The 72089-nt window shown below is 40.8% G+C and overlaps 1 protein-coding gene and 1 long non-coding RNA gene across 2 annotated transcripts; both read right to left on the reverse strand.

Annotated features, from left to right (window-relative positions):
- Window positions 1-25876: 25876 nt before the first annotated feature.
- LOC141572179 (uncharacterized) lies at window positions 25877-31012 on the reverse strand. Its single transcript, XR_012497386.1, has 3 exons — window positions 30953-31012; window positions 30276-30480; window positions 25877-29001 (listed from the first exon to the last, which is right to left on the reverse strand). It is a non-coding gene; the product is annotated as an uncharacterized LOC141572179 (long non-coding RNA).
- Window positions 31013-38691: 7679 nt separating this feature from the next.
- Window positions 38692-48334, reverse strand: NNMT (nicotinamide N-methyltransferase). The gene is made up of 3 exons (XM_019753351.2): window positions 47619-48334; window positions 46607-46814; window positions 38692-39333 (listed from the first exon to the last, which is right to left on the reverse strand). Exons 1-3 carry the CDS (start codon window positions 47770-47772, stop codon window positions 38901-38903), a joined length of 795 nt encoding a protein of 264 aa, XP_019608910.1. The 5' UTR covers window positions 47773-48334; the 3' UTR covers window positions 38692-38900.
- Window positions 48335-72089: the final 23755 nt, after the last annotated feature.

A 72089-nucleotide genomic window follows, 5' to 3' on the forward strand; every position in this document is an offset into this window, starting at 1 on the left:
TCGATTTGCATATGTTGAACCATCTGATGCCCCTTGAATGAAAACCACTTGATCGTGGTGTATAGTCTTTTTAATGTGTTCTTATATTCGATTTGCTAGTATTTTGTTTAGGATTTTTACATCTGTAGTCATCAGAGATATTGGTGTGTAGTTTTCTTTTTTTGTGTTATCTTTACCAGGTTTTGGGTAATGTTGGCCTCATAAAATGGGCTAGGAAGTATTGCCTCTTCTTTGACTTTTTGGAAGAGTTTGAGGAGGACAGGTGTTAAAGCCTTTTTGAATGTTTGGTAGAATTCACTAGTTAAGCAATCTGGTCCTGCACTTTTGCTTTTAGGAAGGTTTTTCAATGATTATTTCAATTTCCTTACTGTTGATTCGTCTATTTAGATTTTGCCGTTCTTCATGATTCAGTCTAGGAAGGTTATATATTTCTAAGAACTTGTCCATTTCTTCTAGGTTATTGAATTTGGTGGCATATAGTCATTCGTAGTATTCTTGGATGATTCTTTATATTTCAGTGGTATCTGTTCTGACTTCTCTTTCATTTCTGATTTTGTTTGTGTCTTGTCTCTTTTTTCCTTAGTGAGTCTAGACAGGAGTTTGTCAATTTTATTAATCTTTTCAAAGAATCAGATCTTTGTTGCAGTATTTTTTTCTATTGTCTTTTTGTTCTCTATTTCATTTAATTCTGCTCTAATTTTTATTATTTCTTTCCTTCTGCTGATTTGGGGTTTCATTTTTCCTCTTTCTAGTTCTTTAAGATGTAATGTTAGGTTGTTTCTTTTGGATTTTTCTTGTTTCTTGAGATAGGCCTGTAATTATGTAAATTTTCCTCTTATTACAGCTTTTGCTGTATCCCAATAATTTTGATAGGATGTATTTTCATTCACGTTTTCTTTTAATGTGTCTTTTGATCTCTCCTTTTATTTTTTCTTTGATCTTGTCATTTTTAGTAGAATGTTGTTTAACCTCCATGTATTTGTGGTTTATCCTGCTTTCTTTTTACAGTTGATCTCCAATTTCAAAGCATTGTGGTTGGAGAATGTGCTTCATATGATTTCAATCTTCTTAAATTTACAGAGGTTAGTTTTATGTCTCAGTATATCAGTTAGTTTTATGTCTCATGTCTATCCTTGAGAATGTTCCATGTGCACTAGAAAAGAATGTATAGTCTAATATTTTGGGATGAAATGCTCTGTAAATGTCAATTATGTCCATTTGGTCTAATATGTCATTTAGGGCTGCTATTTCCTTACTGATTTTCTGTTTCACTGATCTATTCATAGCTGTCAATGGCATATTTAGGACCCCTACTATAATTGTGTTTTTTATCAGTTTCTCCCTTTAGCTCTGTTAGTAGTTGCTTTAAGTATTTTGATGTTCCCTGATTGGGAGCACATATGTTGATGTGTTATGTCTTTTTGTATTGTCCCCTTTATCATCATGAAATATCCACCTTTGTCTCTTGTTACCTGTTTTATCCTGAATTGTGTTTCATCAAATAGAAGTATTGATACAACTGCTTTTCTCTGGATGCCATTTGCTTGGAGTATTGTTTTCCACCCTTTCACTTTGAGTCTATATTTGTCCTTGTAGCTGAGATGTGTCTCTTTGAGGCACCATATGGTTAAGTTTTATTTTTTGATCCAATCTGCTACTCTGTGCCTTTTTATTGGTGATTTCAGTCCATTTACATTTAGCATGATTATTGATATATGAGGATTTCCTATAGCCACCTTTTATTTTTTGTTTTTTGGTAGCTCAGTGTCTCCATTTTTCTTTGCTTTTGTATTTCTGTGAGTTATTTTAGTTTGGTGGTGTTCTATGATTTTTCCTTCTTTTTTTTCTATGTTATGTGTCTCAGTTCTGGATTTTTTTTTTCTTCTTGAGTGGTTACCATTAAGTTTATGTAAAAGAAAATTTCATATATACAGTAGTCTTTTTTCTTCAGCATGTATCTTATCTTATTTCCATTCCCTTTTGCAAATTCATACCTTTTCTCCCCCCCTTTTATGTTTTGATTGTCACAAATTATCTCTATTTATGCTGTGAGTTAATTTCTGAGTTGCAGTAGCAAATTGTCTTCTTCTCTTTTCTCTTTCTTATGTTTTTCTATCTTCTTTACCTTTTATGTTATGTTTAAGTGTATAGTGCCCTATTCTGTGTAGAGGTGGCCATTTCCTGCCTCTATCTCTGTGTTAGTAATCTTATTCATAGTTTTGTATTATTTTATCTTTTTGTTTTAGGTAGAATAACCTCATTCAGTATTTCCTACAATGAAGCCCATGTGATGGAAAATTCCCTCAGCTTCTGTGTATCTGGAAAGATCTTTATTTTTCCTTCATATCTAAAAAGTAACTTTGTTGGATATATTATTCTTGGTTGGTAATTTCTCTTGTTTAATAGTTTGAATATTTGATTCCACCCCTCCTGGCTTGTAGAGTTTCTGCTGAAGAGTCTGATGATAATCTAATGGACTTTCCTTTGTAGGTTACCGTCTTCTTTTCCCTGGCTGCCTTGAGAATTCTTTCTTTGTCATTAATTTTTGACAGCTTCAATATAATGTGCCTAGGAGAAGGCCTGTTGGGGTTGAGGTAATTAGGTGTTCTGTTTGCTTCTGGGATTAGAGTATCCAGTTCTTACCACAGATTTGGGGAGTTCTCATTGACTATTTGAATAGGCTCTCTGTGCCCGTCTTCTTTTCTTCTCCTTCTGGTATACCCATTATTTTTATATTGCTCTTTCTCATGGAGTCAGATAGTTCTTTCATTTCTTTTAACTCTCAAGTCTCTCTCTTCTTCTATCTGCATCATTTCTAGATTTCTATCTTTGATATTACTAATTCTTTACTCCATCGGGTGAGCTCCATTTTCTAAGCTGGCTATTTCATTTTTCATCTCTTTTATCGAGTTCTTCAGCTCCAAAATTTCTATTTGGTTCTTTTGAAAAATTTTAGTCTCTTTGGTAAAATATTCATTTTGTTCATGGATTTTATTCTTATTCTCAGTTCATTAAATTGTGTATCTGAGTTTTCTTGCAGAAGTCGAGTTTTTGAGTTTTCCGCAATCTTGAATTCTCTATCACTTAAGTCACATATTTCCATGTCTTTAAGTTTATTTTCTGGATATTTTTTTGTTTCCTTTCTGAGCTGCCTTGCTATCTTGGTTATTCATGGTAATTAATGAATTATTTCTCTTCCTAGGCATCTATTCTGCAGCAGGTTGATATGAAGAGGTCTTTCTTTTGTTTTCCAGTAGATAGTTGTCACGCAGGGCAGCCTGCGGGGTCTGTGCTCCCGCTCCCCACATAAGAACACAGGACATGGTGAGGCCAAAAAGGAACACCCGTGGAACCACAGATAGGGGAGTCATACCACTATATTCTTGCTGGTGGCTGGGTTGGAGACACAGGAAGCAGCAGCCACACTGTTCGCAACCCGCCAGCCTAACTGTAATTCGCACTTGCCAGCCACCATCTTCTTGCTAGCCCCCATTCGCTGCTAGCGTAGCCACAGCAGTTATATTAGTGGCCAATGGCTCCCTGGTTACAGCTCACGGTCAACTAGCCACAGCTGATGGCCATCCAATCACAGTTGATGGCCATTTACTACCTGAGCCAGCACCCTTTACCGTGAGGCCAAGAGCCTGGAAACTGCACTCTGGGGCTCTGTCCCCACAATAGTGCTGGAGTGTTTTATTTTCTCTTGCGCTGTTCCGGCTTCTCCTGCAGTGGGAGATTTCCTGGGGAGGTTGGCATCAACTCTGTGACCAGGTCACCTCAGTTTGAGGGCACCACCCCCATGGGATGATATGGTGGACAATGGGGTTCTGAGCCCCTGAAATCCCAGTGAAGCCCCTGCAGCCAGATGCAAAGCTGTTTGCCTGATCTGAGTGCCCCCACTGGGACCAGTCGCTAAAGGTGGGGGCAGAGTGGGCTGGTGTGTTTGTGGCTATGTTCTCCTCCCATTAATGGTGATTACCAGACCACAGCTGCTTCACCCTTATAGCTCCTCCCTTGTCACTGGAATTATCTGCAGTGTGCCTCTGCCACTCAGAAACTGTCTTTCCAGTTCTCATTGCTGTAGATATTCTGCTCTTTAATCTGCTACTGCTACTATTTCTTCTGGAGCCCACTGCTAACACTGGGAGGGTATGGGGGAAGCAAGCTCTGGCAGGGAGGGACGAAGCAGCCAGGCTCCATGATTGTGTTTTCTGCCCGGCAATGAGGGCTGTTAGACCAGTTATCTCACCTCTGTATTTGGTCTTTGCCCTGAGGTCTCTGCCCTGATCTTGGGGTTCAGCCACATTCTATGCTGATCCCTCAGACAGGAATTCTCGGGGCCACAGAGTGTGCACCTGCAGTCTCAGTCCTCCCCTCTCCTGGGACTGCTGTGAGCTCTAGAATGTGTCCAGCAGCCTCCGTCTCTGCACTTCTTCCTCCCCGCCTCTCCTGTTCACCTGGATTCGCCCACCATCAAAAGTTTCAATACATGGATCTCTCACACGTGTTTGTGTGTTGCAGAGGGAATCCATTGTTAGATTATAGCTGTTCAACTTGTTGTAATTTCCAGGGAAAAGATCAAGGAGCATGCATGCCACCATGTTTCTAATGTCACCGCTTCCTCCTGATTTTTAACAGTCTCACTCAGATGTGGGACCAGCCCATACGGCATCTCTGCTCCTCCTACTTGTCTCAAGGTGGCTTCTTCTGCATGTCCTTAGTTCTAGGACTTCTGTTCAGCTAGATTTCAGATATTTCTCAGTGATGATTGTTCTGTAGTTTAAATTCTGACGTGGTCATGAGAGGAGGAAAGCACAATGTTCACCTACTGTGTCACTATAACCAGAAAGTTTAGTTTTAATTTTAAACAAATGGGTTTAAAATAAAAACCTATTTATTTTATTGATAATTCTCTGTTAAAAATGATTTTTTAAAAGTTGAATAACTTTATGTTCTTATGGGTGACAACACACTTGCATAATTTTTAGCAATAAAATATGTAAAACTCAAGATATTTCAAATATCTATTTAAAAAAATACTCACCCAAAGTTTTGTAAAAATTTTATTACTTAAGTTAATATAATCCTTGGATCCACTTAGCTGGGCATTTGTAAATTATAATATATCCCAATATGCTGAAAAGAGAACAACAACAACAACAATAAAAACGGAGTCCTGCTCATGAATTCTGCCATATTTGTTTATATGTTGTTGATAAGATCATTTATTGATTGCTGTTTGCTGCCGAAGCAAACTGTTTGTTTAACTAGAAAATGCTATGTTAATATCAGATATTAGTGGTCATTACCAAAGGAAAATATAGTTCTTTTCCACAAATGTGGTATAGGTGACTACTGATTTGGGATAGTCAGCCTCAAAAAGAGATATCTTGTCCTGGCAACAATCCAGAATCTAAAGCAAACAGTGTGTATCCTGGGAACTATAGAGGACAAAATGTAATTTCTCCATGACTGCAGAAATCTTTCTTATCTTTTCTACAACCATATCCCCAGTGCCTAGAATAGTACCTGATACATAGAAGCAACTCAATAAATACTTGCTAAATGAATATAAATAGAGCAAAACTGTTAATACAACCAGCATTAATCCAATCAACTAGTATTTCATCATTATTGAAATAATGCAGTTAGCTTTTATAAGAAAGACAACTGAATAGTAAGAACATATTAGGGTTTATCCAATACAGTCCAAAGAAGAGAGAAGTGACCACACTTGGTGGGTACAAATTTTCCCATCATTCTCCTTTCTGCAGAGTAAGCCTGGCTTCAGGAGACTTTCATGGCCTGAATGAAATCCCTCAAATTCTTTTAAGCTGTAAACTCTGATGATTTGCCCACCAGGCAGCGTTTTGACCATTGATATGTATGTCCAAGTACTCAGTACTATTAGTGGGTTCCTTGGGAAAAAATCAGTCCAGTCATTAGAAAAGTATATTGACCACTTTAAGTTAACAAATTGACATTCTGTGGTCTTAAGAAACATCACGTGAATGCTCAAATCTGTAATCTGGGGGGACTGGCCAGAGAAGACCCGTCTGTGGTGCCAGTTAGGAGAGGAGCCGTGGGTGTTGAACTTGTTCATCCCCCAGAAGTTTCAGCTCTCCTGTGTCCATCCCAGAACTGTACCCTGTAGATGATACTTTCTAAGACAGCTGCCTGGTCAGCAGCCCAACATTAGCAGCTCCAGGTACCTGGACCCATCCCTGAGTGAGCTGCTGGGTTACAAGTTAACTAAATTATCCCGTGTTGGGCCACTAGACCAGATGAAGGCCAGAAGTCCTAAGTAACCCCTTGAAAGGGGGCTGCTATGTCTCAAAAGTGAAATGTTTTTTCACTTTCCCTAAAAAAATCATAGGTCCCGGCTACAAACGTTTATTATTTGTAGCTGTATATGGATAGGAAATTGTTCTCAATTATCTTAAGCCTGCACAAATAGTATGAGGAGCAGACCCTGTGAGTGCACTGGCTCAGCCCTGACTTCTGCAAATTACCTAATAAAGACGGACTCCTACCCTTGGAGTTGGCTTTATTCACCACACCGTTTTTCAGGTTGCAGAGCCTGCAGAACACTTAAATCTTTTAATGCCTCCATGTAGGTATACCGTGTTTCCCTGAAAATAAGACCTAGCCGGACCATCAGCTCTAACACATCTTTTGGAGCAAAAATTCATATAAGACCCGGTCTTATAGTAAAATAAGACACGGTCTTACATAATATAATATAATATAATATAATATAATATAATATAATATTTTACTATAAGACCGGGTTTTATATTAATTTCTGCTCCAAAGACGCATTAAAACTGATGGTCTGGCTAGGTCTTATTTTCAGGGAAACATGGTAGTGCTAGAACTGATAAGTGTGATAAATATCTGCAATCTCTTGGAACTCTCCTGGGAAGACACGTGAGACACGTGAGACTTCGTCTTGTGTGGTCCCAAGGGACCACATGAGAGTGAGATCTTGGCTGAGGAGGTCTGGCATGGGAAAGTCTGGAGTAGAAGCTGAGCCATTGTCTTTGAGAGAACTAGAATAGCAGCAAGTTGGGGAAAGGTGATGAAAGGCCTGGACTGTTGCTGTGAAAAGCATTGAGATGTTTACAACTTAACTTCATTGATGGTTGGAGGCATGGAATGTAAATATGCTTGTCCCACTTAAGATCCAAGTCTTGTTCCACATTCTCAAATACCCTCCGCCCTACAAGACAGTTTTGAGAAATCACCATGTTCTCCCAGTCAGTGCTTGTGATGCACTGTGTGGCATTCTTAATGCAGTTGCTTGTTCCTGGAAGCTCTGTCCGGGTAAAACCCTTTTTATTGCATCCATTGATGGAGCTGGTGCTGGCTCTTGTAGGAATACAGCTCCTATTCTATTGCATTCATCTCAGTTTATAGAGGCCAGTTGAGTTATGGAGAGTGACACATGCGTAGGCCAGGCAGAGCAGGAATGGTTTATTAGGGATAATTAGTGATAAACTACATCAGAGACAGGAGGGTCCTAGAAGTGTCCCAAATAGTGCTGGCAGTTTGATACTCACTATTATTGGTTAGCTTCTTGGGAGCCTGTTCAACTTCAGGTAAATGGATAAAATGCACTTTGTGGATATTTAGAGCTAGGACCATAACCTGCATCACTTCCTCTGACTCCATCAATACGCTGCCCTTTGAAAGTCCCATTGTACACCTAATGGCATTCTTAGTTACCAATTTTGACAATTCCTCTTTTTTTCCTGAAAAATTCTGAAATTTCCTCTGACATTTTAAAAGAATATTTTAAGAATGTTATCTTTTACCAATCTTATATTTATTATTGAAGGGTTCTTGAAAACTAACCTTGGAAGAAGGAAAAAGATCATCAATGAAGCCACTAGGCATAGACCCAGGAGAGCTGAAAATAATCAGAAAGCATCGCTGAGAAATTCTCCATAAGCAAAGACAAAAATACACATAATATTGCAGAGCTAATAACCTAGGAAGGTGACTGGAAGAATAACTTCACACAAACCTCAAAGAGTATAAAGTAGTAATGGGGGTGTAGAGTGGAGGGTGGTTATAAGCAAAACTGCAAATTGTAGGCATAGGCATATAATTGGCTACACTAATAAAGGGTGGGGGTGGAGGCAACATTGTAGTTAAACATTTTGATAAACGGAATAAATGATGCTCTGTGGGCTCCAAGGGAATTGCCTAGTAAAGGCAGATGATTTTTACTACCAATTAATTAAAAGTTAGAAGCAAGTGTAATTGTGGTTGAGTTTGTGCCCAACTAAAAATGCCTTAGGATTGATTTAGAGTAGTTGTTCTCAAAGTTGAACATGCATCAGAATCACCTGGAGGGCTTATTAAAACATAGATTACTGGGGGACCCCACCCCCAGAGTTTCTGATTCAGTAGGTGTGGAATGAGGCCTGAAAATTTACATTTCTAACAAGCTTCTAGGTCATATGGTGTTGTTTTTCTGGGACCACTCATTGAGAAGGATCAATTTAGAAGAGCAAAAAGGCTTATGACAACTGTGTTCTTGACTTACACACTCACATTCCACAAAAGTGAGAGTTTTTTTCATTTTGTGCATGTATATCAGAATTAAAAATTGTATTACAAAAAATGAAATAGAATGCGTTTTCTAACAACTAGGAGATTATTTCTTTATATGAGTGGAGATTATTTCTTTATATGATTTAAAAAATGTAAGAAATTCAAAGTAAAAAAACAATGAAGAATTATATTAAAATGTAAAATTGAAATAATGAAATTCCATAAAACCAAATCAAAAACAAATGTAACAGAATAAGGAAAATGTTAGCTATAAGTATAGCTGCTTAAAGTTTAATGGTTAAAATATATTGAATCATTCAAACCAGGTTCCCAGTGGAGACATAGTCCAGGACACACATAGGCAGTTCATACACCAGAAAATCCAACATAAACCAACATTTGAAACACTAAACCTCAAAAGTAATGAAAGAAATCCAAATGAAAACAGTTATAAGGGGGCATTTAACACATATACGATAAGTAAATATAAGGATAAATGATAAAATTCAGTACTGGTGAGACTCATGGGAAATGATTGCTGATAGAAGTGTAAACTGGTTGTTTCTTTCTTTTTTTTTTGTTTTTAGTAAGAACCATAAAAATAACCATATCAGAAAACATATCCCATATAAGTAATTCATAAGAAGAGCAAACTTATAATTATAAAAATAGCGTAGGTGGGGATAAGGGGAAGGTGAGAGGTTTTGAAAAATAGTCGGTAATCACAAGATGGTCATGGGGGTTTGAAAATTAATTTGGGGAACGTACAGAGGGATAGTGGATGGGGGGAGGGCGGTTCACACAGTGTGAGGGACATAAATGATAAACGTCTAAGTTTTGCTTTGTCTTATGCACCTGAAACTAATTAAAAAAAAATTAAAATGAAAAAAAAATACCGTAGAATTAATTAAAATACCTAAAAATGAAATAACAGTAGGGAAATAGTAAAACAAATAATATAGTAATCTACTATTCATTCATTAGAAATTAAAGCACATGAGGACTCTGCACACAAAGGGAAGTGTATGCTGCATCGAAATGTTAGGGGGAAAAGCCTTGGATTGGTAGTCAGGAGGCCTGAAATTAAGTCGTCTTTGGCTAAGGATTCAAACTTTCTGAACTTCATCAGTCTTCTAATAATGTGGGTTTTTTTTCCAACCTAGCAGCTTTCAAATGTTTTGATCTATTGAAATTAAGAGATTTTACATTCTGATCCACTATAAACACACACACACACACACACACACACACAAACACACCCCTTTACTATTGGTAACGCATAATGGTCTCTTTTATTCTGTTCTATTCTCCATTTCATTCCTTTCCACTCCATTGAAAAATACTGGTCACTAAATTGATTTCAATCCCTCTAATATATCACACCAGCAGTTCATAAAACACCAGTCTAATTTATAGGAGTGCTCAAAGTTTACTGTCACCCTTCTCTCACCTCTCTCTCCAACATCCACACCCTCCTCCAATGACACACATACATGATATATCCAAAGAAAGTCCAAAGGTCATGGCCAGATGGAGCCATAGATGGCAGTAATTGTAGCAGGCATGCAACTTTTATACCCAACTACGTACAGTGCTTGTACAAGTAGGTCAGGAGGAATTAGTGATTTTTAATGCCGCTGCAGCTGCACTGGGTTAACATGTTTCTCCAATGGTGTTAATAGCTACCTCAAAACTCTCTCAGGCTATTTCTTCCTTCACTCTTTTCTCCCATAGCGCAAAACCCCAAAGCCACGTGACTTACTTATAAAAAGCAACAAACACAACTATTTCTGCTGGTTTTGTTGTGGTGGTACAGGCCTGCAAATGTTTTCTGCTTAGACAAGGATGTGGCTGCTCGTCCAGCCTGCGGTCTTGGCAGAGTCTCCGGTGGTCTAGGCCAGCTCAGAAGCCCTAGTTGGTACTGCTGAGCATGTGTATATCTTTTATGACTTAAGCTCTTCAAAACAGTGGTCCTCAAATTTTGACACTTAAGAATCACCTAGGTATTTGTTAAATTTGCAAATGCGTATGTCCCATTACTGGAGGTCTGATTCAGTGATATGGTAGTGTCCTGGACATTACATTTTTAACAAACACCCAGTGCTTTCTCCATATTTGGAAAAACACTTCTGTGGGATCTACGGCCAAGGAGACATTTGAGTATGACTAGAATTTGAGTATGGGTTATTCTGGCCACTGCTTTCCATCAGGCATGTCCAACAGACCTTAGTTTTCTTATCTGTAAAATATAGGCGATATACCTTATCTATAGGCCTTCTAGAACTCAATTTTTATATGATGTGTCTATAAATAATATTAAATGAAAGAAAAAATAATTCTTTGTACATTATATCCAACTCTGTAAAGAAAACTATTAATATGGGTAAAGACTAGAAAACACACACACACAAACACACACACAGAGGGTGCCAAAAAAGTATACATATTTTAAGAAGGGAAAACTGACCAAAGTGGCCACTTGTATACATGTTTTTGGGCACCCCCAGTATACGAGTTCTGACAATTAAGTTCGCGAATTCATCCTAGAAACAGTGCTGCATACCTGATTGCTGAATATCACTATGGCCACCTTTAAAGTACTCCCCTTGGGAAGCTATGCACCAATGCCAGTGCCTAGTCTACCCTTCAAAGCAATTTTGGAATTCTTTCTGGAATCGCCATCAGGGTTGTCGTGGTATTATCCTTGATGTCCTGAATGTCACCAAAATGTCTTCCTTTCAATATTTCCTTTATCTTTGGGTAAAGAAAGAAGTCATTGGGGGCCAGATCAGGTGAGTAGGGAGGGTGTTCCAATATAGTTATTTGTTTACTGGCTAAAAACTGCCTCACAGACAGTGCCCTGTGAGCTGATGCATTGTTGGATGCCAGAGCTCCTTCAGGACCATTTTTGCACACACCTTTCTCACGCCAAGCTTTTCAGTTAAGATTTTCTTAACTGTTTCTCTATTGATGTTTACTTGGTCTGCTATGCTTCTCACAGTCAGCCGACAATTTTGATGCACAATTTGATGAATTTTTGCAATGTTTTCATCAGTTCTGTTCATTCCTGGCTGCCATGACCTCTCTTCATCAGTGACGCGTTATCTCCCCTCAGAAAAACATTTAATCCATTTGTACACTGCTGTTGTCTTCATGACATTATCCCCATAAACTTGGACTAACATGTCCCTGACTTCACTTCCACTCTTGCCAAGTTTAACAATAAATTTAATGTTTGTCCATTGCTCTAATTCAAACTCAGACATTCTCATGATGGCACACAAAAACACTCAACAATAATGAACGCCACTCAGCAAGACACCACCACATGTCGACACGAACACAGCTGTGAGACACAGACATACCAAGGTTATAAAACCTTACGGAGCTGTTTGTACAGTGCTGCCAATGTAAGCGCATGGTGGCAAGTTTACAAACTTAATATATAGATATGGCTGCATTATAATGAAATTGTGGATATGCTTTGGAAAATAAGCTACTGAAATATTAAATAATTTTGAAAGAAATGGTAAGCAACAATAACAGGGGCATCAAGGAGGGTGAGAACTAAGAATACCTTAGAATTTGAATGTGATGATTATGACATCATTGGTGACATTGGAGAGAGCAACTTAGTACAGCCATGAGCATGACAATCATTCTGGGGCTAAGAAATATGTGGGTGGATAGTAGAGGGAAGTGAAAAGAAGAGTTATCAGTAGCTCAAGAGAAAGGCAGAGTTAGAACAAGATACCTTTCAAGATAGTAGAGCCTTTTGTTTGAGAGACCAAAGTCCCAGGAGACTATAAAATTCAAGGCACATTGTAAGGAAGCACATTGTGAGCACAAAGGTATGTTTTCGCATAGAAGAGGAAGAAGAGAGGATCTGCTACTAATTATTCCTCCAAGTTGGGAACATCAGTCAACTTCTGAGCAGTGCCTACATCTTATATCATTATACAATTTTATTCAAGTCACATCTGGGAGGAGAAAATCTCCCAGCTAACAGTCAAGATTTTGGTGTCTGGCATTGGACTGCTCCTTTGCAGAACTGACATCCGTACAAGGCTAGTCCCCAGGAACTCTCTCATCATTTGTACACATTATCAATCAGGAAGCTAGTACCACCTTACATTTGTGTTCAGTTTTAACTTCTCAGATACTTCCACATACATAATTTTCATTCCATCTCTACAACTCAGCAGGGTACTGGGATAGGATAGGCCTCAGTATCTATACCTTTTCACCTCCTTCCCACCTCATCCGCAAGTGCTCACCTGGGCTCCTACCAAAGGAGCCCACACACAAAGAACAGCCACATGGGAAAGAGTACTAGTGTTATTAAAGCGGGCAGCACCAGAGCTCAATGAACAGGGAGCAGTGAGCACAAGTCAGTGAGCGTTCCTCTCTCCAAACTCGTGTCCAACTTGAAGAGCAGCACTCTTGGGGAGGTCCTGTGGCTAGACAGTTGACCAGATCCCCAAACCAATTTTACTACAAGAAGAGATGGGGAAGGATGTCTGCATGTGCCAAGACAGGTCCTGGTAGGTTTACTTGCCCACAGCATTACCCACAGCAATGGGGAAGTCAGAGAAGCAGCGGGCGGTGCCAAATACGAGTACTGACCTTTATCACTGTCATACATAACTCCGCCTTCTAGAGTAACTCAATGAATGATAGATAGCTGACCAATCAAATCTGGAATTCCTCCTTCCTTTGGGAGAAGTTAATAAGGAGGAAGAGAGGGAGGCCAGAGGGGTAGGGATGAGGGCAGTAGTTCCCACTTGGATGGGCTGAGACTAAAATATGGAACAAAGAACAGAAACATTCCCACTTTCTTCCACACAAAACAGGCAAGGAGATAATTATGATCCTATTTTCCCATTTTACAGATGAAGAAATGAAGGAACAGAAAAGTTAAATGATTGGGTTATTATCATAAAGCTGGTGAGTATTAATATTGGTCTGCTGATGCCTCTTTCATAGTTAGTGAGGCTAAAGTGAGAATGTGGCCACCATCTTGAATCTCTGATTCCTGTAACACCACCTACTTATCAGCTTCCTACTGCTGCTACTCCATGTGATTCCCAAAACATACAAAGATAAGGAATTCTGGCTGATGTACACTCTCTTACTACCGTGCTTCCCCGAAAATAAGACCTAGCTGGACAATCAGCTCTAATGCGTCTTTTGGAGCAAAAATTAATGTAAGACCTGGTCTTATTTTACTATAAGACCGGGTCTTTAATATAATATAATATAATATAATATAATATAATATAATATAATATAATATAATATAATATAATATATACCGGGTCTTATATTAATTTTTGCTCCAAAAGACACATTAGAGCTGATTGTCCAGCTAGGTCTTATTTTCGGGGAAACACGGTAGGTAGAGTTCTAACCAGGTGACCTGGTAGGACACAGGTGAGCTTTTTGTCTCTTCAACCCCAGGGCTGGACTAGAGGCTGGCCTACTCCATAGTTCTTTTCCTCAGGGCTTCATCCCGGTACTGACTGAGCCCCGAAGTTTTGCCCCTCGAAGACTGGAAAAGGGAATGTGAAGATGCTTCTCTCTTGAGGAAGTAAACCATTTTGAAGCACTTGCCATCTAGTCTCTCTGACTCAGTAATCTGATTTCCATTTAGGTGGCCATCCCTTTTTCACACAGCTGGTGCCTGCAAGGACTCTGACTTTCCACCCAATTCCAAGAATGGGTTTTGACTTACTTAAGGCAATCAACACCATGATTGGGGATGAACATATGACCTAATTCGGGTCAAAAAAGGACACATTTTCTGGAAGATTCTGGGAAAATGATTTCACTCTTCCTTAGAAACCACTCGAGGGACTTTCTCTTTCTTTTGGATAGGAGCAAGGAAATGCTTAGCCCTCAAAGATACTTGCAGCCATCTTGTGGCCACTGGAGGAAATACATGTTGTGGAAGGCAGAGAGAAGAAAGGAAAAGCAACTGGGTCCTTATGTCAACCCAAGTTCCTGGATAAAACCTTGACTGAAGCCTGGCATTTCTAGTCTTTTAAGGCATGTCAACCAATAAATTCCCTTTAATGTTTAAGCCAATTTGAGTTGCATTTTCAGTAATTGCAGATTTAAAATGTATATGTACTATAACACATAAGCATGTGAATTTAGAGAGCCTATTCCAGTTTCCCCAATCCTAGTAGAGTTTTCAAAGAAAGAAGTGATCACCAGAGGAGGAAGTCAGATTTCCTGTATCAGTCAGATGGGAGGGAAGAGAGAACCATGCTTAAAAAAACCAGAAAGGTCTTTAATAACATTCCTTCAACACATACATATCCAAATGAAATAAAATAAACAAAGGGCCTAATATATAAAGTCACAATCAAAACCAAGTACTAATATTATTATTATTACTACTTTTGTAATACCTCTCACTGAATGTTCCGTCTCCTATTATGGTGGCTCCATTCATTGCATGTCTTTGCAAATTCCATTTTAACTTAGTTATTGTACTTGGGGAATAAGGAACAAACCTTCAGTCACGCTTATAAGTTAGAAAACATGACAAGTAGACCCCACTGATAGTGTAGTTTCTTTAAGAACAAGGACAGTTACAAAACATAAAGAGCTCTGCCACATAGGACCTTGTGTCATCCAAGGAACTGCTTATTTTCTGAGTCTTTAAAAATGAAGCCAAATGAAGAAAGCCATGTACTAGGAATCTCCAAATTCCAAAACCAGTGAGGATAACTCTGTTTTGAAACAGAAGTAGTCCCACAAGCCTGCCAGGTTTGGGAAGGAAGCGACAGGAGTAGATAGACACCCTAGTGATCTTTTGTAAAGAAGGTCTCAGGCCTCTCACCTTGTAATCAGTGATTTTTTTCTTACTCTAATGAAACCCAGATGCTTCTGATAAAAAGAATGGCTGGTGTTCAATCCATTTCCTAATTCTGCCTAGAGGTGGAGGGAAAGCAAAAAAGCTGTGCCCCACATCATTAATTTTAAATATCCTATTTTGTTTTATTTTCAGAGTGAAATGGTATGGAACAGTGTAATGAGCAGTAGAAATACAGAACCAAGAAGCAATTATATCTTCAAAGGAGCAAAATGAGAGCATCTAAAAGGCCTTGCACAAGTTAGCACACAAACAGGCAGATCAGGACATCATTTATAGAGCCCAAATATATGCCTTTTGGTTATGTCTATAAATTATCTTCCACAAACAGCCTGCTATACCACTGGAGACTTATTCCTGGATTACAATAAAAATTGAATTTCTTGAAACCCTAAAACATCTCAAATCAAATTTTACCAATACTTAGCACCTCTAATCTGCACCCATAGTGCTAGGCACTGGGGCAGCAAGATAGGTGGGGCATAATCTCCGCCCTCAAAATACTTACAATCTAGTTAAGCAGACAAATCTATATACAAATAACCATGATACAATGTGTGCTGGGTAACACAGAAGTGTGCACATTTAATTGTTTGAAAGATAGGGGAAGGCTTTACAAAAAAGGAGCTGAAGCCACTTAGTACAAGTAAAGTTGGGGTCAGATAGCAGGTGTGGAGGCCAGCTCTTCAGTCATTTGGTGAGAAAAGTGCCTAAGAGCATCTTGGGAATGGATGGGAATCAGAACGCAGCTTTCTGCCTGAAGCCTGAGCCCAGTCAAAGGTACCTACCAGCCGCCCGGGACTAAGATAGCTCCAACTAAATTTTCAGAACCTTTCTGTTTGGAGTGAGAGGCAGCAGTGCTTGTATAAAAACAGGAATTGGGCCTATATTGTTGCAACCTGCACAACACAAGCCGTGGGAAGGTGAGGGAAGCGGCGAGGGTTAAACTATAATAAAGAGAGAGAGACTCATATACAATGAAATCACAGAGGACCAAGGGACTCGCAGCCTCAAGAGACTGGAGCCCCGAATCGGGTCACTGACAGGATTTATTGGTTACAAACAATGAGCATCACATGATTAGAGGCAGGGTCGGTGAAACTCTTACACCATTTCAAAAAAATGATTTCAATACCCAATTATTTGTCCCAAAGCAGCCGAAGCATATCGTCCCAAGATGACTAAGGTGCGGTATGCACCACCCTGGGGGAGAGAGTCTCTCGCGGGAAACTGTCCCGTGAGCTGAGCAGAAAGAGCTAGATCTTAACGCTCTAATGGGCCTCTCTCACAATAAGGTGAGAGGGAGTAGCAGGGCCAAGCAGCAGCTTCCCACAAGAACAAGAGGAAGGAGGGGCAAGGCTCCTTTTTATTATTTCTTATTACAGCTCATTGGGGTCTCAGCGGGGTCCCGTCTGGCTTGAGTTGTCCCTCCCGTGAGGAATCTTACTCGTCCTTGACCGCAGACCCTTCTCTTGAAGACCAGGTGGAGAGACTCAGGATATTATAAACTCAATCCCATAGAGGCACAGTCCCACAACTTCTTCTTTCCTTAGGGAAAGGTTGGGGGGGACAAATGGCTAGGCTGCTGTGTGACCACACTATATATAGCATCCAAAAATGGGGCTATATATAACCAGTTAAATATTGGATCAGGTGGATATACTACATATAATTGATCAAAATGCCCAAATACTTATACAAAGACTTAGAGCTGAGCATCTCAGAGGACTAGGCTGAGGCAATGATGAAATCATTCAGTAGGGAGGAGCAGGCATGGGAAAGAGTTCCCATGTATGATCAGCTTTCAGACAAAAATCACAAAGCATATATTGATATCCATAATAATGAAAACTGATTGGCAGACCCAAGAAATAGGAAAAATCACACCTACGGAAACAGAAATAATGGTGTAATTAGCCAAGGTGTTGAAAACAAGTTTGTTTAGAATCTTCAAACTAAAGAAGCAGCATATTCAAAATGATAACAGGTTCTTAAATTTCAAAAGGGATATCTAAAAAAGAACCAAAAATTATTGAAAATAAAAAATTGGGTAAAAATCTTAGTAGATGTGATAAATAGTAGACTAGATAAGGTAAAAGAGAATCCATATTTTGGGAAAAAGAACTAAATAAATGTGGTCAGATTTGCTAGATATTCACCAATTCCATTTCTTCTTCCTGGGCACATAAGAAAACCATATTTCCTGGGTGCCTTTGCAGGGAGTTAAGGGTCATGTGATTGGAATGTGAGCGCAGGTACAGCATATCACATTTAGGTCTGGTCACAAAACAACCTGGATGATCATTTCCTTCCATGGATATCGTAAAAACCACATGGTGATGAGGGCAGCAGCACAAGATGAAAGCTGCATCTTGGAGGAGACCTGTTCAAACAGCCCTCCACCTGCCTCAAATTGCGACATAGGCAAGAAGTAAACTTTTATTCTGCTTCCTGAGTTATTTGTTGTGTAGCATAGCACAGTCCATCCTGAATATACAAGAAAGCACTCTGAATGCAATGAAACAAGATAAATACATAGAAAAATGAAAATAAAATCCTAAAGGACAGACTATGAAGCTCCAAATTTGCAAAATTGGTGTTTCAAGTGGTGAGCATAGTTAAAATGGGGAAGAAAAAATATTACAAGCGATAATAAACTGAGAATTTTCCAGAATTAAAGACAGACATAAATCCTTAGACTGTAAAATGAAGTCATTCAGCATACTGGCTTACTTGTAGTAGTAATTTTCACAATAATGATATTTATAAATGTTGACCAAAGCTTAGAAATATACTATGGTCTTTTTATAACTCTTCATTTATTCATTAATTCTTTTGTTCATCCATACAAAAAATATTTTTAAGCACTCATTATCTTAGGAACTGGGAGTTTACAATCTGGTGGGAAATCAGAGAAATGGCTGGCAATTATTATAGAGAGCACAGGACAGGGAAGGGAGGGATTGAGGGTATTCTGACGTAAAATGGCATGATACATTAAAAAGGATGCTAGTAATCAAGGTTAGAGTGGAGGAAACATGGGCAAGTAGCTAGTGGTGGTACTTGAACAGTAGTCAGGGGCCAAATTCTGAACTAACATTTGCTAATTAGCTTGAAGCCTTAGAAGCAACATACTTACTGCACGAGTTTAAGAATAGCAATTTTCCTAAAAAGAAATCTCTGTTCCACTCACCTATCTGAAATACCAGCGTAGCTCTAGATTTTGAGTGAGACAAAACATTTTGCATGCATCTCCCCAACACACACAACAAGAGAAGCATCTTAGCCAGGTAACACCATCGCTGGGATCCATTCCTCTTATTTATGACGTGTTGCCTTCCTTATCACCTCAGAACTTTTCTTTCTGTTGCTTTACTACGAGGCTTTTAGTGCGACAAGTGGGAAAATGGGTGAAAATGCAGCACTGAAGAAACCTAGAAACTGGAGATACAGAGGGAAGAATATCCAGGAGGCAAGAAAAGAGCATAAGAGTAGGGGGGCTGTGCCATGAGGCATAAGTGACAGCCAGGTACTTAGCACAGAAAAGTTTTGGCAGGAGAAAAAGGGAGAGAGAGGAGAAAAATCTCCTGTTGAGAGGGATGGGACTGCAGAAGGAAACTTAAAAAGTGAATTTTTAGGAAATCTTTCTCTATGTTGTACAATATAACACACTGCTGCCTCAGGACACCTCAGAAAAGACCTGTGTTGCTTTTCAATAGTTTTGGAGTCAGGTATTTTTTAAAAATTTCATTTAAAGGTAATATTGGTGAAGGCTGGCCAAAAGTTTTATTTAGGTTACATATTCACACACTATTTCCTAACAATGAAAGTCCCAAAGGTAAAGCACCCATAACAGTAAAAGGAACCTGTGTGAGAGAAAGAGGAGTCTCAGTCAGCAGCCACTGAAGAGCAGGAAGGAGCTGACAAAGGAAGAGAACTGGGCGGCGTGGGGTTAATGGACACAAACTGCATTCACTTCCTCATTTTGACCAGGTCCATGCCCGTTGTACGAATGATTGCAAGTCCATAGGCCAAAGCCTAGGAGGAATTAGATCAGGCCTGAATCATGTAAACTATGGTCAAGGGAGAATTTGTTAAAGGTGAAAACATTACCCACAGCGCTGGGTCTGTGTTGAGACTGTCACTGTACTTAGATGGCTGCTCAGAATGAGAGGGGAATTGCAGCAATGGTCTTTGGAAAGGGTCAGTTACTTTAGAAATCCCGGTGATGGGGAGGAGGTTGGTCTTCCCCAAGATAAAATCATCAAAGCAGTGCCAGGCATGTGGGCCATGAGGGAAAAACTGTGTGGAGCATGTTCTTTATTCATCTTCCAGGGGGTATTGAGATAAATGCCAACCACTCCCTCTGGCAGAAAGAGAATTTGTGCATAAGCAGTGGACATCGTCACTTCTCTGGAGATCTTGGCCTTTCTGTTCCTGGAAACATCTGACAACTTGCTCTAAAGTACAGGAACTACTCTCATTGAGGACATTCCAGGGTCTCCTTCCAGCCACAGACATTCTAAGCCGGCTCCCCTAGTCTCCTGTGGACTGAGGACTCTGAGCAGCTCATGATGTGAATGGGGACTGTGTTTTGCGAACTAAGTGTAGTTATGGTCAGAATCAGAATAACTAAGCCACAAACAGGGCTTCGAGTCTCAGTTCCCTCAGAGATGGAAGGAGCTCCTCTCTGGCCAGAGAAGTTATGGGTGACCCTGTACCTGAAGTGACATTTCTCTTTATAGTCATTCATTCCCTAAGCCATTTCCTCAAGGGTCAGCAACCAGGGCTCACTTTCAGCCGGATGATGGCAGATAACTCCACAGCTGGAGCTCTGGCCTGGTCTGAGTACCCTCTGTGACCGCAGAGAGAGTGGGGGATGATCGGTGGCATCTGCCCTGCAGGGGCTTCTCTCATGCTACGCATGGCCTTCTAGATCCCGGGTGGCTGAAGCGTCATCTTACCACTTCTGACATAACCAGGTGCCAGGCTGCTGCTGTCTGAAAGACCCTCATACCCCAAGGTCATGTCTTTCCTCTGGGCCCCAAACTTTCCTGTCTTGGTACCAGCCTTGTCACACTCGTGCTGTCAAGTCTCCACCTAGGCCCCTGCTATCCCCATGCCACTGCCTTCAAGCAAATAGGTCCAATCTGGACAATTCCCGTACCATAGCTAAGTAGATACCTTTCTTGTTTTACCTATAAGCAGAAAACCTTTCTTTTCAGACAATAGCCTTGACCATTTGTCTTCTCAAATCCATGAGTGAATTCAGCATTCCAGAGGACCACCCAAAAGAGCTTCTGCCATCACTCTGCTTCCTCCTAGAACCAATCCTCCTTCACTCTCCAGTTGGGTTTACTGTCACTCTCAGAGGTTGACCAGCTAGTTATGCTGGAGATCTTGTATTGCCTTTCTAGACATTTCTCCACAAGGGCTTAAATTCATAGGCAGGATAGTACAGCAATTAAGCAGTGGGCTTTTGACTCAGCCTGTGTGCAAATCCTGCTTCCACTATTTACTATGTTACCACAGGTAAGTAGTAGTATCATCACTAACCCTTGGTTTACCATCTGTAAAGTGGGAATAATATAGAAGGTGCCCAAAAGTGTATACACATTTTAAGAAAGGAAAACTGTGTTAAAATTGTAATACTCAATATATATCGATAACAAAAGATGAATACAAGTCACGTTTGACTGCTGCAATTACAAGAGGTGCTCAAAGTGGTTACCATCAGTGTCCAGACACTTCTGATTATGGCAAACTACTGCTTGAGCAATGTTGACTGAAGTATCTACTTGTGTACATTATTTTGGCAGCCCCGGTAGTACATAAAAAAATTCAGAGAGTTCTTGTGAGAACTGAACGAGAAAATGCATACAAAAAAGCCTCATAGTAAGATCTCTGTTAGTTGTTATTATTTCTTACTGTATGCTAACTCCTCACAAAGTTCACAATGTAGTCACTAGACTCTAGTGGAAGAGAAAGACACTTAAATTACTGTAATATTATGATTTATAAAAAATATGTATTTGGTCACCCACATACATTTGGTCTTTGTCCATAGTTCCTGGTTCACAGCTCCTAAAACCCTTAGAATTTCCTGTGCTAAGAGGATAAAGGTGGCTTTTGTTCTGTTAATGAGCTACTTTTGTGAAGTCCTTAGGTAACCTAGTTGCCAGAGGAACCAACCATGTGATTAGAGGATTGGAATTTTCAGTCCTCCTACCACCTCCAGGGAGAAGAGGGGCTAAAAATTGAATTCAATGGCCAATGGCCAATGATTTAATCAAGGGTGTCTATGTAACGAAGTCTCCATAAAAACCCAAAAGGATGGGGTTCAGAGAGCTTCCAGGTTGATGAATTCAAAGAGGTGCTGGGAGAGTGGAGTGCTTACAAAAGTCATGAAAGCTCCACTCCCTCTCCCTATGCCCGGCTCTATGCATTTCTTCTGTCTGGCTGTTCCTGAGTTATATTCTTTACAATAAACAAGTAAAATGTTTCTCTGAGTTCTGTGATCTGCTCTAGCAAATTCATCAAACTCAGGGGGCGCATCATGGAAACCTCTGATTTATATCCAGACCGTCAGAAGTAGAGGTAATAACCTGGGCTTCTGACTGGCGTCTGAAGTGGGATGGGATCCAGGGCAGTCTTATAGGACCGAGCCCTCAACCTGTGGAATGAGATGCTATCTCTGGGTAGTGTCAGAATTGAGTTGAATTGTAGACTACCCAGCTGGTGTCCAGAGCATTGCTTGTTGTCCATGTGGGGAATCTCCCCCCCACCCCCACCCCCCACACACATATTGGGATTGTGTCCAGGAAACCAAAAGAATTATTAATTTCAATTCAGAATAATAATGCAATAATAAAAATATATTTGATTCTCATTATTTATGGATTTTATATTTGTGGATTTGCCTGTTTACTAAAATTTATTTGTAAGCTCAAAATCAATACTTGCAGTGCTTTTGTGGTCATTCCGGAACATGCACAGAGTAATGAAAACTTCGAATTGTCTGACATGCACATGCACTTTCTTAGCTGGGGTTGAACAAGGCAACTCTCTGCCTTCTGGTTTCAGCTGTCCTACCGTAATTAAGTGTCCTTTTCATGGTCTCTTTAGTGCCACATTTTTTGCATTTTTGTGCTTTTTGTTGGTGATTCTGCTGCTTAAAATGGTTCCAAAGCATAATGCTGCCGTGCTGTCTAGTGTTCTTACATGCAAAAAGGCTGAGATGTGCCTCACGAGGAAAATACATGTGTTACATCAGCTCCATTTAAACATAAGTTATAGTGCTGTTGGCTGTGTGAGTTCAATGTTAATAAATAAACAATACATATTAAATAAGGTGTCTTTAAATAGAAACACATGTAAAACAAGTTTATATGTTGGTCAGTGGAGGAAGATGTTGTGACCAGAGGCTCATGGGAAACTAACCCTGTATTTACATCAGGAGCAAAGGTTCAGTATTTGTGGTGACTTACAAAATGTACTACTGCAAATAACAAGAACCAACTGTATGTAGAAAGAGCCCAGAGAACCCAGAGGAGGCTCTATCAGCTCTGCCAAGAGAAGCAGATTCTCAGAGGATGAACTTCTAAGCTGACTGGGCAAAGGGAAAGTGAGAGCGTCCTGGTGGATCAGAGGGCTAGTGTGATCGAGGGGGTGGGGCAGGGACATGCTTGCCAACTACTGAGATCCAAGTCCAAAGGCAGGCCATCATTCTTCCATTTAACAAATATTTAACAAATATTACTGAATGCATCCTAAGTGTCAGGGAGGTATGCGTGGGGGATGGAGTTAGGTGGGACCATTGAGAAAGGCCCTGGAGGCCATGCTAAGGGGTCTGGAATTAATCCATGAGCAATGAAGAATCATCAAAGGCGTTTTAGGAAGAAGTATGGAGAGACTCAATGTGGCCAGAGAGCGAAGGGCTTAGGTAAAACTAAATGACTTCTTTCACTTACACAGTAGACTAAACCACCCAAAGAAGCTGAACCTTGCACACCAGCCAAATGGAACTTTCAGTTCTTTCAAGAGCTGTGTTCTCTCTCCTCTTGGGTCTTTGCTGTGGTGTGCCTGAAATATAGTCCCCCCTCCCCTCACCCTCTGCCTGCAACATATGCTTTGCTTTCTCTATTTATCCCCTAGGTCCCTGGTTCAAAGTCACTTTCTCCCAGAAACCGTACCCATGCATGTCCCCTATATGACCCTTTTCACAGTGAATTGTTTTGCTTGATTGATTTATTGCCCATCCTTGCCCAACAGACCATAATCTGAGAGGCAGGGACCATGTGTAGTCTGACTGCCTGTTCGCATCCCTAGTACCTGGTGCCTGGCACTTACTAGGTGCCTGTGATCCCAAAGGCAGGGGAGAGAACAGGTTCCCCCCAGGGAACTTTGGCATCCAGCTCACCTAGTCTATGAATTGGTGGGGTTTTACGTTGCATTGAAGGTCGAATGTTCCGTTCTCCATTGTGGGTACGGCACCGTCCCCCAGGATCCAGGTTTCCTTAAGCCCCCTACATGTCTAAGGATGATTAAGTTACCGAGAGAGCTGAGTTTGCCTTCCAGCCAGCAGGACCCTCTGTGAACTGGGAAACAATTGATTCTTCTCCAATGCACTAAGTGCACTTAAATGTCTATAATTACAGTTGCATTTTCTAAAGGACACTAATTATCCTTAATTAATGGATTGTACTTATTGCCTGGGAGCAAGAAACAAAGCACATTGCATTGGTGGGGAGGTGTTCCTCTTCTTTGCTTCACAGTGAGTCTTGGAGTTCTTTCTACTCATGCTTCAAGGTCCAGGTCCCATCCTGCTCCACTATGGTAGGTCATTCACTCTGAACTCTAGGGGATAAAGGCAGGGAGGAACGCATGAGACTATTTCAGGCCAGTCTCAGAGAGTGTCAGTGTCCTAGTTCAGTGTCTGGCCTTGTAGGTTTAGAAACTTAATTTGTCCATGGTTCCTCTGGTCACTGATTCACACAAATCAGATTCATAAGAGACTGAGTGATAAGCAGAAAGCAGAGTCTTTTTCACTTGATGGCAGGAGCGTGCATTGCCAGGACTCAGAACATTGGTGCTTGTGACCCAGGGCTTTCCTGTCCTCATATCCCAGGAGGTCAAAGGACAGTACATATTTTTGAGGTATGTTTTAGTCTAGCTGTACCTGATAAAGCAGAGACATCATGGATTATTATTCCCACTTTTCAAAGAGACCAAGGTTCAGACAGGTTTTACTCAAATATCATGCCTTATTTGGTCTTGGTGTTCTTATTCACAAATTTAAGCCAAGGCTGTTTTGTTAACTGTGATCCTAATAATCAGAAATCTAAATGGATACATCACAGAACAATTTTTATTGAAAACAGGAGTAAATGAAGTAGGTAAAGTCTTAACCGGCTAATGAATGGGGCTCAAATTTGAACCAAGTGCAGAGACAGCAGGTCAAGGATTTGGGAACATGTAGTTTATTGAGGGAGTTGCTCTTCCAGGAAAACTGCTTATGAAGGGAGGAGGAAGCTGAGCAAGGATATAATCTCACGTGAAATCTAGCCTTTGCCTGATTCACTAGGGAAAGGCGCTTGGAGCGTAAACGGCATTGACAAGTATACAACCCCCCCCCAACCCCACACACACACATACACATTTTGGCAAGAGCACCAGCCTTTCCATCCCTGTATCAGTCAATCATTGGCTGTGGGCTGCCCCTGGGGGTGAGGGAGGGAGCAATGGCTATGACTTTCCAGATGACAGAGCTCCTACCAGCTAAGAGCAATTCTCCTGAGCAGGGGGCAGTTGTGAGCCCTTAGCAGACAACACTCATAAAAGCTGGGGGCTGTGTGTGCTGCCCTGGAGAAGGGGATCTGAGTGGCACACTGCAGCATCTACCGCAGACACTAATCCTGTGCATTGTCCCTCTCACCTCCTGGCATTTAGTACATGCTCTTCTCTCTGCCCAGAACTTGTTTCCCTCCTTTTTTCACAGATAAATCTTACTTCCCCTTTAAGCCTCATCTTAGGCCTCACTTCCTCCAGGAAGCCTTTGCCAACGCTACAAAACTAGTCTAGATTTTCCTGTTTTCCCATCTACATCACATTAACGCGGTAAAGCTGACCTCTGTTTGTTTGTGCCCACCTTGACTGTAAGCTGCAGGAGGTCAGAGACCATGTTTGCCTTGTATTCTTCTATCCAGTACTTACAACTCTTCTTAACATTCTATAAATGCTTTTTGTGCACAGGAATTAATAATGCTCTTCTAGAGGTTTCAAACGTGAAAAAACTATCATTTAAAATAATTGTTTTATTTTAAAATTACAGTTGACATACAATATTATATTAGTTTCAGGTATACAGCATAGTGATTAGATATTTATATAACCTATGAAGTGATCATCTTGATAAACCTAGTACCCATTTGACACCCTACATATTTATTACAATATTATTGACTGTATTCCTTACACTATAATTTACATCCCCATGACAAATTGTGACTACCAATTTGTATTTCTAAATCCCTTCCCCTTTTTCACCCACCACTCACAACATCTCTCCCACCTGGCAACCATCAAAATGTTCTCTGCATGCATGCGTTTTTTTGTTTTGTTTTGCTTTTTAAATTCCACATATAAATGAAATCATATGACATTTTCTTTCCCTGTTTGACTTACTCCATTCAGCACAAAACCCTCTAGATCCATCCATGTTTTTGCAGATGGCAAGATTTCATTCTTTTTATGGCTGAATAATATTCCATTGTACATAGGTACCACCTCTGTTTTATCTATTCATGGACACCCAGGCTGCCTCCACATCTTGGCTATTGTCAATAATGCTGCCGTGAACATATGGATGCACATGACCCTTCAAAGAAGTGTTTTGGGTTTCTTTGGATAAATACCCAGAAGTGGGATCACTGGGTCTTCTTTGACTCTTGTTATAGCCTTTGTTTTGAAGTCTATTTTGTCTGGTATAAGTATTACTACCCCATCTGTTTTGTTTGCTTGTTTCCATTTTCATGAAATATTTTTTTTCCATCCCTTTGCTTTAAGTCTGTGTGTATCTTTCGATCTGAAGTGAGTCTCCTATAATAGGCATAAGGAAGGGTCTTGTTTTCTTATCCATTCAGCCACCCTGTCTTTTGATTGGAGCATTCAATCCATTTACATTTAAAGTAATTGTTGATAGATATGTAGTTATTGCTATTTTATTATTCATATTTTTGATACTTTTTTAATTATTATTCTTTTTCTTCTAAAAGAAGTCCTTCTGACATTCCTTGTAATGCTGGGCTTGTGGTTATGAACTCCCTTGCTTTACCTGTCCTTCAATGCTAAATGAAGCTTTGCTGGGTAGAGTAATCTTGGTAACACGTCCTTGCTTTTCTTCACTTTGAGTAATTCCTGCCAATCCCTTCTTACCTGCAAAGTTTCTGTTGAGAAATCAGCTGACAGTTTTATGGGGGCTCCCTTGTAGGTAACTGAGTGCTTTTTTCTTGTTGCTTTTAAGATTCTTTCTTTGTCTTTAAACTTTGGCATTTTAATTATGATGTGTCTTGGTGTGGACCTCTTTGGGTTCATCTTTTTTGGAACTGTCCGTGCTTCCTGGATTTGTATGTCTATTTCTTTCACCAGGTTAGGGAAGTTTTCTGTCATTATTTCTTCAAATAGGTATTCAATTGCTTGCTCTGTCTTTTCTCCTTCTGGTATCCCAATGATGCGAATGTTGGTATGCTTAGTGTTGTCCCAGAGGCCCCTGAAACTATCTTCATTTTTTTTAAAATTCTTTTCTCTTCTTGCTGCTCTGATTGGGTGTTTTCTGCTACCTTATCTTCTAAATCGTTGATTCGATCCTCTGCTTCATCTAACCTACTGTTGATTCCCTCTAATGTATTCTTCATTTCGGATATTGTATTCTGTATTTCTGACTGGTTCTTTTTTTATGTTTTCTATCCCTTTGTTAAAGTTCTCACTGAATTCATCTACTCTTCCCCTAAATTCATTGAGCATCCTTTTGAACTCTGCATCTGGTAGATGCTTGTCTCCATTTTTTTTTTTTTTTTTTTAGTTCCCTTTTTAGAGCTTTGTTCTTTAATTTGGGACCTGTTTCTTTGTCTCCCCATTTTGTTGCCTCCCTGTGTTTGTTTCTATATGTTAGGTAGGGCTGTTATGTCTCCCGGTCTTAAGAGAGTGACCTTATGTAGTAGGTGTCCTGTGGAGCCCAGTGGTGAAGTCTTCCTGGTCACCTGCGTAGGGTGCTCCAGGTGTGTCCCTTGTGTGGGTTGTGTGTGCCCTCCTTTTGTAGTTGAGCCTTGGTTATTGTTTGCAGGTTAATGGGAGGAATTGACAGGCTGATTGAGTGTAAGGACTGGCCATGACTACAGTGGAGGAGCTGTTGTGCGGGGGCTGACCCTGTGGAGCAGGATTCACTTCAGCAGGTTTCTGGTGCCTGCATAGTCTGCCGTTTGAGTGTATTGCCCACCAAGGCAACCATGTGATGCTTCAACTCAGTCTGAAGCTGGCCACTGGGCATACCAGATCTAGGGCCTCCTGGGTGGGACACTGTCACAGGCCAAGTCTAGCTATAGCCTGTGACCTGTCTGGGGCCACCTGGCATGAGCCATGCAGCAATTTGCAGATGGTGGCCACCCATGGTGGCCTTGAAGGTGTCTAGAAGAGGTCCATTGCCACTAATGCTGGGCTAGGACTGCTCAGCAAGTGGTACAGGGCACACTGAGGCCAGATATTGCTTGTTTTGGTTTTGTGAACCTTTGAAACATTTTAGGAAAGTCCACAGCACGAGCCAAGCAAGACCATTTGTATGGAAAAACCACTGGAAGTAGCTTCTGTGGGCCTGAAAGTTGGGTGGGGCTCAGTTTCAGGGAGTCATGAGGTCAAGGCAAATAGTTCCAGCCAGGTTGATGGAGACTCAGATATGGTGGCTGGCTGTGTCTGTGTGCTTGGAGCGGGAGGGCTCAACAAAGAAACAATGGATTCTGCCAGCACTTCTGTCTGGAAAAAGCTGCCCCTCCAGCCCTGTCAGACAACTCAGTTCCTCCCCATATGTCCCTGGTGCCTGTTAAGCTGCTGCCCCAGCACTGGAGCTCAGAGTAAGTGAGTCTGTCGGTGAGTATGTCCGTGCACAGGCCCTTTAAGAGACATACCTGGGACTGCAGCTGCTCCCCTTCTCACTCAGCCACACTCTCCACTGGTTTTAACAGTCAGAAGCTGTGGGGACTTTCTCCCTGGCAGTGGAAACCTGTGCTGGGGAGCCTGGTGTGGGGCTGGGACTCCTCAGTCCTCCAGGGGTACCTCTGCAGCCTAGATATCCCTCTCAATATTTAACCTCTACATGTGGGTGTGGCACTAGCCTTTTCCATGACTTCACCATTCCTACTAGTCTTGAGGTGTCTTCTTCTGTATATCCTCAGTTGTAGAACTTTGGTTCAGCTAGACTTCAGGTGATTCTCAATGATGGCTGTGCTGTAGTTTAGTTGTAATTTTGATGTGGTTGTGAGAACACAACATTTACTTTTTCCACCATCCTGATTGGAAAAAAAAAAATCAAAAAATGGCTTGAAAATCTGCAATCGCTAATTGAGCTAAGCCAGGTTTACCACTGTAGAGACAAATAGGTGGGAGTGATACCTACACTGTGCTCCCATTATCATAAACTATGGGAGAGTTTTCAGGGCCAGGAAAAGCTGTGCTTATGCTGAATAACAGCTGGTTTATTTTGAATTTGTAAGTATAGTGAACCTTGTAACTGATATTCCCTCCCCCACCCTTTTTTTTTGTGCTAGGAAGCTCAGGGACCAAACCCCTAATTAAGCAGAGGGGTTGAAATTTTTAACTCTAAATACAGGCACCAAAGTTTCTTTTTGGAAAACACCCTGAAGGCTTGAGGGAAGTGAAACCCCAAGGATGTGATCTAGCCCTGAAGAAACAAGTGAAATGAAGAGATGGGTACATGTAGTTAGGAGGGGAGGCAGAAGTCAGTGAGGATAAGGCTGGAGACCAGAGAAGGGAGGGGAGACAGCAGAACAACATGGTTTGGCTAAGTAGAGAAAGTGAGTCACTGAGGAATCCCCCAGAAGGTTAAGCACAAGGGTTCTCAGTATTTTAAGTTGCTGTGGTCTTAAAGCATGAACCTCTTCCATTGTTTAGAAGCTTCAGTAAAGTCTTCTACTCAAATATGTTAAGACCAGTGGAATTTCAGAGAATGGAGGGATCAGGATGAGTCTGGTCAGGGGTCATATGATACAGAAAAAGGTCAGCACATGCTTGAAGTGAGATGATTCACAACTCAGTGCCAGTTGGAGCTCAGATCCAGGGGTCACCAGGAGAAATACAAGTCACTGCCCCCCAAATTCCCTGAAACATTAAAGGAGTCATGGGTTGCATGAAGGATAGGGGTTTGAGTCAATTCCAATTGAATCTTTTAAAAATGGAATTAACTAGGCAGTACGTGTTAGAATTCTATTTTAACAAGCCTTGTTCTCTAATTTATAAAAAGGTACCATGAATTAGGTATTTTATAGGTACCTAATTCAACCTCTCATTTTATGGTAGAGACTGAGGCATGAAAATGTGATGTCCCTTGCCCCAGATCAGTTTCAACGTCTTCACCTATAAATTGGGAGATTTTGACTTTTAATTGTGTAAATCTTAACTCACAAGTAAGATTATAAATTCTGTGAGGACAAGGGTAACATCAAATAACTGGGATTTCCATTGCATTTAACAAATATTAGAGAGTAGTGAGAAGGGACAGAAATTGACCATAGAGAAGAAAGGGAGCAATAAACTAACAGCTTACCCTCTTCCTTCTAGAAACCTCTTCCTCTTGTTGCACTTGGAGTGCTTATGGCTGTTAAGGAGAATATCAGTCACTTGGGTGGTAGGCTTCCAAGTGAGTTGTTCCTGCTATTACTGATCTTTCTGAAGAGCAACCTCGTTCTTTAACGCCTCCTAGTTCATAGTTATTTAACTCCTCTTTTGTTTAAATGTACAAAGACTTTTCTCTGAAAAGGAGAGACAATAAATTACCAGGGAAGATATCATTTCCTGGTCTTCAAAAGAGTCAGAACAAAAGCAATATTAACTCATAATTATTTGTTGAGGGTTTGAAATTCAACCCCAACTCTTCCCCTGAATTCATCAGACTCTATTAAAGTAAAAATTAAAGTTTTAAACATTGTGGTTTGGCTAACAACCATAGAAAGATTTCATTTTTTAAATAATAAAAAGGTGGGTTTTGAAAAGGCACAAAAACTTATTTTTCCTTCTTTGAGTCAATAGGGAATAGAAGATGACGGTGAGTTAACTGCATAATCTAGTATTTAACATTTCTTATGCTAATCTAGCCAAAAGCCTCTGTACAGTTTATTAAAATTTGCATTTTGTGTATAGACCTAATGGGGAAATTTTTAAATGTATATATCTATAAAAATAATTATACATATTTTTTTGTTAAAGAAAAATAGGCTGACTTACCCTTCCTCTTTCCCTAGCAGCCTCATGAGTGGAGTGCACAAAAGCAAATACTGTGGCAAGGCTTCTTGTTTTGAAAGGCTTAACTCAATTTAAATTCCTTGCTGTATAAATAGGCAAATTCAGAAATGAAGAGCTCCAACGAGAGCCACGAGCGCTCTCTGCTGGTTATCAGAGGGACAAGGAAAGCATTTTCATTCAGGGCAAAACTGTTGCCAGCAAGGAAGAAAGAATGGCAGAAAGGTTAAGTCACCACTTCCATTGAAAATAAGACCTAGCTGGACAATCAGCTCTAATGTGTCTTTCGGAGCAAAAATTAATATAAGATCCAGTATATATTATATTATATTATATTATATTATATTATATTATATTATATTATATTATATTATATTATATTATATTAAAGACCCGGTGTTATATTACAGTAAAATAAGACTGGGTCTTATATTAATTTTTGCTCTAAAAGACGCATTAGAGCTGATTGTCCGGATAGGTCTTATTTTCGGGAAACGTGGTAGAAAGCTTCAGGGATACACCTCATGGTGGTGTTTGTCTTTGTGATTGATAATCGTCCTTAAACACCTTATCTATTAGCTTTCTTTTTGAGCAAAGCTGATCTATAAATGTGAAAGTACAACTATAATAAAGTCCTGATTTGTCTCTTTTTTGGAAGGCTTTGTCAGAAAGGGTAAAGATTCCTGACTGGCTGACTTGAGAACCAAAGAAATCTAGTACTTATTGTAAGGTTCTGTAAGAGTACATTACCTTCTGGTCTCCTTCACAGGGATATAATCCCACGAGGCCAGAGTCTGTGTCACCTTTAGCATAGCATCCTCAGCCTCCAAACCCAATGCCTGGCACACAACAGGAACACAACAAATATCTACCAAATAAATGAATAGCTATGAAGGTGCCTATAGTGCTGACTTAGATATAAAGCATGTGTAAAACAGGTTTTCCTAGTCATGGCTGGAGCCTCTCCATCACACAGTTAAGAGCTTTGGAAGAGCCTTAAAAGAGGTTTTGAAAGCCATACTTACTCAGGTCATGAAAGGACTCTTAATGAATGTAGCAACATGTGGTGTAGTGGCTATCCTAGAAGGGGTTAATAACATCAAAGTTATCTAGTACCTATATATCACTTAACAGGACACAAAATGGCTTCACAGGTATCTCATTTGACCTCAGTAGTCCTAAGAAATAATTATTAGAGAAAGGTGGAATGATGTTTCATAACAATGAAGTGATAAAGCTAAGAGTCACACGTGTTTCCTATCCCACAATCCTGAGCCTTTCCCACCTCCTTCTAGTCTCCATAAAATTTAATGGTCATCTCACATTCTCCAGTTAGCTGAGACTAAAATTAGAAGGAGCAGTCATAGCTTTTAAAGATCAGACTGGTAAGTCATATCATAGACATCTCCTCTTATTACTCTTGACAGCCAGATGATAGGAATTACAAAGGCCGGGCTGGTCAGGCTGCAGGACACCAAATGGGTGAACAGCCTTTTTAATAGCTTTCTCTTCCCCAGTCCTTGCCCACAGACTTGCATCTTCCTGCGCCATAAAAGTTTGCTCAGGTTGAGACTGTTGAACATTTTCCCAAAAAGTGGACTGAAAAAAAAAACCTGTGCTGGGTCAGTGGTCAAAGAAATTGAAAAGTTAGTACCAGGGTGACCCCTAATCAGTGTTTGCTAGTGACTTGGTTGGTCTGTTTGATTTCAGGGAAAGCAAACAAAAGCTCAGCAGACAAATATTTACTTAGGTCCCAGCTTCACTCGGACAACAAACCTGTAAGGAGCATGATAGCGCCTCTTCCCCATCTACCAAACACATCCCTGTGCAACCCGCAAGAACCAGAGCAAATGCCACCTTTATTGACAACCTCCTCCATCGCACCCTGTGCTTAGTCATGTCACAGCCCTTACTGCACCATATTTAACTGTTTGCATGTCAATTTCCCCCAGTGACTCAAGAGTGCTTTAAAAACAGGGCCACGCCTTTCACCTGTGTTTGAAAGAAATATGTCAGCCATCAGAGACGAGACCCAGAAGCCCAGAGTCCAGTCCAGTGGCTTTCAAACATTTTTTATCATATTCTACAATAATAAGTACATTTTATATCAGAATCCAGTAACAAATATATATATATACACATACATATATGTCATATATACATATATATGTAATTTTACAAAACAACAAAATAATGCTATACAAAATGCTAACCTGGAATTTTGTTTTCTAGTTTATTCTCTATTATTTTTCCAAATGTTTATTATGATGCACCAAATTGATTTTGTGATACACTAATGAATGCCAACTTTCAGTCTAAAAAATATTGGTGTGTTGACTTCATCTGCACCCTACCCCCATTTTCTATATCTCTTGAATACTTCAAACTGGGGGAGGAGGAAGGAATTCTGATTGGGGGAATGCAGCAGGGAAAGGAATGATGAAGCATGGATAGAACATGGAGAAAGCAATGTTCTGCCTAGTCCCCTTTCAGCCCCTTGGACTAGATTTGAGATCCTTTGTGTTTTTTTTTTGTGTTTTTTTTGAGATCCTGTATGTAGGATTCAATGTTAGAAACTAACCGGAAGGTCCACGAGAAGCTTTATAAAACTTTGGGCACAAACAAGGCTACTTCAGGGTCTAGATCAGGAATCAGTAAACTATAGACCTTGCACCAAATGCCAAATCCAGCCATCTACCTGTTTTTGTAAATACAGTTTTATAGTAACACAGCCCTGGCCATTCATTTGCGTATTATCTAGGGCTGCTTTTACTATAACTTCAGATTTGAGTAGTTGTTGTGATCAAGACTGTAAGAACTGCAAAGCCTAAAATATTTACTATATAGCCCTTTGCAGAAAAAGTTTGCCAACCCCTGGTATAGATGCAGTATTCCCTACCTCTCTGGGAGGAAACCAACATGGCTGTGAAGCACCCAAGACAGAACCCTGGACATGGGTGGTATTTTTCTCAAGATAGCCCATGTCGCTACTGTGTGCTGCCATGAGCGGCCGGTGGCCAGTGTGAGTGGCCGGCAGCCATCGTCAGTGGCCGGCAGCCAGCGAGAGCTACTGTGAGCAGCCAACAGATGACCAGCCACCAACTGCCTCAGCCGGGGGGAGCGCAAGGCTCATAATACCAGCATGGGCCAGGCAGCTGTGTCCTACACAACTAGACTGAGAAACAACAGCTTGAACTGGAGCGGGGGGCTGGGGGAGGCAGAAAAAGAGGGGGGAAAAATAGCCCATGTCATCCCATCCCCAGAATTTGCGGGCTGGGGGCGCACACCAGCAGCAGCTCAGCCTGAGCAGGAGAGGCTGGACAGGGCAATGCTGGACGGGGACTGCTGCCGCAGGCTGCAGTGCTGCCTTTGCAAGTACCTGGAAGCACTTGGAGAGTTACTGTTATTGCGTAGATGAGGACCCTTGAGCAAGCTAACACTGGGGTTTCATTTGCCTTCTCTGTGTCTGGTGCAGGAAGGGTATGTGGAGCATGCTACATAAATGTTTGCTGACTATTTCTTAAATGAGAAAAGAATTGGTGGCATGTGGTATAGAAACTGAGTTTTATCACAGCCTCTCTGGAAGGCAATGCCAGTAAAGAACCTGGACGCCTGCAGCCCAGACTGAAATCTACTCTCCTGTTTGAAGATCAAGACATCTTTTCTCAGCTGCTTTGGCAACTAGTATCAAAGAAGAAGATTACGATAACAATGATTATAGTTAACAATAAATAAATATTATGTTCTTATCAAGTGCTAAGCATTATTTTAAGTCCTTTATAGGTAGCAATTTATTTTTATTCTCTTGATGAGAAGTACTATTTTAATTTCATTTTACAAATGAAGAAACTGAATCACAGATAGGTTATATAACTTGCCCAAGGAGAAGCAGATAATAAATGGTAGAACCAGAATTTGAAAATAAGATGATCTTTGTAGCTGGGAAAAAGAAGGGAAAAAATAGGATTGCTAAGATGACAGACATGCTGGCTGATTCATTGAATCCAATGAGCTTTTTTTTTCTTTTTGTTGTCATCTAACAGTTCATTCGTTTAATAAATTTTAAGGAATGTGCCCTATGTGTTTTCCATTTTGTCTGTAACTGGTCTAGAGGTGGGCATGTTACTCAGTTCTGGTCAACAAGATGTAAGAAGCCTGCAGGGGCCTTCTGAAAAAGATTTCCTCCCATGAAATCCCACTCAAGGGCAAAGGTATAAGAGAAAGATGGATGTTACCTGGATGAGACGCCTGATGATGCAAGCAAGCCACCATTTGCTCCCAGAAGCGCCTACCCCTCAATTCCTTATCAGTGAAATTAATAAACCCCTATTACTTAAACCACTTTTAGGTAGGTATTCTGTCACTCAGTCTCCATTCTATTATCCTGTTATATTTCTGAGCCAGCACCTTTCTATGTGAGGCCGAGAGCCTGGAAACTGCTTTCTGGGGCTCTGTCCCCACACTTGGCTTATGTGTGTTGATCACCAGGTAGCCCCCCGGCTTTAGCAGGCTGCTGAGGTTCCTGAGGGCTGCGCGGTAGGCAGGGAGGTCTGGGCAGGCAGCATCCAGGCACAGTGTGCTGAGCAGGCAGTCAGCTCTTATCACTATCAGAAAGTATCTTATTCCCCCACTCCCTCTTCTAGAACATAAACTCTTCTAGAACATGGCTTTTACCTCCACCATTCATTGCTCTGTCCCCAGGGCCTAGACTATGTCTGGCCAAAGTGCTGGGGAATCTAAATATAAACCAAAGGCTCACAGATTAGGGGGGAAACAGAAAAATAAACAATTATAATACAATAGAGGGAACGTTTGAATATAAAAAATTTATTATAGTAAAAGATACATTATCATTAATCCTCCTCAAAATACCCCCCCTTGCTTCAAACACACTTATCCCATTGTTCTTGCCAATTTCTGAAGCAGTTCTGGAAGTCCTCTTTTGTGAGTGTCTTTAGTTGCACTGTTGTGGCTGCCTCAATGTTCTGAATCTGAAAGAAGACTTCCAGAAGTGCTTCAGAAAGTGGCAAGAGCAATGGGATAAGTGTGTTCGAAGCAAGGAGGAGTATTTTGAGGGAGATTAATAGCAATGTGTCCTTTACTGTAATAAATTTTTTAAAATTTAAACATTCACCGTATATTTTTTTATCATACCTCATAGTCATCTTAGAGGTAAAAAAATCACAAGAAACTAGGTCTGCTTAGGGACTCTGCATTCTAAAACTGTGTGGCTAGTCTGGTCTCAGACCCCCTGCCCACCTCCACCCCACCCCCACCCCACCCCACCCCCTAACTTTCATAGGTAAAAGTAGAAAATTTATCATTTTCAACTTGTTTTAAAAAGAGATTACATGTTTTTAAAAGAGATTTAAACCAGAAAATCCTGTTTTAAAAGAATACTTGTGGGTTTTTTTGCAGTTATGCAAATAAAAGCCAGGGATCTTGTTTGGGGAGGTAACCAAAGGCAGATGTTTCAGAAGCTGTGGCCTTTGTTCTGGGTTGTTGAGGACCATGGCACATGTTTGAGAAAACCCAGTTTCTAAAGTCTTGGTAACTTCTTTGTGACCCTGGTGACTTTGGTGCTGGCTCCTGCAGGGTTAATTATGCTCTTCTGGGAACAGCTGCTTGCAGAAAGGATATGCAGGCCCATCATCTCCACCCACTAAAAGAACAGAGCTGAACTTGGCTTTCTCAATCCTGGACTGGCCTGTTTAGTGTCCTTCGGGATGGAATCTCTAGAAACTGTAATCAGGTTAGAATATTGAGTTTTGATGTGAATATCTTATGAGTTTGAACAATTGAAAACATCCTGTGTTAAAACACTATTGTCTTAAACAGCCACGTAAACAAGAATGTACTGATGTTGGACTCTTGTTTTCTAATATGATTGTCCATGCATGTGGGGGGAGTGGAGAGGAAGGACTCTCCCTTGTGGGGAGCAGAAATGTCCACTGTCAGCGATCCTAGGAAGAGGGAAACCTTGGGATGAGAAATGAGGGCTGGAGAGATGGGCCTCAGAATGGGGTGAGGAGGGAAACTCCTCTCATCTTTAGGGTAGGGGTCATCAAACTTTTTCATGACCCAGATAGTAGCTATTTTAGGCTTAGCTAAATGTCAATCAAGCTCAAAAGAGTGAGGAGGTTTGGCTAGAAATAAATGACAGATTTTTTTCAAGGGTCTTAGGGTTTGCAAACTAGAAACACAAACAACAAGGCAATACACAGAGTGTTCTGAAAGGAAAAGAAAAACTGAGAATTTGTATAGTAAAAAGTATATTCTTCAGAAGATTCAGTTCTACATTCTTAGTCCCCAGATTGGTTCAAATGGCAATCATCATGTGTTGTGGTAATCATCATATGTCCAGAGGTCTAGACAATGGAACATTTACTTTTTGGCGTCATTCAGATAGCTAACTGAAGGTTTGGTGTATGTCCAGTCTTTAATGCACAAGGCACTGATGTGCACCCAGGTATTTACACAGAACTGGAAAGTTTAAATGTTTAAGTTCCCAAAGTCACTTAAAACAAAAATAATTGTTTCCCTATGCCTCAGCTAACTTGGAGTTAATAATTTAGTAGCTTGACCACAGTGACTTCATTTTATTTCTTCACTCTATTCCTCACAGGCCATGCATACATTCGCTGTCACAAATACTCCTTTCTGGCATGACAGCACAAAAATAGCCACAGACAACACATAAATGAATGGCCATGGCTGTGTCCCAATAACATTTTACAAAACAGGCAGCAGGCTGGATTTGGCTCATGGGCCGTATTTTGTCAATCTCTGTTTTGGAGCATTGTGGTGATGGGGCCTAGGAAGAAGAGAGGGTAGGTATTCCTTGGGGATGTACGCTAACTCCAAGTAGATGCTTGGTCATGAGCTATGCCACCAGGCTACCTTCCAGGGCTCTCTAAGGATGTGGGCTGTGAAGACACCTGTTTCTAATAACAGTTATAAGATAGTGCTTGTTATCTCTCTTCTGACTCCTAAACTTCTTTTCAGGCAGAAATCACAGCCTTGGTGTCGTGCAGGGCATCCTGGGGGGCTCTGCTCCCACTCCCCACAAGAGAACGCAGGATATGGTGAGGCCAAAAAGGAACACCCACAGAGCCATAAGTAGGGGAGTCATATCACTATATTCTCGCTGGTGGCTGGGTTGGAGAAACAAGAAACAGGAGCCACACGATTCTCAACCCTCACTGTGCCGCTTGCAGGCTCAGCCACCATCTTCTTGCTAGCCCCCATTTTCTGCTAGCGTAGCCACAGCAGTTATATTAGTGGCCAATGGCTCACTGGTTACAGCTGACGGCCAACTAGCCACAGCTGATGGCCATGCAATCACAGTTGATGGCCATTTACTACCTGAGCCAGCACCTTTCTATGTGAGGCCGAGAGCCTGGAAACTGCTTTCTGGGGCTCTGTCCCCACACTTGGCTTATGTGTGTTGAGGAAAGTAAGAGAAGGGCCTGCCTCATACTTGGAACCCAGGAGCAAAGGGAACAGCTGTTCCCTGAGCCCAGAGGTGGTGGTGGTACCAGTGGATCCCAGCAGAGGACAGGGTCCCCAAAGAAGGCAAGAGTTGAAGAGTAGGAGAAGCCTATACTTGGGAGAGTAGGAGGCAGCAGGCCCCCTAGGAAATGAATACTGAATAATTTCAGACACTTCTCTATAAGGATGTGTGGGCTTGAGCCATCATAATCAGGATGCTTAAGGAAAATAAGGGGGTTTATTTGTTTGTTTATTTGTTGTAATCACAGGCAGTGAACACTAGACACAGAGTGTAGTCAACCAATTGTTCCTAGGTTGACTGATGGCTACAACCCTGTCCTAGATGAACCATCGGGGCCCCAGCCATTAGCCTCTACTCAGCACAATGACTGAGGTCAACTGGGTAAGTCAGAGGAATTGCTTTAATTGTGATCAGAAGATGTCATGCCGAGCTGCTCAGCTTCCGTGCCACCAGGCTGAAAAGTCCTTCATTGTTGGCCATGGTGGGAGGATAACTTTGAGAGATCACCTCAAACTGTTCAATGGTGTAGCCAGCCTCTCGCACAGCAGCCTCTACTGCCTCCCGGTCCAGAGAGAGGCTGGAGAACCTCTGCTCACCAATCATGTAGTAGCTGCTCTTCAGGGCATCCATGATCACCAGGTAGCCCCCCGGCTTTAGCAGGCTGCTAAGGTTCCTGAGGGCTGCGCGGTAGGCAGGGAGGTCTGGGCAGGCAGCATCCAGGCACAGTGTGCTGAGCAGGCAGTCAGCTGGGGGCAGGGAGACAGCACCCAGCGGCCGCCTCTGAGTCACATCACACTTCAGGACCTGCTTGACCACCCGCCTCAACTTCTCCTCTTTCTCTGTCCTCTTCATTCTGAAATGCAAAAACCAATAAACAGCTTGCTACCCCACTCATGGCAACCCCAGGTCATTTTGGTCAGGGCTGAAAATGAGTATATTGTCACAAATGTTATATCCTTAGTGGCATCCCCATCGTAAAGGCAGAGAAAGAAGAAATGAGGGACCACTTTGGCATCTGAATGTGACCACATTATCCTGTGCTGGTTTAGATCTCTTTATAAAGTGAATAATAACATGGAAATGATAATAAAAATACCTAGCTGCCTGCTTTTATACTGGACTGCCCCCCTGAAATTACTCTTCTTTCACTGCTTATGATAGTGCCTGGCCCATTTATTATCATTAATTATTGTTAGCCTTGTCCTCTGCCAAAGTGCAAGGCAGTGGCCATTTGACCCATACAGATCAGGTAATCGTGGGTTTCAAATGCTGATGTGGTATTTTTAGTAGCTGCTGATCAATGAAGGGAGTGAGGTCGTCCGCACACATTTTCAGAAATTGTTGAGCACTACCACACAGCGGTGGCCAGGGCCCCTCTAGAGAGAGAAAAACTTCAGGTTTGCATTCTCAGGCTCCAAAATACACTGCAGAGAGTGTGTTTTCTGAAAGAGATTGTTTTGGTAGCCTTGCTGGGAAGCCTATCCTTTTCTGCCAAATCAATGGGGTTCCTTGAGAGAAAATCAGTTAATGAAAGGAGCAGAGAAGGCAAGGGCAGGAGATGGAACAGAGTGCCATGGATCCTTTTGGAATTTCTTAGGGAAGGAATGAAGGAACAAACTGACAAATGAACAAAATTAAACAAACATAGAATGCACAAGACAAACTGGAGAAACAGACAAAGGAGAAAGAACGAGCATTAAATCAGAGAGGTAAGAGAAAGGGAAGACATGAATGTGTAAAGTGCCCATAAAGGCCATAGAACCAGATAATAGGAGTGATGACTGAGTATCTAGCCTTTTGAGGAAGTTAATCAACAAAACACTGGGGGTACAAATCCAGGCTTACATTCAGGAAACACATAGTCCCTTGGCTCCAGGAGAAAACAGCCACTTGGGCAACAAGGCTTGAAGAGAGCAGAGGATGGCCCAACATCAGAACAGGTGAGAGCCTGTTCTGGGACCATTTTCTGGTTATGACAAAAAGTCAATGGTTTAAATAAAACTTGGAGATTTACTTCCAGGTAGAACAATTTGAGATAATAGCAATTATTTGTGGATACCTATTTAAATATTTAGTTAAAATCTTAAACCTAGTGCATATAATCAGTTTTTACAAATATCCTTTATGTTTATTATAATTTTCCATTTCACAAGCTTAGCAATAAGCATATGAAAAGATGCTCACCATCTTTGGCCATCAGAGACATGCAAATCAAACTACGAGATACCATTTCACATTCACTAGTGTGGCTATAATAAAGAAGACAGATAATAAGTGTGGAAAAGGATGTGGAGAAAAAGCTAAAATAAATGAATGGAACTATATCAAACTTAAAAACTTCTGCACAGCAAAAGAAACCATAGACAAAATAAAGAGGCAAACAACTGAATGGGAGAAGATTTTTGCAAACAGTGCCTCCAATAAGGGGCTAATATCCAAAATATACAAGGAACTCATGCAACTCAACAACAAAAAAACAAACAACCCAATTGAAAAATGGGCAGAGGACCTGAAGAGACATTTCTCCAAAGAGGACATACAAATGGTAAATAGACATATGAAAAAATGCTCAACATCACTAATCATCAGAGAAATGCAAATAAAAACCACAATGAGATATCACCTCACCCCAGTTAGAATGGCCATCATCAACAAGACCAATAGTAACAAGTGTTGGAGAGGCTGTGGAGATAAAGGAACCCTCATACACTGTTGGTGGGAATGCAGACTGGTGCAGCCGTTATGGAAGGCAGTGTGGAGGTTCCTCAAAAAATTACGAATAGAATTACCATATGACCCAGCAATCCCACTCCCAGGTATCTACCCAAAAAATCTGAAAACATTTATCCATAAAACATGTGTGCTCCAAAGTTCATTGCAGCTTTATTTATGGTAGCCAAGACATGGAAACAACCAAAATGTCCTTCGATAGATGAATGGATAAAGAAGTTGTGGTATATATATACAATGGAATACTATTCGGCAGTAAGAAAAGATGAAATAGGACAATTTGTGACAACATGGATGGATCTTGAGATTATAATGCTAAGCGAAATAAGTCAGACAGAAAAAGCAGAAAACCATATGACTTCACTGATATGTGTTATATAAACCAAAAACAACAAAAGAACAAGACAAACAAATGAGAAACAGAAACTCACAGACGCAGACAATAGTTTGGTGGTTACCAGAGGGTAAGGGGGTCGGGGGGTGGTAGATGAGGGTAAAGGGGATCAAATATATGGTGATGGAAGGAGAAGTGACTGGTTGGTGAACACACAATGTGATTTATAGATGATGTAATACAGAATTGTACACCTGAAATCTATGTAACTTTACTAACAATTGTCTCCCCAATAAACTTTAATTTAAAGAAAAAAGAAAAGGATGTGGAGAAACAGTACCTACACACACTGTTGATGAGAATGTAAAATGGTCCAACTACTTTGGAAAATAGTCTGAAAGTTCCTCAAACATAGAATTACCATGTGACCTAGGAAGTCTACTCATATGTTTTTACCCAAGATAAATGAAAACATATGCTCACACAAAAACTGTGTGTATGTATAGCAACATTATTCATAATAGCCAAAAGATGGAAACAACCCAAATGTCCATCAACTTTTGAATAAAATGTAGTATATCTATACAATGAAATATAATTCGGTAATAAAAAGGAACGATACATGCCACAACATGGAAGAACCTTGAAAACATTATGCTCAGTGAAAGAAGCCAGACACAAAAGGCCACATATTGTATGATTCCATTTATACAAAATGTCCAGAAAAGGCAAAACTATAGAGACTGAAAGCAGACCAGTGATTGCTAGGTGTTGAGAGGAAAGGGGAAATGGGAGTGGGTACTAACGGGTACAGGGTTTGTGTAGGGAGTTGTGAAAATGTTCTAAGATTGTGGCGAAGATTGCACAACTCCATGAATATAATAAGAACTATTGAACTGCACATTTTAAATGGGTGAATTGTATGTTATGTGAATTTTATCTCAGTAAAGTTGTTATATTAAAGAGAGAGAGAGGGAGAGAGAGATTGAGAAAGAGAGAAAAAGCTTAGCAAGGTATTAGTTTTCAGGGAATTACTAACAACCAATAAACTGGTATATACAAGAAATAATAATTACTTTTAATTAGCTCTACCTGCTTCCCTATCAAGGGTAAAAATGGTAATAGTGTAGCCAATTTGTCCTGATTGGTCTGGACTTTTCTGGTTTTCTCGCTGAAAATCCCAGGTCCTGGGATTTTTTCCAACTCAGTTACGGCAAAACTGGAAAGTGAGTCATTCTAAAAGTAGAGTGATCATTTACAAAGCTGCCATCCAGCCTGATAGAAATTGGGTAATTTGACAGAACGTTTTAAGAATAAAAAATAATAATTCAACATTATGGAAGTTTGTGTGAAACATGGATTTGAATAGATAAATTAATCTAGACTAGAAACAATTCAAATAACCTATCTGCACATGTGGATAACTTAAGTGTACACATAAAGCTAAAGAGGCGACAGTAGAGTGTCCTTTTGAATGTGTTTAAGGATGATCTTCTATACTGGGAATATTTTGGGGATATGTACTTATTTAAGTGACTACATCAGAAGCAGGTTGGAACTCTGGGCCCTATCGTTTTTTAAGCTATTTAAAGACACAAGTTATCACAGAACTAGTACTTGCCAGTCAGATGATGATGGAAATTGTTCCCAAACTGTGAGACACACTGTGAAGTCTAGAAAGCTCACAGAGAATGTGCCAATTTGAGAGGGAAATTTGTTAGAAACACCCACCGTTGTGGATACCTGCTTGTCCTTGGACGTGTAGCAAACATTGGTGAACCCAGTTGCCAAGGCAGCTGTGTAAAGATTACACCTCAGGGCTTCTCGGGGACTGCATGTTCACCCACAGGGAAATGGACTTGCCTGGAGACACAGGCAATTACCACTCAGCCTCACATTTAGCTCAAGGGGTAGGTAAAACACACACTAGAAAACTGTTATGCAGTTTTACAGAAAGCTAACAGCAGTGTGGCCATTTCTTTAGTTCTAAAGATCTACTCTTTCAAATGAATCAATATACAAAAAAGGCAGCTATTTCCTCTATAAATATGCTATCTATAAAAGCCTGAGGGATCAGGGGAGGGGGGGAGGAATGGAAGGATAAAGAGTAGCACGCCTGGGAAGAACACTTTGAAGAATGTCTTTCCATATCCCAGGTAATTATCCCGAAATTTAGAGGAGCTTTCTCTTGCCCTGTGCCTCCTAGGCAGGTGGTAGATCAGAATCCCCCAGACAGGCTTTTTTTCGATTACACTCACCTCCCCCAAACCCCATCCCCAGAGGTTCCAGCTGGGCCTCCTGAGGGAGAACCATCAAAACGTGTAATGGAAATAAAAAAAAACTAAATAAGCTTGGATGTCAATGTAAGAATTCTAAGAGCAAGGAATAATGGTTGGTAACCCTTTGGTACAGGCCACAGATAAATTAGGTAAAAGACATTCTAGGAGGGAGAGTCTAGAAAGCAAAATGCATGCAGTCATTTATTTTACAAATATTTTTTGAACCTCTGTTATGTGCCAGTAAGAGTGCTGGGTAATGGGACCCCAGGGTGGAACAAACGAGAAACAGATCTCATCCTCATGGAGCATACAGTTTTGTGGGGGAGAAAGAATTAATCCAACGATCATCCACAAAAATGAAAAGTTAAAGTTGTGGTAAATGCTAGGGAGAGGAGGGACATGGCTCTGATGGAGAAATGTTGGGACTTGACTTGGTCTAGAGTATCAGGGAAAATTCCTCCAAAAAGGGGTCAGGTAAGCAGAGATAGAGAGGATAAATAAGTAGGAGTTAATCAGGCCAAAGAGAAGAGGAAGGGGAGGAGGCTATTCCAGTAAGAGGAAATAGCAAGTGTAAAGGCACGTACTTGCGACGCCTCACATGCAAAGGCCATGTGGTGGGAGGAAAGTTGGAGAGGAGAATGCCAATGAGCTGGATCTCACAAAGCAAAACAGGGCATGGCAGAAAGTGAGGCAAAGGGGCTCAGCAGGTGCCAGACGGAGCAAGGCTTTGTGGACCACATTAAGAATTTTGCTTTATATCCTGAAAGCAATGGGAAGTCATTAAAGAGTACTAAGGAAGGCAGCAATGTGACCAGATTTATATTTTGATTTAATTATATTGGAATGACAGTGGAGGTAGAAGGCCAGTTAAGAGGGAATGGATGGTAGCTTGGAGCAAGGTGATGAAAAATATGGGAAGAAAGATACGGTTCAAGAGAAACTTAGAAAGTAAAACGGATAGAACTTGGTGCTGGTTTTAGAACATGACTGAGAGGGAGATGACAAGGTTGGCTTCTAGGCGTGTGGTTTATCCAATTAATTATATGATGGTGCCATTCAAGGAGATGAGAACATGAGCAGATTCAGGGAAATGGAGCAGATTTGGGGAAGATCATAGCTCGATTTGGGGCATCTCTCATTCTCCTCTAAACCCCTCTAATCCATTCTCCACACTGTAGTCAGAGAAATCTTTGTAAATGTAAACTGGGTCACATCACTCTCTTGGTTATACCTCGAATGCATTCTTGTTACACTTGAAGTTCACAATCTTTCACTTGGCCTTGATGCCCCAAATGATCTGGCACTTGCCTGCATTCCCTGATGTAAGCTTTGGGGGACAAGGGGCCTCCTCTGTCTTATTTACCATTCTATCCCAGTAGCTAGTACTGTGGCACATCATAGGTGATCAATATAAATTTGTTAAATGAATGATCAAATGCTAGCTCCTTTAACCATGAGCCAAAAGTGTTAGCACTTGTCTCTTGAGGGGCATTGTCTTATCAGGAAATCAGAGCCCTTTCCTGACCAAATCACGGGATATGTTAATAAAAAATATATATGTTTTCCCATCATGTTAATCAAAAATATATATGCTTTGCTTGAAAAGACAAGTAAAGGAAAGACAGAGTATGTTGTGCAACACACAGTGTGCAGTATATGATCAAAGGGGAAAATATAGGAATATGGGGAAAGGAGAGAAAGATTTTATGTGAAAATTAAATCCTTGGTAAAGGCAGTGGGAAGACAAGAAAAATGTACAAAAAAGAAAAAAGAGCAGGGGGACAAAAAATAAGTATTAGGTTGGTGCAAAAGTAATTGAGGTTTAAAGGGTTAAAAACAATTGCAAAAACAGCAATTACTTTTGCACCAATCTAATATAACTGATCACATAAGAAGCAGCAGACAGGGCTAGCAGGATCCTAGGAAACACTAAAGTCGTCTTTTCATACAGTTTGCAAAAAATTCTGTGGGTGAATGGCAGTATGCCTACCAGCAAAGACGTGATGCCCGAAGAGCTGATGTTTAGATAGGCAGGAGAGTTGGAGGTACAGCAGGACAAAAGAATGACAGTGAAATGCAGAACTGGTCACCTCTGGCTGGTAAGCTATTGCCAATTTCTCATGTGGGGAGAAATAATAATTTAAACTAGATGTGTTTGCATAAGTTTACTTGTAGATAGGGTAGTATCAGATTTGGGTCATTAGTTGTGAGTATGTAAAGCTCTAATAGATGGTGAGTAACAAGTTATTTTCCAATAATTCCTTTATGCTGCTAAACTCATTTTAAAAATATAGTTGTCTTTTGTTGTATCTGGTGGTGTCAGCATTCACCACCCTTACAGCAGAATTCTTTCGCTTGGATGGCTAGCAACAAAATGGCAGTCAGGGAACAAACACTGACACTCAAAAGCTGCTAGTGAGGATCTGGTTTTGCCTCTTGAAGTTGTCCTAAAACGAGGTCCTAATGTACCTGGCCCTCACACTGAACCCACACACAGTTCTGGAAAACTTTTGCATCTATCCCTCTTGGTTCCATGTCCATCTCTTCAACTCTCTCCCTGTCTCTACTGTTGCTCTGGTGTGCGTGTGCATGCACGCGCTCATGCTCACACACATCTATCTCCTTCTTGCTCTCTCATTCTCCACTTGGATTTCTCTTTGGTCTCTCTCTTTCTGTCTCCTTTACTTTTCAAGTTGGACTCAAAGGATAATTTTTGGTTCTGAAAAACAAACTGTCACTCAAGTACCCTCAGAAAGCCCAGAAGTAAACCCCAGTTTCTCTACCTGTTCCCTTCGAGCTCACACACATAGGCCATCACTGGTGACCAGTCGAAGGCCCCTGGCTCCTTCTTCAGCCACTTCTCCAGCTCCTGAAGGTTCTGGTCACTGTAGTCAGTAGCAATGATCTCCTTGAAGGATTCACAAGCAGAAAGGAGCTGATAGATGGTGGGACCAGAGCCGATGTCAATCAGGAGATCTCCCCTCACACCATCTGGTTTAGAGGAAGAAATGGGGAAGGGGAGTCACGCATTATGTGGTGGCAGATAGAGCTGATTTGCACTGTCTTTGCCAGGACTGTGATGGAGAGCCCCAAGGAGAGCCCCGAGGACAGACCATCCCTCTCATGCTAATGGACCAGCGCTGCTCACTCTTCTTCTGTCAAAGTCTTCTTTTAAAACAGCTTTCCATTTTCTATTCCCTAATCTAGGGTGAAGGCATGCTGCTAGGATATTTTTAGGTCTAGGAGAAAGACAAAGTAATCTACATCTGGTGAACAGACCAGAAAGATTGCTACACAGCGAATGTCAAAACTATTAAAGAATACTTTTGGGGAAAGTTAATTTTTTTAAAAAATAATTGAACTTATATAATGTCTTTATCCAAAAAGCATCCAATTCTTCATATGTTGGGAAGTCTGAGGCATATTCACAACATTCCTTTGAGTTAGGAACAGAATAAGTATTAAAATCTCCTTTTGCTAAGTGACCCATCACGAGGGTTAAAAAGTTGGCACTGGTCACCTAGCAAATCGATATAGAATCAAGGGCAGGACTCCCAACCTCTGGTTTCCCCTTTGTATTATGAAACAAGATAATACATATAAAACAAGCACTTTGTAAACTATAAAATACCCATACAAACATTAGTTTTTATCCTAGTTAAATAAACAGGTGATGCCAAAGGGCTGTCAAGTAACAGTAACTCCAAAAACCCAGTCGTGCCGTGAGACCCCATCTAGATGACTCACATTTGGGGTCAGGGATGGGCAGGAAACACAGACAGCCGACAAACTTACCTAGGCAGAATATCTTGAAAAGATTTTTCAGAAGGAGCCTAAGAATCTGGTTTTCTGCAGAAGGCGAGGACCCAAAGCTGTAATATTTTTCTAGGTAATCTCGAGGGTTAAAATGACTCAGATAAGTCTCCTTGGAGGTGAAGCCAGATTCCATTGTGTCCCACTCTTATGTCACCTGTCCACTGCTCTACTTCCCTTTCTCCAGAAGCCGGGGAAGTCACCCAGCCGAAATTGTCTTCCTGACTTTCAGGCTGTCAGCTTTTCTTCTGTCAGGTCAGCCCACCCCTTAGAAACAGATGTTTGGTTAAACGCTAACTAAGAAAAATACACCAAAACTGTTTTGGCTATTGTAGGAAATGATGAAATTTCTGGGGAAGGGAACCTAGGAAAAGCAAGGGAAGGGCCATGAGCTGCACACAAGGTTGGCCAAGGGGTGAAGTTCAGTTTGTAAGGGATTCTAGGTGGGAGAAATCAACTGGGCTCATCAGGGAAATTATTTAATTCTTAGAAGAACCACTAAGTTCAGAGAGGTGCATCATCTCCCCACAGCACCATTCTTCTTCTCTTCTTTCAGTGGTTCTCCCAGGAAAGAGAGCCACAAAGAATGGTTTAAATCTAAATATGTTCAAGAAAGAAAATTAAAGAGGGTAAAGAGGAGGACAGGAAATGTGTTCAGGGCTGAGGAATGTTGGTTAAAGAAGGAATCTCAGATGAAGTCTGGAAAAAGGCAAGGCCAAAGAGCAATCTAAAAAAACCTGATGAGGCTTCCTGTAACATCTATGCCAGCCGTAGTCTGTAATTCTCTCCTCGTGCCCCACATATCCCTCCATCTCCTCCCTATTCGTCTGCAGCTTCTCCCACCACTGCCATCTCTCAGCATTTGGCAAGCACGTCCCCGCAAGCCTCCCCGCTCCTTTCAGTCAATACAAATCCTGACAGTTCTTTCAAAGTGAACTGTAAGCCCTCTATTTCTTATAAGAACTCCTTAAATTTCCTTTTATGAACTCATTTCCCTTAGAATTAATGCCACCTAGCCAAGCACTTGATTCTGTAGAGTCACGTACTTGTTCCCAGTTTTGTCTGTGCTAATTTCACTTCCCAAACTAAATTTTGCAAGTATGACAGGCTGAACCACCAGCTCTTTAAGCTCAGACCGTGGCTCAGTTCTCCTTATATCCCCTATTGCCCCTCTGTTGCGAGTGCCTGGAAGGGCAGTTGCTAACTTCAGTCACTTCCTGAAAGTCAAGAGGACATTAACCCCTCATCAGGGCCCTACGTCCCTGCGTGGTAGTTGTGACGCGAGTGGGGAACAAAGTCCTGTCACAAAGGTTCACATAGAGTAATAGCTTTATTTGGGAGCCAATGTCCCTCCAGAGGCCAATGCTCTGGTAAGCACAGAAGGTTATACAGAGTAGAATAGAATTTAATAAAGAACCAAGTCCCAGAGTGAATTGAGGTGGTGAAGGTCCCTGGTCCAGGAGAGGTGACTGGGCCCACGTCAGGTCTGAGGCAAGCTGGTCTTGCAAGGAGAACTTCGGAGAGTCCCGTGTGGCGGCTTGCCACTCGCAGAGGACTCTGTAGGATAGTGTCTCATCCAGAGGCTCCTGGAGGGTCTTAGCCGAGTGTCCAGACTGCTCCCAGCATCGCTCTGGAGTTCTGCTTTTGTCCTCTTTTCCTTGGACTTGTTTACTTCTTAGGTGATAACCAGAAGTTGTTTGCCAGAGTTTTTTACCTCTTAGGTGATAACCAGAAGTTGTTTAGGTAAAGGTGCTTATCACTCAATTTTGTTATGCTCAGATTCACACAAAAACATGTTTTTTACTTCTCTCTTATCAGTCTCACACGTGCAGTCATAATCCTGTCCCTACTAGTAAATAACTTGTTTTGCAAACCTCAATCCAACATATATAATACATTTTATATGCTCTATACAATTTTATAGGTTGGTCTACCTAGTAGGTGTTCAAAACACTGGTTGATTAGTAGACTGTTGTCAGTTGCACCAAATGCAATTGTAGTGAGTACCCAGTATTCTATGGGTGATGACTTAGTAAGTTACAAGGCACAGAAATTTATTCAAAGAACCCCAAGTAAAAAGGGAATTATTAAAAGGAGAATACAATGGAAACAAATTGCAGGCTATCTAACTGTGTCCCATGAACCAAAACATCATTAGGCATCTAATTTCTCTCTCTCTCTCTCTCTCTCTCTCTCTCTCTCTCTCTCTCTCTTGCTCATCTACTACATATGGCTCCATTTTGGCTATTCTAAATGGTGGCCTCTGCACCCGAAATACCAGAACCTTCTAACTCATCTCCTCACAGCTGGCTGACTAGGTCCTGCCAGCACAGATTCCTTAGAGAGAGAATCTACCTGTTCCAGGCTGGGTCAGTCATTGGCCCTTCCCAGTAAGTGGTGGTGGAGGGAATAAAGATACATGTGTGGTATTAAGAGCACCCATTGCAAGAGTTTAGATAGGACAGGAAAATTGTTTCAGGTCACTGCTGCTGTTTGATTTTCAAAAGCCAAACCACAGACTTGAAGGATGTAGAATCAAAACAATGTGTCTCTGTGAAAGTTCCAAGGCACTTCTGCTGCAATGCTGACACTTCCTGCTTCTCCGGACTGCCCTGTACAACAGGAAGCATCAAGAACTCAAAGTCAAAAGACTTACATTGCCATCCTGATTTGCCACCAACAATTTGTATGGAAATGGCAGTTAGGAAAACTAACTTTTGAGATGCTTAAGCCTCAGTTTTGATGTGTAAAATAGGGATAATAGTATATGGGGGGGGATTCTCCTCTATCTTCTTAGAGCCTCTGGCTGGGTCTAAGAATTAAACCGACATAACACTTATGTCACATAACGGGAGAAAAGCATACCAATTCAATTAATTTTTTGTGTGTACGTGAGATTCTTCACCTGAGAATGAAGACCCAAAGATGTGACCAAAACAGGAAGCTTTTGTACCTCTTAGATAAAGAAAAAATACATTTGTGAAGAATTAACAAGACAAAGGGGTTTGGGCTGGGGATAATAAATGGTAAAGAAGTAATTAGGAAGATAAGACAGTTTAACAACATTTGTTTTACAGCTTTCCCCATTTCTGGTGACAAGAATGTCTTCCTTCTTCCTGGTGCAGGGAGGGTACCTTTCATACGGGAATGTTATCTCATTCTTTAAGGAAGAAAAAGGAGGGTCAGAGTATCCTTCTTGTATCTATTCTTTATTAAGTGCCTTTCATTCAAACTAATCAGAATGCCAGTGACATATATTGGGATGACATTTTGGTTTCATTCAATAGTATCGTTTTGTTCCAAGTTCTCTGTTCAATTCAGTGAGAAATTTAAATTGTGGCTTCCCTTACGTTGAATCCTTACCTTGGGAAAAGTACCCTATTCCCATTTATGTGTCAATTTAACAGGGAACTTTAAAAATAGTAGTTACATAGCTTATATATGACCTTGATATTGTAATACCCTTTGTCCCCTCCTCGATCATTAATTTTTCCACCCTTTTCAGAAGGCATCAAGATTTGTAGTCAGAATCAGATTTCACTATAGACAGAAATCTGCTCCCTCTTAATGGCCTTCCACCCACGCTTACATGAATGTTCATTATGATTATGAATGTATGAATGCACATATACAAGAAGAAATAAAAAGCAAGAAGGAAAGAAGGAGGGAAGAAAGAAGAGAAAGGAGAAATGAAAGAAGAAAAGAAAGCGTACCATTCCCATATAGCCTGGGAGTATGGTTCCCTGGTGGCTGCTCTTCCCATGTGGGCTCCTGGTAAAGCATTTGGTTCCTTATCTCAGGTCATGACCTCATGAGAAAATAGTTCTACTATGTTTACTGCACAAAAGATCAAGGTAGTATGTCATTCTTTCCCGAAACACCATACTCTAGACTCCAGAGATTTCTAGATCAAATCAGTTTCTAGAATATACTATACAAACCCAAAATATAAAAATTGCTTACGTTGTTTAGAAAAAAATACCACATCTAACATATCAGTTTCCAGTAATATGTCTGACTAGCTCTTAAGACATAACCTCTTCCTGAAAACCACTAAAAATGCTGATATATAGAGATAGATGTCATATAATATATGATACACACACACACACATATATAAACACAATTAAAAAGAAAATTTGTAAATTGAAAAATAGGCTAAAGAAATTCTCCAAAATGCAGCAGAGAAAGAAAAAGAAATAAATAGAAAAGAGAAAGCTAAGAGTCATAGAGTATGGAGTGAAAATGTCTAACATATGTCAAATTGGAGTCTCCAGTGTAGAGGAGAAATAGAACGGATCAGAGTAAAATTTGAAAAGATTCCAACACTGATGAACAATACTATATTGTAGAGTCTAGTCCAGAGACAGAAATCACACTAGTAATTTGAACTGGAAAAATGTAATTAAAATTTATATAAGAAATTATTAAGTAAGTTTAAAAAAATGGTTAACTACTAAGAGGCTAAAAGAGAACTCTAAGGTGTAACAGAGGTGGCAGATGCAGAAAACTTCTGGAGATGATAGAACAAGGAAAAACTTAGAAATTTAGGGTATGGGCTCATAGAACAGACAGTCACTGCTCTGATGAAAAAGGACAGCTGCTGCAGGAATGCTCACCACCTCAGGAACCCAGGAAATGCCACTGCAAGGATGAGCCACACATTGAGCCACTAGCTCAGTGAAGACAATCATTCCTCAAGACTGTTTACAGTATTGCAAGACCACGACCAGGGGGGGGCGGAGGCAGGTCACAAAGCCAAACAAATCCTTTCGGCTTCCTCAAGCCTTGAGTGTCCCTCCAGCACCCCCTATTGACAGAACCTACCATAGAGGTAGCTGGCAAAGGAGAATTAATTGGGTTTGCAGAGTCCAGCTCTCACATTACAAAATACAGACAGATGGGCTGGAGATGTAAAGCAATGAATTCATAACTGGCACAGATATCAATAATAAGTAATATTTTTGAGCACTTATTTTAATCCTTGTAACAATTCTATGAAAGATTACATTTAGAAGTCCAGTGACTCCTAAGCAAGGTATGTAAAATGCAGCCTACTCCTGGACATTTTACTGATAAAACTACAGAACAGGAAAGACTGTGAGAAAATATTAAAAACATCCAGAAAACACCAAAGACTATGAGAAGATATTGAAAACATCCAGAGATAAAAACACCGGTTATCTTTGGAGAATGACAATTACACTGAGAGCTGACTTTGCAGGGAGAAGACAGGAGAACAATATCATCAATGTGCTAAACTAAATACCTGTAAACATAGAGTTATATAACCAGGAAAAGTCTGTCAAGAATCAGGACAAAATAAAGGCATTTTCAGCCAAAAAAAGGGGGCAGGGTACTTGCCATTAGTAGGTCCTCTTTAATGGAAATCCTAAATAACGTATTTCAGACAAAAGGAATGTGGACCCAAATGGAAGGTCTGAGATGCAAGAAAGAATAAAGAACAAATAAGCAGGCTAGTATGTGGGTAATTCTAATGGACATTTAAAAAATAATGCAATATGTGGTTAAAAATAAGCAAGATGGAATGAAAATACACAATAACAATAGCCTATAAATATCAGGGGATGGTGAATACATGGAGTTGAAGAGTTCTAGATCTTTATAGTATCCAGGAAGGGTAAAATATTGATTATCTTCAGACTTAGATAAGTTAGCTGTGCATATTGTAATTCTAAGCAGATGATGGTGCCCTGCCCATATTCCCTCAGCTTGTACCATGCCTACATATGTTAATATTGTCCTACTGCAAGCACCTGGGACTCTGCCTGAGGGATATCTCTGGTTGCAGGAGTATATCCTGCCTCCACATAGGACAGGCCAGTAAAGCTGGGAGTTAATGCAGCTATTCTCAGGCCCTCACCCAATGACAGATCAGAGTTGCTGAATGAAAATACCAGCCTCCTTGCACCTGGGATAGGAATGCTGAAACATGTTCTCCAAATTCTCCCAGACGTTCCCAGCTGGATTGAGCCCCAGCTTCCCACAGCAGTAACTGGTTCATCAATGTAGCCTGCATTGGCTTTCTTTCTCCATCTGATTTTCTCATTCACTCACCGGTGCTTCATGGGGTCCAAAGTGAAATACCTACACTCCAATTTTAGACACCCCAGAAATAATATAATCAAACTGCATTAACTTCCAAATTAGTAGAGGGGAAATGGAATGATCAAAAACCAGCAATTCAGAAGAAGGCAAAACTGAGATAAAAAGAGTCACAGACCTGTCAGAACAAATAAAAGCATAAAATAAGGTCATTTATGAACAGTTAAAAAGACAAAAACATCAGTAAAATATGTAACAGCAAGATTTTTGTTGTTAAAATATAGTTGACATACAATATTATATTAGTTTCAGGTATATAACTAGTGACACAACATTCATATTTCTTATGATGTGATCACTACAATAAGTCTAGTAACCATTTGGCACCACACAAAGTTATTACAATAATATTGACTATTTTCCTACACTCTGAACAGCAGGATTAATCAACTTGACTGAATGGATATGCATAAAATATTACATCCAACACCTACGCATTTATTTCAAGAACACAGAGGCCATTAAATATTACAATACTAGCCCATTAAACAGGCCTCAACATATCTCAAAGGAATGAAATTACATAGAGTATATTCTTCGACCAATGCATTTAAGCTAATAGTAAAAATTAAAATATAACTAGAACACCCTTATTTGTCTGGAAATTAAGAAACACACTAATGAATAACCCATGGGTCAAAGAAGAAATCATAATGGAAATTAGAAAACTTTTTGAACTCAATAATAAAAAAAAAATGCTGCATAGCAAAATTTATGGGTTGAACAGTATTTAAAGGGAACTCTGTTTCTCAAATGTGTATAGAAAGACTGAAAGTTAATGAGCTTATGAAGTTAAGAAAAGAACAGCAAAATAGACATAAGTAGAAAGAAAAAATAATACAGAGCGGAAATTAATAATATAAAAAGCTAAGATTCCATAGGGAGGATAAACAAGGCCCAAAAGTTGGCTTCCTTAAAAGACTAATAAAATTCACAAATTTTTGTTTAGAATGATCAAGAAAAAAATAGAGAAAGCACATATATTCAATGTCAGGAATGAAAAAAGGAACCTCATAGCAGATGCTGCAGACATTTAAAAGATAATAAGACATTATGAATAACTTTATGTCAATGTATTGAAATTTTAGATTTACAAGGTCCTAAGTAAATATACAATAGATAGAAAACCTGAAGAGAACTATAACCATCAAAGAGTTTAAATTGAAAATTGTTCCCACACAAATCCATTAGAGCAGATGGCTTCACAAGTGAGTTCTAACATATATTCGAAAAATCATTAGTTCTAATTTTACACAAACTCAGAGAACAGAAAAAGAGAAAACACCCCCTCAATTAATTTTACATGTTTAGCAAAAATCATAATACCAAAGTCATTTATGAGAAAGAAAAATTACAAGCTAAAATCACTCAGCAACACAAGTACAAAAATCCTAAATAAATTATTGTCCAGTCAAAAAATAGCAAGCACTTATATGGCACCTACTATGTTCTAGGCACTGGTTTAAGCATTTTGGACATATTACTAAAGCTTACAGTAGTTCTGTGAGTTAGGTACTATTATTATCCTCATTTCAACATATGAGGAGACTGAGGTACAGAGAGGTTAAACAACTTGCCCACGTCACACTGCTAGATAGTAGGATAGCCAGGTTTCATAGGTCTGACTCAAGTGGTCTAACTCAAGAGCCTATTCTTTCAGTAATTACACTATGATCAAAGTCAGTTTATCCCAGGAATGTTAAATAAATTTAACATTTAAAAATCAATTAATGTAAATCATTACATTTACATATTAAAGGACCTTCTGATCCATTCAATAGATATATAGAGAAAACTCAAATTCAACATCTATTCACAATAAAAACAACTCTTGGCAAACTGAGAGTAGAATGGACTTCCTTAATGCGTTAAGGATTATCTACAAAATCTTCAACAAACATCATACTTAAGCATGATACATTTAAAAGCTTTCCTTTAGACTTGAGGACAAAGACCAGAATGCTAACGATTACCAACTTTATTCAATATTCTACAGTTAAGTAGAAGTTAGAAAATGTAGGGGGGAGGGGGTCCATAGTGCCTACAGAAGAAACTCATAACTAGCTTTGATTAACTGCCTCCAGCCAGTTTTTAGCACAACTGATGACCAGAGGTGGTCTGGAGCAAGGTAAGGATCTGAGTCAACAGACCTCCACCCATCTTAGGAGGTCACGCCCTCCCGTGGAAGAGCATGCACCACTTGTCCCACCAAAGCAATATGTAACTCCCTCACCTGACGAAGCAAACTATAAGTCTTTGGGACAAGAGCTTTCTTTCTCTCTCTCTCTCTCTCTCTCTCTCTCTCTCTCTCTCTCTCTCCCTGGCCCTTGAGCTCTCTGGCCCTCCCTGTCTCTCCCTTTCTCCCCCTTTCTCTCTCTCTCTCTCTCCCTCTCTTCCTCTCCCCCATGTTGGCTAGGCCCATTCTCTTCCCTGAAAATGTATTGCTAATAAACCCTGTTTGCATATTAATCAGCTTGCAGACCTTTGATTCTTCACTGCATGCAAGAAGAACAAAGAACCCTGTAACACTACTATGGGTTTTGGACAGCACAGTAGGTAAAAAAAATAAAAGATATAAAGATTGGAAAGAAAAAAGATAAAACTATTATTATAAGCAGATGATATAGTAATGATATATATAGAGAGAAAATAAAAAATAATTTATAAATAAATTACTAGAATTAATACAAGAGTTCAGCAAAGTTTCTGGATATAAAATCAATATAAAAATTAAATTAATTTCTAACAGGTGACAGTTATAAAATAAAATTTAAAACAGTCTTCACTCAGAATAGCATTAAAAAATGTGAAGTACCTAGGAATAAATCCAACAAAATATGTACAAGAGATTAACGGAGAAAATTATAAAATTTTATTGAAAGACATTAAAGAAATCCTAAATAAATGGAGAAACATACCACTTCATGGATTGGAGGACTCAATATTGTAAAGATGTCACATCTCTTCAAATTGATTTATAGACTCAGTAAAATCCCAATTAAAATCCCAACAGGTTTTTGTGGAAACTTGACAAGCCAGCTCTAAATTTATATGATAGTGCCAAGGGCCAAGAGTAGCCACTCTTAAAAAAGAAAAATAAGGTAGGAGGACTGGCTCTACCAGATATAATACTTATTATAAAGCTGAAGTAATTAAGATTGTGTGGTATTGGTCCGAGGACTGACAAATAGACCAATGGAACTGAGTAGAGACCCACACCTCTATGAACATTTGATATACAACACAGGTGATATCCTGGCTCAGGGGGGGAAAAAGAAACTTTTCAATAAATAGTGCCGGAATAATTGAGTAGCCATAGGAGTGAAAATGGTATTAGAACCTCTCTTCACACTATGCACAAAAATCAATTCAGGAAGATTTAAAAATTATATGTGAAGGGCAAAACTCTTAGGATTTACAAGGTAATATAAAAGGAAATCTTCATATTAGAGGGTAGAAAAGGATTTCTTAAACCAGATACAGCAACCATTCATTGTAAATAAAAGATTTGTAAATTTGAGTATATTACAATTAAGAATGTGTTCAACCAAAGACCCGTTAAGAGAGTGAAGAGACAAGCCACAGAGTGGGAAAAAAATAATACAAAACACAAAACTGACAAAGCACTAGGATCCAGACATTATAAAAAAGTTCTGTGAATCAAAATGAAGATAAAGAACACAGAAGAATTGATCAGACCCTTTATAAGAAAGAAAACCCAAGTGGCCAATAAACCTATAAAAAGATGCTTAATCTTGTTAATGAAATGCAAATTAAACCACAATGAGATACTGTTACACTGCCATCAAATTGCCAAAAATCATCTGACCAGCACCAAGAACTTGGATCTCAGATATTCTCATGTATTTCTAGTGGGCATATAAATTGGGGCACCATTCTGGAAAACAGGCCAGCATTAACTAGTAGAGTTGAGTTTGTGCGTACCCTATGACCAGTAATTGCATGCCCAGGGGCATATCTAGACGAAATCTGGCACACACATGTGAATGTCCATAGCAGTATTGTTTGAAATAGCCCCCAACTAGAAAAAAAACCTAAACATCCAGCAACAGAATAAATAAATAAATTGGCCTATACAGCAATATACAACAATGAAAATGAACCAATTATGCTATGGGCATCAACATGCGTGATTCTCCAAATGATGTAGAGTGAAAAAGGCAAGTCATAAGGAAGACTGACATTTTTATTCCATTTATACAAAGTTCAAAACAGGCTAAAGTAAACAATATTATTTAGTGAGGCATAAATGAATAGTAAAATGTAAAGAAAAATAATGAAATGATTACTTTCGACATCAGAAGCATAGGAGGGGGTATGCTCAGGAGGGAGAGGGCGTGTTTCTTAGATCCTACAGCACTGTTTCTTAACTTGGGGTTGGTTACCTGGTGTTCATTTTATACTAATCTTTATTTGGTATGCAAATGTTTTATACACATTTCTATATGTATGATATACATATTCACGTTCAAAAATAAACAAAACAAAACATCCTGCATGTCTAGACGCAGAGTCACTTTTCAAACAAGCACAGATTTTGACATCAAGAGTACTTGATCACAGAGGTTGTTCCAAGTTTCCTCTGTGAGGCAGGCCCAAGCATGGTTCTTTTTACTCAGTTTTATCCAATGGGGTTAAATCACTCGAAGGCACTAAAGGATAAACGACTATCTCAACAAAAAGGGGGCAAGGATGGTGGGGGACATTACAGAAACTCAAGTGTCACTCCAAACTTCTCTTTCCAATCCTGGAAGAAGTCCTCGTGTGCTTCAGACGTCAAGGCCTGCTTAAGACCAGAGGCCCCAGGATGCTCCAGATATGATTCAGATGCCAGTAGGCAGTGGTCTCTCCTTTGACACTCTATGGCTTCTGCTTATCTCCAAGAAAGAAATGTTCACCCAGGTACAGCCAGCACCGCAATTAAGAGCCTGCTCCAGTCACCTCACCCTGTGGCATGGGGCAAGCTTCGCTCATGCAGCAGAGAAGCTCCTCTCCTGGACGCTTCCTGGTTCTCTGCTCAAACCAGACCTGAGGCCAGCTGTGAGCTCCCAGGTCAGAATCCAAGGCCCAGCCAAATTAAGCAACTCCTGGGGTCAGAGGAACCAGCAACTGGGGAGCCTTTCATGTGCTCGGTGATTAATAAAAAATAAACAAAATGATAAGGAAAATGATGACTCATCAAATTTGATGTGATCTCACAGGGCCTGTTTTAGATTTTAATGACTATGTGTGGCGAGTCCAGGGATAATTAATCTGAGTCTTAATTGCAGGGAGGTGGGGAGCCCTTTTTTAGAGTCCACGGCCTTTTGGCTTTTGTTAAGAGTCACACCTACCTGTAGGGAAGCAGAGGCTGTTCCATCAGACTACCTACAAGAGGGGCACTCTATGTGCCCAAAGAGCTGTGCTTCCTGTGGTTCTAACCCTCACAGAGCATTCGGTTGAAAACCCAGAGCCACACAGATACTACTTTTGACAGAACCTTTAGTTATCTAGTTATCTGGTTACCTAGAGTCACATGTCTCCAAATTTTAAATTGGCCACTGAATCCGTTGCCCAGGTTGCAGAGAGTTTTGAGAAGGATGCCAAGGAGGCGATGGAAAGGCAGGGCAGAATGTTGGGACCTGCTTGGCTAAAGGAAGAAGAGTGGTGGGAGAAAAAAGATATTGGGAGTCCGGTGACTACGGGCTACTTGTCAAAAAAGCAGCCTCGGCCAGCTCCATACACCAGGCCAAGAGGTGTCCAGCCCCAGCCCACCCCCATTGCAGGTTTGTGAACTGCAGGGAGATGGCATTCACGGCCTTTGGCAGAGCTCGGGACAAGCAGCTTTGCTCTGGCAGGTGGCCAGGCTGCTGGAGATCAGTGTGTGCCCAGCAGATGTCATGGCAAAGCTCAGTGAGGCTGAAAATCAGGGTGGAGCTTCCACACACCCACCTGGCGAAAGCTGAGAACCGGAGTGGTTTCTGTGCTATGTGGCTTCTTCTGCTTTGTTTCCTTTCCTCCTCAGTGTGATGCTCCTTCGTCGTATGCTTACTTACAATACTCACTAAGATCCAGTTTAGAGCTACCTTTTCCGGTCCACTGATTTTGCTTCCCACTAATTACTGTGGTGGTACATTATATATATTTAGGACACTTGTCACTACTAATACTGTACAAATATCAGGATAATGTATTTCATTCTTTTCTCCCTCCGTTTATTACATATGTAAAAAGCAAGTAGTTTTATATTCTTAGTAAAAGCTGTTTGGACTAAGATTGGATCTTGTAATTCTGTTCCTCTTTTATGTTTCTGTTTAGTTGTTGAAAAAGCACGAGGTCAGATGATGAAAAGGGGAAGCTTATGAAATTGGAAAAAGAGCAATGAAGGCTGAACGTGGGCTTTAAAAAAAATGAGGATATATGTTATAACCTCACGGAAGTCAGATTCGGTAAAGGAAACCAAGCTTCAGAAGTGAAAATCTATGATTGCTGGTCTTCAGTCTCTTATCAGAAAGCTTTTGAAATGAAGCATCTGTATTGTGGAAGTGAAGCCATTCTTTCAATTCCATTTTCTTTTCTCCCTCCCACTTTCCACACTCATTCTCCCTGTTGGCAACCATTTTAAGGTGTTTAATGTAGATTCTTTATGTGTATTTTTGTAAAATATGTACTGTTGTTTTGTATGCATATGTTTTTATTTACATCATTTTCACTTTGCTTTTAAGGCCCATTCATGTTGCTATGTGTATGTGTGGTCTTGCCACTGCACAGGTCTCCATGACTTGTACGTATCCTCCTCATTCACTTACTTACTCCCTCCGTGATGGACACCATTCCTGGTATTAGATTGCCTCTGACTCCCCATTACAATATTTCGTAGCTTCTATGTCTTCTTTGTATAGACCTGTATGAGAATTTCCAAGGGATATATTCCCAGGAGCAGAATTGCTGAATCATAGGATATCCACATGTTTAATTTTAGTAAGAAACCACCAGATTGCTTCCAGCAAGGTTACACCACTCTGCGTGACATCCCACAGGCAGGGCTTGGGAGCTCCTATATCACCACACACACATACACACCTCCAGCCCTTTCCACAAATCTTGGGATGACCTGCTTTACCAATTTTTGCCAGTCTAATGAAAATAAGTGAAGTTGTACACTTTTTAAATGTTGCTCTTCTCTGATCTGTTTGAGTACGTCAAAACATGTGTATCAGTGAGGTGAACTAAGTGATGTAACAAACCCCAAATCTCAGTGACTTAACAAAATAAATGCTTATTTTTTGCTTACATCACAGTCCAGTGTGGTGGAGGTCAAGGCAGGGGCTTGCTCCAGTGGCTCTATCATCCCCGAGGGCCTAGAAGCCTCCACTGGATTCTCTGCATCCAGCCGGCAGGGAAAGGAAGGGAGGCCTTGGAGAATGACACAGAAGGTTTGGGTGCCTGTTCTAAGTAGTGCCACACATTGGTCCACTCACATTCCTCGGGCCACAACCCAGTCACATGGTCTGAGGCAAGGGGGATGAGACATGCAGGTTAGCTGTGTGCCAAAGAAGAGAAGACCTGGAAATTGATGAAGAGTTAGACCATCTCTGCCATAGAACGCATGCTAACTTTTGACGTTTCCTCTTCTATAAATTTCCTGATCACATTGTTGTGTAACAGTGACCTTGAGATTTAAACCTCTGGTGTAATTCGATTTGACAGTGTGGTTTGACTTGGGACTTTTTGAAAGTTTTTCTTCCCTTTGCTTCTCTCTGCTCCTGCCAAACCTTAATGACTCTGTTTACTATACATTTACTATGCACACCAGTTTCAAGGTTCTGTTTACCACAGCAGTGCATGCCTGGCCCCCTTGATTTGGGAGAGGTTTTTGCATCTGTATGGAATGCACTCCTGACCATGGGGCAGACCAGCCTCTGGGAAGGGTTTTTTTCCAGGAGTTGCCTGACCAACTTCTTCTTTCCTTGGTTCTGCCTCTCCTTGCATGCCTATAAAATCTTTTGGCAGTATTAAGAGCAGTCTTTGTGACAGGGAGTCAGTCCATTGTCTTCCTTTAATGCTGGCATTTTGGAATAAATCTGCTTTTCTTTCCACCAACCTTGCCTGAGTGGCGAGCAGCCGGACCTTTTTCACAGTAACACTGTTTTTTTTTTTTTCTTTGTACACCCTGCTATTGTCATTGTTGATTTTGTATATTGTTTGTGTATTCTAGAACATATGCTCCTTGTTGGATTTATTCATTGCAAATATTTCTTCCAATCTGTCTGCCTGATCACTGTGGCTATGGGGTCTTTCATCAATCAGAAATCTAATTTTCATGAAATCTAGTTAACCAATTTTTAGCCTACGGTTTTTGGTTTTGAAATTGTGTTTGTTATTTGTTTACAATCTTAACCTCTGGATTCCTCTTGAATGTGCTCTATCACTACCTCCTTTGTCAATTTCCCCATCAGTCCCCAATTTGCTGGGGAGTCACTTGTTAAGGCACAGGGAAATGGAAAATCCCCAGAGGGAAAGGCCCACCCAGAAACTATTTTCCAAGCCTCCTAGTCTTCCTTCCAGCATCCAGTTTACCCTAATCCTGTGAACCCTAACCTAGAAAAACTCAGTTCCCCAAATCTCCAATGGAAATGTACAAAACTGTTCAGGAAGCCCTTTGAACTGGCTGGAGAGGTGGCTAAGAAACAGATCTCAGACTGTGTGCCTATTAAAAGTTGCAACACTGAAGGGTATTAAGCTGGAACTTTCCCAGACACACTGCAATTTTTGATCTCCTTCCCGTGTTGCTTCTTGATTTTGACATCATGCTTACACTGTTCCCTTACCTGAAAAGCCCTCTCTAGCTTTGCTTGGCTAAACGTTTTTATCCTCAAAAATCAACCTGGGCATTGCCTCCAGGAAGGCTTCTCTGACCTCCCTAACCCCCAACTTCAAGTCTAGGTTAGCACCTCTTCTGTGCTCCCCAACACCCTGCACCCTTTCTCTCACTGAACTTGAAACAGGGCCCAAACTTGAAACAGGGCCGGGTTGGGACCCCCACAGTAGAGGCTTCACCATGTCCCTGGCCTCACCTTTCCTTGACCTACCTATAGCTTAACAATAGATCATCCCCCTGCGGCTTGCGCTCAGAATGTCCCCCGTCCCACCCAGTTTCATTTTGGAAAATACCCTGAAACTTATGATGAACACCCTTGGGCTTATTGGTCACAATCTCAATGGTCTAGAATTCTTCAAGGCTACTCCCTCGTTGTTCCTGGGTTGCTGACTCCACCAGAGAATACGTGGTCAGAGGGAAGGCTCCACACAGACCCCTGGAAACATCACATAGCCTCTGGAGGAACCCCAGGTTTTTCCTTAAATACCCCAAGCCCTAAGAATGTTACGGCAGTTTTTGGAGGTGTTAACCCTCTGCCTTCTCAGACTGCTGGTGCTCTGATAATAAACACTTATTCTATGATCCAACTCCTGTGTCGGTCTGCTGGCTGAACTGCGCAGGCAGCATAGGTCCCGGACTCGGTTGGCCTCCAGTTTCAAACTTACCACACAATGTTGCAATGGCTATTTGCCTACCTGATGGTGAACTTTTGGGAAGAGCCTGAATCCAACACTCCCTTGTGATCCTAGCATTAGCGGGAACCTAACACATGCATTGGCTTTAACAGCTGTTTAATAGATCTGATGGGCTTACTATGCCCTATCCATTGCACTTGGCCTGTCTGCCCCAGCTTCATGGGCTTTGGGGAGGTTTTCACTACAGCAGACAGGGCCCAGAGGAATTCCCCTCCAGAGGCCCGCTGGGATGCCTCTCACTAGAACTATTGTACAGACTACTTATGGGCTGGTCTCTAGTGGGGCCCTGGAGCAGACAAATCTGGGTTTGCTTTCCTGGGCCTTAGCTTCCCTTGTGGAGGCAGAGGTGGGCAATGCGTATTACATATGATTGAGCGAAGGTCAGTGCAAATCAGGGGGCTCCATGCTGGCAATGACCCTCCTCTTCCTGACTCCACCATTCAGAAATTAGGAGAGCAGGCCTCAGGCAAATGAGCAGGCTGTGGACCAGAAAGCTTGAGGGAACAGAGTCCTCCAGCCTGCCTCGCTGGCCTTGCAGCCTGCCAAGCTCAACGCTTGGCTGCCCTCTTGTGTCCAGAAAGCAAAGGACACGGGAAACTTAACCCAAACAGATCTAGGACTGGCACAGAGGGAGCCATCCAGCCCACCTCATGTCTCCTTCTGAAGGGCACACTTCCACACACACTTAGCAAGATGACCTACCTTGTCCTCTAGGAGTGTGTCACCGCCCACCCCACTCACTGCCTGCTAGTTCCCCTGGAGGTCTGAGTGCATGGGGTCTTCCTCCGGAAGGAAGAAGGGAAGGGCTCAAACATTTCAAAGAGAGCTTCTCCATGGGACGCCCATAGACAGAATACAAGCAGGAAGGGGCCAGCTCCTGTCTGCATGTAGATTCTGCTTCCAGAGGCAATCTCTGCTCCAGTTTTGGAGAGCACTGTTATAGAGAGAGGGAAGCTGCGGGCTTGGTGCCTGTCCCCCACGTACCCCTGCTCTCACACCACTGTCTGGCTGTGTAGGGTCCTGGTCTAGGTTTGTCCATCCCAGCCACCTGCACGAGCTCTCCTCCCAAGCCTTCTGCCCAAGACACTCTCCACAATATCACCCTGCTTATTTCCTTCTTAAGGCTTCTCACACTCTGGAAGTGTCCCTATCATGTCTACTCTTATCTGCCTTCCCTTTTCCTTTCAAGTAGAATGATGGCAGGACTCTTTGGCTATATCCCCAGCTTACCAAACAGGGCCTAGCACATATATAGTAGCCATTTCATACTTGTTTCCTGATTGAGTTTCCCTCAACATGCCTGATGTCCACCCAGGACTCCTGCCTTGGACTTGCTGTTTCTTACCCCTGAAATGCCTTCAACAGCCTGGCCCACCTTCACCTCTACCTCACTGTCTCCATGCAACGTGGTACTTACTGTTAGTTCAAGGCATACTTTAAACATTACCTCTTTGTGACGCCTCCCTTGTCTCACCCAATGAGCCATTTCTTTCTGTGTGCCCTCACTTCCTGGAATACTTCTATCACAACTGTCTATGAGCCCAGCAAGGACAGGGGTTTTGTCATATTTACTTACTCTTGCATTCTCAGTGCCTGGCTCATGGCAGATGCTAAATAAATGTTTACTGATGAACTATGATTACTCCTGGAGAGGCTCCAAGGTCCCAAGCTACCTTCTTACCCAAGGCCCCAAGCTACGTTTTTAGCCTTGTCTCTCTCTGCTCTCTCATAGGGAGCCCACCTTCTAGGCAAAGGGAATATTACATCATTCACCCAGCATTTGCTTAACTAAGGCCTTGTTTTTAGCAGTATCACTTCTACCAGCAGGAATGACTTTCCAACCATCATCCTCCTTTTTAACATATCTTGGCTCCCACTTCCTCCATGAGACCTTCCTCAGTTCCTGAGCTGGAAGTAACCCTTCCCTTTCTGTGATTCCCATCATCAACTCTCTCCCAAACAAATTCTGTCTTGTAGTAGCGTCCCATGCCTACACAATGGGTGCTTAACAAAGTGTGTTGCTTATTATTTCAGTGACTCGTAAACTCTTTCTGGTCCCTAGCCCATCTTGCAAAAGTTGGAATCTCTCTATCTCCCATGAAGCTAAACACAATGCCTACTCATCATAGTTGACCCACAAAGTGTATATAGGAACTTGAATATCATGTAAAGGAGCCAACAGCTCCCTGATGTGAATGCACGAGTAACTAACATCAGAACCCCAAAAGAAGCTACCCCAGGCTGCACGCCCACATTTAATTCAGCAAGGTAGCACATTGGACACTCCAGTTCTGCAGAGAGCACCTCCTCTGTACACCGTCTCCTAGGCCCAACCACCCTGCCTTATGCTAACTCCTGGTCTAATCCCAACCTTTATGAGTCAACCTCACCTGTCACTCATGTGGTGGAACCATGGATAGATCTGCCCACTCTCTACTATATCCTCAGTGCACAGATGCGCATGCACACACACACACACACACACACACACACACATACCCACATATACATCTAAGAATATACACAGATATACACCTGGGGTAGATTGTGATCAAGGGCTTAGATGTTGCCACCGTGTTTAGTGTGAGGACTAGCTTTGGGGAAAGATCTTGACACTTAGTACAGTGCCCTGCTTTACTCAGGCACTTAAAAAATATTTGTAGGGGACTTCCGGAAAAATGGCGGCGTGAGGTGGGCCTCTGTAAAGCTCCCCTGGAATTTACAACGAATCGAACAACAAAAACTCCACAAAGGACTCCCTGCACAGCACACAGGCAACACAAAGAGGCCCACTACCGACTGAAATCACCTACAGGTGGGAGATTCGCGTGAGTGGAGGGAGGAGGAAAGGGAGAAGTGCGCGGAGACGGAGCCGCGCGGGCGGAGGACGCAGACCTAGCTCAGTGCGCCGAGCTCGCTGCTTCCCGGAACTACCGCAGCTGCGGGAGATCGGACTGCTAGGGCTCCGCCAGGGCTCCACAGGGCTGAGGGGGCAGCATATAACACGGCTGAACCCAACGCTCACGGCAGAGACCTCGGAGAAAAGACTGAGGGAAAAAGGCTGAAAACGGTGGTTTAAGCCCGCACTGCCGAGCAGAGACCGGAGCCTTAGGCACTGAGACTAGCCGCCCCCTCCCACCCCTCCCAGAGCTCGCCCCGCCCCCACCTGCCCGGTGCTAGAAGTGAAACAGTAGCAGTGTCAGATCAAAACAACAGAAAATTTGCTATTTTGAGAACTGTGTACCGCAGACACAAATTCACAGCCCAACTAGTTCCGGCAAAGGGGAGAGAGCTGTGGAAGCAGGATCGGCTGTGGTGGTGGTCACCGCCATTACTCTGGGCCACCTCTCACAACTCACCCCGCCCCTGACCCCACCTATCTGGGCGGATCCCTGCAGGAGTAAACAGAACTGCTGAAATATACGGGCTCTGAATCAGGAGCTGGAAGAGCTTTCGAACATCAAAAGCTCTCCGCATACCCACCGGGACACTGCGCCCTGTGACCTAGACGAACTATTAATAGAGGAGAAGCCCGTCTCCCAGGGAATCGGCACATTGTGTGAGAAGTTGGAATAGTGCAGAGAAAACATAGCACTACCGTGTGGGAGAAGAAAATAAGTTGCAGTTGGAGAAATAATAAAACATTCTACCAACAAGTACTGGCAAACAAAAGAAAGACCGCTTTCTATCAACCTGTTGCAGAAGTCACTCCTGTAGATGTCTAGGAAGAGAAATAGTAAACCAGTAATCGCCATGAATAACCAAGGCAACAAGATAGCTCAGAAAGAAAGTGAAAAATCTCCAGAGAAGGCACTTAAAGATACAGAAATATGTGACTTAAATGACAGAGAATTCAAGATTGCAGTTCTGAAAAACTCAACGAGATACAAGAAAACACAGATAGGCAGTTAAAGGAACTCAGAAACTCAATCAAAGAACAGCATGAGCATTTTACGAAAGAGATTGAAATCTTAAAAAAGAACCAAATAGAATTTCTGGAGATTAAGAACTCAATAGAAGAAATTAAGAATGAAATAACCAGCTTAGGTAGTAGAGTTGACCAGATGGAGGAAAGAATCAGTGACATCGAAGATAGAAACCTGGAAATGACACAGAGAGAAGAAGAAAGAGACTTGAGACTTAAAAGAAATGAAAGAACTCTACAAGAACTTTCTGACTCCATCAGAAAGAGCAATATAAGAATAATGGGCATACCAGAAGGAGAAGAAAGAGAGAAGGAACAGAGAATATATTCAAACAAATTGTCGATGAGAACTTCCCAAATTTGTGGACAGAACTGGACCCTCGAATCCAAGAAGCAAATAGAACACCTAGTTACCTCAATCCCAACAGGCCTTCTCCAAGGCACATTGTATTGAAGCTGTCTAAAATCAACGACAAAGAAAGAATCCTCAAGGCAGCCAGGGAAAAGAAGACGGTAACTTACAAAGGAAAGCCCATTAGATTATCATCAGATTTTTCAGCAGAAACTCTACAAGCCAGGAGGAGTGGAACCAAATATTCAAACTATTGAAAGAGAGAAATCATGAGCCAAGAATAATATATCCAGCAAAGATATCCTTTAGATATGAAGGAGGAATAAAGACCTTTCCAGACATACAGAAGCTGAGGGAATTTTCTAATACACGACCTGCACTACAAGAAATACTAAAGGAGGCTATTCGACCACCATCAACAGGGACAATTTGTGGCAACCAAAACTCAAAAAGGGGAGAGTAAAGGCCTGAACCGAATATGGGAATGGAGAAAGTAAGCGTGCTGAAGAAAATGGAATACTCTAAATATCAAACTTTCTTTTACATAAACTTAAGGGTAACCACTCAAAATAAATCCAGAATTGAAATATATACTGAAATAAAAGAAGAAACAGAGGGAAACATCATAGAATACCACCACACAGAAATAATAGACAACAACAAAAGGCAAAGAAACAATGGAGACACAGCCTTACCAGAAAACTAAAGATAGAATGACAGGAAATCCTCACATATCAATAATCACCCTAAATGTAAATGGACTGAACTCACCAATAAAAAGGCACAGAGTAGCAGATTGGATCAAAAACTAAACCCAACCATATGCTGTCTCCAAGAGACACATCTCAGCTACAAGGACAAGCATAGACTCAAAGTGAAAGGGCGGAAATTGACACTCCAAGCAAATGGTACCCAGAGAAAATCAGGTGTAGCCATAATGATATCAGATGAAACAGACTTCAAGGTGAAAAAGATAACAAGAGATAAAGATGGACATTTCATAATGGTGAAGGGGACTGTACAACAAGAAGACATAACAGTCATCAATATTTATGCCCCCAATCAGGAGGCACCGAAATACACCAAGCAACTACTAACAGAACTAAAGGGAGAAATTGACCAAAACACAATTATACTAGGGGACTTAAATACATCATTGACAGCTATGGATAGATCATCCAAACAGAAAATAAATAACGAAATAGTAGCCCTAAATGACACATTAGATGAAATGGACATAATTGACATTTATAGAGCACTTCATCCTAAAACATCAGACTATACATTCTTTTCTGGTGTACACGGAACATTCTCAAGGATAGACCATATATTGGGACATAAAATCAGTCTCAACAAATTTAAGAAGATTGAAATCATACCATGCATATTCTCTGATCACAAGGCTTTGAAATTGGATATCAACTGTAAAAAGAAAGCGGAAAAACACAAATACATGGAGATTAAACAACATACTTTTAAAGAAGGACTGGGTCAAAGAAGAAATTAGAGGAGAGATCAAAAGATACATAGAAACAAATGACAATGAAAATACATCCTACCAAAATTTCTGGGATGCAGCGAAAGCAGTTTTAAGAGGAAATTTATCTCATTACAGGCCTATCTCAAGAAACAAGAAAACTCCCAAATAAATAACCTCATGTTACACCTTAAAGAACTAGAAAAAGAAGAACAAGTAAAACCCAAGGTCAGCAGAAGAAAGGAAATAATAAAAATTAAAGCAGAAATAAATGAAATAGAGAACAAAAAGACAATAGAAAAAATTAATGTGACAAAGAGCTGGTTCTTTGAAAAGATTAACAAAATTGACAAACCCTTGGCTAGACTTACTAAGATAAAAGAGAAGACACTGATTAACAAAATCAGAAACGTAAAAGGGAAGTTATCACGGACACCACAGAAATACAAAGGATCATCCAAGAATACTATGAAGGACTATATGCCACCAAATTCAACAACCTAGAAGAAATGGACAAGTTCTTAGAAACATATAGCCTTCCAAGGCTGAACCATGAAGAACTGGAAAATCTAAACAGACCGATCACCAGTAACTAAATTGAATCAGTCATCCAAAACCTTCCCAAAAGCAAAAGTCCGGGACCAGATGGCTTCACTAGTGAATTCTACCAAACCTTCAAAGAGGATCTAATACCAATTCTGCACAAACTCTTCCAAAAATTGAAGAAGAGACAGTACTCCCTAACTCATTTTATGAGGCCAACATTACCCTGATACCAAAACCTGGTAAGGACAGCACAAAAAAAGAAAACTACAGACCAATATCTCTAATGAATACCGATGCAAAAATCCTAAATAAAATTCTAGCAAATCGAATACAACAATGCATTAAAAAGATTATTCATCACGACCAGGTGGGGTTCATCCCCGGGGCACAAGGATGGTTCAACATCCCCAAATCCATCAATGTGATACATCACATAAACAAAATAAAGGACAAAAATCATATGATTATATCAATTGATGCAGAAAAAGCATTTGACAAGATACAACATCCATTTATGATTAAAACACTTAATAAAATGGGTATAGAAGGAAAATACCTTAACATAATAAAGGCCATATATGACAAGCCCTCTGCTAATCTCATAATTAATGGAGAAAAGCTGAAGCCCTTTGCTCTACGTTCAGGAACACGACAGGGATGTCCCCTATCACCTCTGCTTTTCAACATAGTGTTGGAAGTCCTTGCCAGAGCAATCAGGCAAGAGAAAGAAATAAAAGGCATCCAAATTGGGAATGAAGAAGTTAAATTATCACTCTTTGCAGATGACATGATGCTATATATAGAAAACCCTAAAGACTCCACCAAAAAGCTATTAGAAACAATCAATGAATACAGTAAAGTTGGCGGCTACAAAATCAACGCACAAAAGTCCATTGCCTTCCTATATACTAACAATGAAATCTCAGAAAAAGAAATACAAAAAACAATTCCTTTTGCAATTGCAGCAAAAAGAATAAAATACCTAGGAATAAACTTAACCAAGGATGTGAAAGACCTATATGCTGAAAACTATAAGACATTTTTGAAAGAAATTGAAGAAGACACAAAGAAATGGAAAGACATTCCGTGCTCATGGATTGGAAGAATCAACATAGTTAAAATGGCCATATTACCCAAAGCAATATACAGATTCAATGCAATCCCCATCAAAATCCCAATGGCATATTTTAAAGAAATAGAACAAAAATCATCAGATTTGTTTGGAACCACAAAAGACCCCGAATAGCCAAAGCAATCTTAAGAAAAAGAACTATAATGGAGGTATCACACTTCCTGACTTTGGCCTGTACTACAGGGCCACAATAATCAAAACAGCATGGTATTGGCAGAAAAACAGACACATAGACCAATGGAATAGAATTGAGAACCCAGAAATAAAACCACATAAATATGGACAGATAATTTTTGACAAAGAAGCTAAAACATACAATGGAGCAAAGACAGCCTCTTCAATAAATGGTGCTGGGAGAATTGGATAGCCACGTGCAAAAGAATGAAACTGGACTGCTATTTGTCACCATGTACCAAAGTTAATTCAAAATGGATCAAAGACTTAAGCATAAGACCTGACACAATAAACTGCATAGAAGAAAACATAGGTACTAAACTTATGGACCTTGGGTTCAAAGAGCATTTTATGAACTTGACTCCAAAGGCAATGGAAGTAAAAGCTAAAATAAACGAATGGGACTATATGAAACTTAAAAGCTTCTGCACAGCAAAAGAAACCATTGACAAAATAAAGAGGCCACCAACTGAATGGGAGAAGATTTTTGCTAACAGTGCCTCCGATAAGGGGCTAGTATCCAGAATATACAAGGAACTCATGCAACTCAACAACAAAAAAACAAACAACCCAATTGAAAAATGGGCAGAGGACTTGAAGAGACATTTCTCCAAAGAGGACATACAAATGGCAAATAAACATATGAAAAATGCTCAACATCACTAATCATCAGAGAAATGCAAATCAAAACCACAATGAGATATCACCTCACCCCAGTCAGAATGGCTATCATCAACAAGACAAATAGTAACAAATGTTGGAGAGGTTGTGGAGAAAAAGGAACCCTCATACACTGTTGGTGGGAATGCAGACTGGTGCAGCCGTTATGGAAGGCAGTGTGGAGGTTCCTCAAAGAATTACGAATAGAATTGCCATGTGACCCAGCAATCCCTCTCCTGGGTATCTACCCAAAAAATCTGAAAACATTTAGAGATAAAGACACGTGTGCTCCAATGTTCATTGCAGCTTTGTTTACGGTGGCCAAGACATGGAAACAACCAAAATGTCCTTCGATAGATGAATGGATAAAGAAGTTGTGGTACATATACACAATGGAATACTATTCGGCAGTGAGAAAAGATGATATAGGAACATTTGTGACAACATGGATGGATCTTGAGAGAGTAATGCTGAGCGAAACAAGT

The sequence above is a fragment of the Rhinolophus sinicus genome, linkage group LG06 (assembly GCF_036562045.2).
Source record: "Rhinolophus sinicus isolate RSC01 linkage group LG06, ASM3656204v1, whole genome shotgun sequence".
In the NCBI taxonomy this organism is placed as follows: domain Eukaryota; kingdom Metazoa; phylum Chordata; class Mammalia; order Chiroptera; family Rhinolophidae; genus Rhinolophus; species Rhinolophus sinicus.

Excerpts from the sequence above, each read along its gene's own strand:
- NNMT (XM_019753351.2), bottom strand. The coding sequence starts at position 47,772 with ATGGAATCTGGCTTCACCTCCAAGGAGACTTATCTGAGTCATTTTAAC. Across the intron at positions 46,815-47,618 it reads TTTCAAGATATTCTGCCTAG|ATGGTGTGAGGGGAGATCTC; the intron begins GTAAGTTTGTCG and ends CCTCTAAACCAG. Across the intron at positions 39,334-46,606 it reads TGTGAGCTCGAAGGGAACAG|AATGAAGAGGACAGAGAAAG; the intron begins GTAGAGAAACTG and ends TTTGCATTTCAG.